At 39.8% G+C, this 72089-nt stretch overlaps 1 protein-coding gene and 1 long non-coding RNA gene across 3 annotated transcripts in view; one reads left to right on the forward strand and one right to left on the reverse strand.

Annotated features, from left to right (window-relative positions):
- Nucleotides 1–8399: 8399 nt before the first annotated feature.
- On the reverse strand, nucleotides 8400–57293 carry LOC138158584 (uncharacterized). Its single transcript, XR_011167678.1, has 3 exons — nucleotides 57196–57293; nucleotides 56766–56867; nucleotides 8400–10831 (listed from the first exon to the last, which is right to left on the reverse strand). It is a non-coding gene; the product is annotated as an uncharacterized lncRNA (long non-coding RNA).
- Nucleotides 57294–68930: 11637 nt separating this feature from the next.
- Nucleotides 68931–72089, forward strand: part of ZNF629 (zinc finger protein 629) — a 9572-nt gene continuing 6413 nt past the window's right edge. Inside the window, exons 1-3 of one of the 2 annotated variants that reach the window (XM_069084654.1) lie at nucleotides 68931–69122; nucleotides 69654–71448; nucleotides 72010–72089. The exon at nucleotides 72010–72089 is cut by the window's right edge and continues 29 nt beyond it. In XM_069084654.1, the coding sequence (XP_068940755.1) occupies nucleotides 72046–72089 (44 nt within the window). In that variant the 5' untranslated portion in view covers nucleotides 68931–69122; nucleotides 69654–71448; nucleotides 72010–72045. The remainder of the gene's footprint in view (nucleotides 69123–69653; nucleotides 71449–72009) is intronic. The other variant, XM_069084653.1, reaches the window with a different exon arrangement.

Genomic DNA, 72089 nt, shown 5'->3' on the forward strand with positions numbered 1-72089 from the left:
AAGTCCTCCTGGCTTCAGGGCTGGTGCTCTATTCACTCTTTCCACCTAGCTGCCCCAACAATACCTTTTTTAAACTTCAAAAGTATTGATTGGTTCATTGTTAAGAAAAGGAGCAGATAAACCGAATTATTATTGTGTCAATTAGTAGTGCAATTACCTCGGACTCCTCAGTTAAGAATTTACACAAGGATAATGCTACCACCAGCTCAAATGCATTCAATAAAGTGGATAATAATCAATAGAACAGACTTTGTCTCTTAAGTCAGTGTAGTTCCCTTTTGAAAGCAATCAAACATTCCATCTGATGATCCAGTCTGTGATACTCCAAAATATTAGAACAGTAGTCTCTATTATCTAAAGGTTCCTGGCAGCCTAGATTGAGTACGTTTCCTGGAAGTAAAATAGTGGATAAACAAAAAAATTCTCACTCTTATTGGCATGGAAAAAAATTGGTGGCCAGAATATAACTTTTCATATAATATTAGTTTTACTGCTATTTCCTTTCCTTAAATGGGAGTTCACAAATGTTTTAAAAACCATCAACTGTCAAAAATCATATGTGTTGAGTTGTTCTTTATAGTCAAGTTTTTTTTTTTGTTTGTTTTTGCTTTTTGGAGGGGGGTAAGCAGGACATTTGGGGTTAAGTGACTTACTCAAGATCACATGGCTAATAAGTGTTAAATGTCTGAGGCCAGATTTGAACTCAGGCCCTCCTGACTCCAGGGCCAGTGCTCTATTCACTTCACCCCCTAGCTGCCCCTCACATGCTTTCTTAATGGGGGGGGAGGGAAAGAATTTGGAACTCAAAATTTAAAAATAAATGTTAATTTTTTATTAATATCTTTTATAATTAAAATTTCTCCCAGTATCTCTCTCCTCCCTTGAGCAGTCCTCTCATTTAACAAAAGCAAATCTAACAACCTTTTTAGTTTTTTCTCAATTTTATTTATTTATTTTTACTTCTCTGAAACATTTTATACACATCCTACTAGATACTTTCTCCTCTCTGACATTTCATGACACTGCTCTCTTTTAGTTTTCCTTCTACTTGACTGATCATTCCTCAGTCTTTTTTGCTGAATCACCCCCATGTCATTTCCACAAACTGTGGGTTGTACCTTGAAGTTTCATCTTTTTTTTTCTTTTTGGAGGGAAGGCAGGGCAATTGGGGTTAAGTGACTTGCCCAAGGTCACATGGCTAGTTTTTTGTGTTAAGTGTCTGAGGCCAGATTTGAACTCAGGTTCTCCTGACTCCAGGGTTGGTGCTCTATTCACTGCATCACCTAGCCATCCCTTGAAGTTCCATCTTGATCTCTCTTTTCTATATTCTTGTACTTGGTGATGGCATCAGCTCCCATGAGTGCAATGATCATATTTATATAGAGATTCCTAATTCTATCTAGTCTCTAGTCTCTCTTCTGAACTGCACCATGAACTACTTAAACAGATATTATTAGATATTTCATAGTATTCCCATAAGCAGTAGGCATATTGCCTAAATGCTCCTCAAACTCAACATGTCCAAAATAGTACTCAGTATCCCCTAAAACCCTCTCCTATTCACTACTACCCTATTACCCTTGAGGTTACCTTTCTAATCACCCAGGTTTTTAAACTTGATGTCACCTCTGATGATTCATTTATCTTCACATCCAGTCAGCTGACAATCCTTGTCTTTTTATCTCTACAGTATCTTTTGGACATGCCCCATTTTCTCCCCTCACACAGCCACCACTCTAGTTTAAGCCTTCATTACCTATTGCCTGGACTATTACAATGGCCTATTTGGTTTCAAATCTCACAACCTGAAATCTAACCTTCACACAGCAGCCAAAGGGATTTTTCTAAGGTGAGGGTCTGACTGTCATCTCTCCCTCCATCTCTTTTCCTCCAAAATTAAATCCGTTAACTTCTTATTAACTCTAGGATCAAATATAAATTCCACTCTTTGGCATTTAAAGAGAATGCTTCACAACCCAGCCCTTCCTACTTTGTCGCTCTATTTGCATATTACAGGTCCCCCCCCACCTCAAAACTTCTATGGTCCAGTCATATTGGTCTACTTGCCAGTTCTTACACACTATGCCTCATCTCCTATGTCTCCACGCTTTTGCACTGGCTGTCCCCCCAGGACTGGAATGTTCTGTCTCTTCACTTTTGCTTCCCAGAATCTGTGGTTTTCTTTAAAACCCAGTTCAAATTCTTCTCTATGGTTGGGCTTTCCTGGTACCCCGGAATTTAGGGCTTTCCCCTCCAAGGTTACTTTGTATTTGATATGTATGTGCTATAAACTCTCTGAGGGAAGGAACTGTTTCGTTTTTTTTTATATCTCCATTGCTTAGCACAGTGACTGATTTAGTAAATGCTTGCTTGATTGATTTACACAGGTAGAGAAACACTGTGTTGCAGTATTTTCACAAGGGAAAATAGTTCAGTTGAATATTTTGTTTCTGTCCAGAGACTTAACAATTTATGTTCAGTTTATTTTTAGCCTATTAAATGACATCCCTGACATTCTTAAAACTTATTGGTCATCAGTGGAGTCTGTTTTGATATTGTGTCTAGGATGACTGTGGAACTTTCAAATGAAACATAAAGAAACAGTATACATTGTACGTAGTAACCGCCACATTGTGCAATGACTCACCTCGTTAGGCTTAGCTCTCCTCAGCAATGCAAGGATCTAAGACAGCTCCAAAAGACTCACTATGGAAAATGCCGTCAACGTCCAGAGAAAGAACTTTGGAGTCTGAATGCAGATGGAAGTATACTATTTGCTCTCCTTTTCTTTTGTTGTTTTGTTTCTTCTTTCTCGTGGTTCCTCCCATTAGTTCTAATTCTTCTCTACATCTTGACTAATGTAAAAATATGCTTAATAGGGGTGGCTAGGTAGTGCAGTGAATAGAGCACTGGCTCTGGAGTCAGGAGGACCTGAGTTCAATTCTGGCCTTGGAAACTTAACACAAACACTAGCCGTGTGACCTTGGGCAAGTCACTTAACCCCAATTGCCCTACCTTCCCCCCTCAAAAAAAAAAGCAAAAAAAATATGTTTAATATGAATGTATAAGTAGAACCTATATCAGATTGTACACTGTCTTGGGGAAGTGGGAGAAAAAGGAGGGAGAGAAAATTTAAAGCTCAAAATCTTATGGAAGTGAATGTTGTAAACTAAAAATAAATTAATTATAAAAAAGAGAAACCTTAAACCTAATAAAGTAAGAGTGTAAAGGGATTTTTTTTATTAATAAAAACTCAATAAAATGTGTTCCAATTAAAAAATAGATACAGAATATTCTGTACTATGCATGTTGTTTGAGGCTAGTCATAGTAGATATATGCATTTAAAATAAACAAAACAGAATTGTCTTTGTATTGTTTTTTTTGCATTTAATCTCTATGATTTTATGCAGGGGAACTATGTGACATTGAGTCATGGAGAAGATTTCACAAGGAATAAGATCCCAGACTTAAGTCACTATTAAACACAAGATTGTCAAACAGAGAAGCAGTGGTTGACTTTTACAAGCTTTACACAAGATCATTAAAATATCTTGCCTTGCTGATAGGAAAGCCAGGGACCTAATCTACTCCCTTTGCTTCCCACTCTTCACTCTGCTGAAGACCTTGTTTCATACTTAACTGGAAAACCTCCCCTCCTCCTAAGCTCATAGCCCTCTGACGTGCTTCCACTACCTCTTCCGCTGTGTTATCTGATAATGACCTAACCCTTCTGCTTGACAAGACCAACCCCTCTTCTGGTATTCTTGATTCTCTCTCTTCCCATGTTCTCTAGCTGACTGCTAACAGTAACATCTTCATTGTTTTCCTGATCATTCTCTATCTACTGGCCCCTTCCCTCCTGCCCACACATACATCCAAGTCTCTCTTATCTTTAAACAAACAAACAAACAAAAACACCTCACTAGATCCTACTATGCCCAACAATTATCATCCCATATATCCTCTCCCCTTCTCAGCTAAATTCCTTTAGGAAAAACAGCTACAATTGGTGATTCCATGTCTTCTCTTACTCTATTCTTTTTTTTTTTTTTTTGCTTTTTTGGAGGGCAATTGGGGTTAAGTGACTTACCAAAAGTCACACGGCTAGAAAGCGTGTTAAGTGTCTGAGGCTGGATTTGAACTCAGGTTCTTCTGACTTCAGGGCCAGTGCTCTATTCACTGTACCACCTAGTCTCTCCTTCTTACTCTCTTCTAAACCCTCTGTGATTTAGCTTCTGATCTCATCATTTAATGGAAACAGTAATCTCCAAAATGGTATCTTAACTGCCAGATTTAAGACTGTTCTTGATCCTCATGCTTCCTGGCTTCTCAGCATTTGATGCTGTTGAACTGCTTCTCCTGAATGTTCTCACTGGGTTTTCACACCTGCTCCTTATTGGTCCTCCCCTATCTGAATGACAGCTCCTATCAAGTCTATTTTGCTGTCTCTTCAACCACGACACACTTTCCCACTGTGAGTGTCTCCCAAGACGTGTTCTTAGGCTTTTTTCTCTCTTCTCTCTAAACTCTCTCACTTGGTGACCTCGTCACCACCCCTGGGGTTCAATTATCATTTGTCTCTATGAAGATGATCCCCAGATCACTACATTTCAAATTAGCTTCTCTGCTGGCTAGTCACATATGTCTGTGGACATTTCAGACTGAACATTCCCTTGGCATCTCAAACTCAGTACCTCCAAAATAGAACTCATCAATTCCTCAATTTTCTCAACTTTCTTATTACTACCAGTCACCCAGATTTGTAGGCTTAAATTCAACCTCAATTTTTACTCACATCTGTAAGGGTTATGGGATTTAAAGATCTTCCATGCCCCATTGGACTTGCTGACGTAGCAGGAAGGGGCGGAGCAAGAGGAAGCGGAAGCAAAACTAGAGTTCCTGCGGTGGCTGGCGGTGGTGGCGACGGCGGCAGCAGCAGCAGAGGCAGCGGCAGCGCGAAGCCCTTTTTGAGTTAGCCAGAATTTCTGCTAAGGACTCCTGCTGAGGACTGCCACGGGCTGGAGCTGCTGGGAGCGCGCTTCCCGGACGCTGGGTGGTTGCTGTGAGTGGGGAGAGGAGGACCTTTGCCTGAGGTAGCCTGTTCTGTTTTAAAGGCTTGAAAATGTGGGTGCTTTCTACTTTATCTACCTGTGCCAATGTCATAACTACTCTGATGGCTTTCACTTACTTGTTTTGGGACTCAGTCTTTTGGTATCTTAATAAATTTTCCAGCTTATTCCCCCATATGGCAAGCATGTTGTATTTTGTGATGGATAATTATATCAGCATATTTGTAATCTCCATAGGCATTGTGAATATGGCATTGCTGATACAACATCCCACATACCTAATCTGTTCTCAAACTTTGTCATTTCTACCTTCACAACATCTCTCACTGCTCTTTTCATTCACACAATCACCATTCAAGTATGGGCCCCCATCACCTTTGACCTAAACTATTGTAATAATAGCCTTCTCCCCATTCCAATCCATCCTTTTCTAAGTTGCCAAAATGATTTTATGAATATATAGATCTGACCATGTCACCCTACTACTGAAACTCCAGTCACTCCCCTTACTTTAAGTTCAAATATTAAGTCCTCTGTCATTTAAACCTGGCCGTTTCCTAACATTCCAGTCTTCTTATACTTTTCTCCACACACTTTACAATTCAGTTTCACCAGACTGCTTGCTGATCTTAGAAAAGGTGCTCCATTTCCTGGCCTTCTGCCTTTTACATTTTCTGTCTACCATCCCTGTATTGCCCTGCCCCCTTGCTTTCCATCTTAGCTTCTTTCAAGACTCAGTTCAAACCTTATCTTGTATAAAAGCCTTTTTTGGTCCTGCCCTTTCCCCTATATACACCCACACACCCTTGTATGTACTAATAATAATTTAATATCAATTAATAAATCTCAATAAGATTCAGGGCCTGAACTAATCAAACAGAAGAAGAGCCTGGACCTAACAGCTTCTTTGTTCTCTGAGTAAACTCAGAGAATACCTCTTCCTATGTCAACAAAGCCAGATGGGGCTTACTTTATGGTCCTTGATGAGACCCTTAACCCGAGGCACTAATTTGAGTAATGGGACTTTTTCTTATCTTAATATTTTTTGGACATATACTATGTTATGGAATGTTAATGGTGAGAAAACACAGATATCCTGAGTCATAATTTCAGTTGACACTTTATCAACTCTCTTATTTTATTGTATTTGCCATCTATTCAATTAAGAAAATTCCTTTCTCATACAATGATTAAACATATGGAGATAATAAATTTGTGTGACACAGTCACCCTGAATTGGGATAGTTCTAAAATATATTTAAGCTTTCTCATTCTTTTGTTCAAGAATCAGAACTTAGCTTCTGACTTGCTAGTTCTGTCTGGCTTTAGGGGAATAAATACAAAAATGTACCTAGCCTGTCTGTCTCCTTTAATCAAACTTTTCAGGTTAACAGTTATGGTGCCATTGACATTTGTTAGAACTGTTGGATGGTATAGACTGAATAGCACCTTACTTCATCAAAGTTAATGATTCAGGCACCTCCGGATTAGTTTTTTCCTGGAGTTTCAACCTTGATGGAATCTGGTAAGTTCCTCATTTTCAGCTTCCAAAGGACTCATTCGAGTTTGGTTGAAGTCTGAAATTCCCTTAAGCTAGTTTTGAGGATGGAGATCATTTTGCATAAATTGCTCTCCATTAATTAGGTCCCCTTTGGAGGTCATTCTTAGGAAAATTATTGCCAGTTAACTAAAAACAACCCAAATTATATTGGCCACAATAGAGCTCTTTTGGACCAAAGTTACTTTATCTTAAAAGCAAATTAAGTTTAAAGACCAACAAACCATCTAGAATAGCAAATTAATGAGACACCAAACCCAGTTCTGATCATTTAGCATTCCCCACTCCCTCCCTGGGGTTAAGAGAGTACTTCAGTATAGGGATGTTTTTTTAGCAGCCACAAGTTTTTGTAACTCCTCTCATCCCAGATCAGATAAGAGAAGAGAATGGAGGAGAATTGTAGGGATAATACTCGAAGACTGGTAGTAGCCCTAACTGCCTGTGCCCCTGGTCACCTTGTAGCCCACCATTCCAAGCAAAGCTTCGGAATGTCATCCAGGTCCTATACATTCTGCCCACCCTGGCCCAGTAGCTGCAACTGCCCTAGGCTCAGTAAATTCTGCAGTTGTGGGAGAAAGGGAGAGGTGGATGGATCAGGCCTGTGGGGAACATTCTCTAAACTTGCTTCTAAGAATTATAACCATTGGGAAGCCAGCCTCTGCTCCAGGTAAACTCTACACTTCTCTGTTCCACTTGCAAAAATGTGTCATCTCTGTTTGAACCATTTGTAAAGGGAAAAAATAATAATGATTCTTATGGGATCAAAATGCTATAATAATTATAAAATGTTTACTATAATGATTGGCATATGTTGGATACAACATTATTATCTAACTTTGAAGTGGTTTTTTATGTTATAAAATTTGATAATTTAAAGCTGTTATATTTGGATTATAAACAGGTAGTAATAATATTGCTGATATTTACCATGATAACAGATTGTCCATTTAAAATCTTGGCTATTATGGAAATATATATATGTAGTGGTTTAAAATTACAATTTCCACATTATTCATGATGAATGATTCTCTGTGAAAGGTGAGTTGGAAAGGCATTCACCTAAAGTTCTTTAAACTCTGTGCAGAAGTTTCTGTGTTTTAGAATTCTTATTGAGCAAATGAGAAACCTTGAAAAAAATATAGGGATGTGGTTTTCAAGCTTGTTTCATCTAAGGATGTGTTTATGTTAATTTGAAGGTTTATGGGTCACCATATTCACTATCTATGTGAGATTCCAGAATGTAATTGATTTCTAGTGATAAGTGGATTGGCTCTGTGGCACCAAGAAAGTTTTAGTTACCTTAGTTTAATTAAAAATGATTGCTTTGTGTTTCTTAACTTTATGTGGAATTTTACTTGGATGTGAAGTTTCTGTGTAAAACAATTTGAAAACATATTCAACTGAATTAAGGTCATAAGGTTGGTAATTAATTGGTTTGATTTCGAAGTTTAAATTTAAATACATGATATTTGCTTATAGTATTGTTATATTTCTAGGCTTTCTTCTACTGTGTAACTGAGTAAACAGTTATATTATCTATGTTACAAGAGAAGCAGTTTCTCTTATAGTCTAAAATTTGTTAAATTGAGAATTATACTGTCAAAGGAACAGGAAAATGAATGGGGCACTCTGACCATGTGTTGTAATATTTTGAAGTACTGTAATTTGAGAAATCATAAGCTTCCAAGTTTTTCTTTGTTTAAAAGGAAGTTTCAGTTAAGATTGTTTGGCTATCATTTATGAAATTTGTGAGATTGTTAACTAAGCTATTCGAATGTATAAGTCAAGTATTTACAAAAGTATGCTTGTGAAAGGTAATTATTGGTAATTATGCAAAGAAAGGACCCTGTGAATACTCTAATAAGTTTTGTCAATTATGTGTAAGAGATTTTATCATCAAAGAATTTAGGAATTGTGTAGTAGATAATATCAGGATAAGCTGTAAACTGTTTTTAAAAAGAAACAGTTTTAGAAGAAACATTTTGAAAAATCTCTTGTGATTTTTCTTGAAGGTCCATTAAATTTTAAGATGAGTTATTGTAAATTAATGTGATACGTTGTAAAGCAGAAGACATCTTGCTGTTTTAATCTGCATTCATAGTTATTACAAGGCCTATACAAAAGTTAAAATTTGTATCTGAACATATATGTAAAAGATTTAAATTCCTGAAGTATCTCATTCTTCTAGACTGAGTATAATTAGGGAAGAATAAATAAGGACATAACTCTTGTCAGTCTGTGGGGTTAGCCATTAACCTCTTTGCTTTGTTTAATATGGGATTCCAGTACAGACAGTTGTGTTAGTAAAAGAATAATAACTTAAGAGCTATCTTGTTTTATGGTTAAAAATGTAAAGGAAAGCTGAAAAATCTAGATAATGGGTTTGAGAGATTTGGAAAGATAAATAAAGGTTTGATTAGAAATATAGAAGTCAGATAAGAAGGTTTGGGGACAAATGGTGATTATCCAAGCCCCTCCTGTCTGTAGATAATTTCAGATGGTTTAAGTATGTTGAGAAAGTGTGAGGAAGTATTTTCTTTTCTTTTCTTTTTTTGAGGGCAGTTAGGGTTAAGTGACTCGCCCAAGGTCACATGGCTATTTTTTTGTATTAAGTGTCTGAGGCCAGATCCCAACCCAGGTCTTCCTGACTCCAGGCTCAGTGCTCTATTCACTGTACCACTTAGCCACCCTGAGGAAGTAGTTTAGGAAAACAGATGTAACTTGATTTTATAATTAATAGCTCAATCAAATTTTAGATGGCCCTATTTGAAGGATACCAGTTTATATTTATTTACTATTTAAGACTTTTGGGGACTGCAATTTGCTATTGTTTTAAGCTTTGATTACAAAGCCAATAATAGAATGTCATGGACTACAGACTGAGAGCTGCTAAAAGTGGATGTCTGTGCCTGGGGAAAGTTTTGAAGACAACCTTGGACATGGCCTAGATAGGATCTCCTTAACTTTGTTTTCCAATTGTGTTTTTTCCTTTCTGAAAAGGAAAATTCTGCCCCTGATTACTCCTAAGCCCTACTTTCAGCACCTAGTGGTTACATGATTGCCTATCAGATATGACTCATGCCTGGAATCAAACGGAGCTAAGAAGGTTCTTTCCTTCTGTTAAGATGACATTGTCCCCCTTTTTTCTTTCATAGCAAATTTATCAAGAAGTTATATTCATGGCTAAATAAATATAATATAGAGATAACCTCCAAAGGAGGAAATGATTAGACCAAGTAATAAGACAAAGATGTAATGTGATAGTGTCTAATTAAATAGGATAGCAAAATTTTGAGAAAAGCAACAAGATCAGACTGATTCCTCTAAGAACTATATACAGATGTGTAAGATTGGCATCCAAAATTTTTCTGTCATGGAAATTCAAGCTTTAAGCATGTTTTGGTAATAAGATCTCAAGTTTGGATTTTTGCATAAAAATTGTATAAGACAGTGATAAAAGTGAAATTATTTTTTCTTTTTTTAAGTTTCTATCTGATAATTTTAAAAGGCAGATGAACTCATTTTATGGTTAGATCCTCACATTTTAAAGGATTCCTATACTAGGTACAGGATTTAGGTAAGGACAAAAACAGCAAATGATATATAAACTGAAAATTCTCTAAAGTTTCAAAAATGGAGAACTAAATTTAAGTGATTGTACTGATTTATATTAAATCAGAATTATCTGGGAACTTCTAGATATGAACCAGAGAAGCAGAACTCCCTTTTTGAACTGTATAACTACATGAGGCATCTGGGATTCAAAAAGTGCTGTTTAGATGCATATTGGGAATAGGTCACAGGGCTATAAGGAATTTGATCTTAAATTAACATTGATAATAATGATTCTGTTGATTTGTATGGTTCATGTGTAAATTTTCTTGGTTATATTGGTGACATGTAATATCCCTTCCCCAAACTAGTATATTGTGAACCATCTCAGTAGTTTGATCTGTACCTGACTTAATGTAATTGTGCAATTTTGTAAACTGTGAGAAAAACTTCACTGTATTATTTGAACCTAGCCCTGCATGGCTGAGAAAACTGAACCATCTCTATATACTTTTAGTATCAAATCATATGTTTCTGGGAGCCCCTGTCAGGTCTGTCTGACTGCTCCAACTTGTGGATGTGGACTCTAGGATCCGTCTGTCACATCTAAAGGTTGCCTCTGCTCCTGAGTGGACATCTGAGCCAGGGGACCTGAAAAAGAAGACATCAGATGCAGACAGCTTTCCCAAGAATCCAGACCAGGCCTGCACAAGAACTGCTCTCTCCCTGGGCCCCCTTACATACCCAAGAATGTTTCTTTATATCTTTTTGCAGCTTTAGCTTATTTTTACTTGATTGTTCTGTATTCCCATTGTGCTCCCTACTTTGATCCCCCTTCCAGCCTGCTGCTTTTCCTTGTTTGCAATTGCTTTGCAGTAGTTGCCCATCTCTGGGCATGTCCAACCACAGGGGAAAAGTAACTTCTTCTCCTATCTACCCACTCGGCCCATGAGACAGACTCATTCTGACAAAGGAAAAACCTGAATTCTGGTAGATAAGGATTTGGAGAACTGCCCCCCCCCCCCCAAGAAGAAAGTTTTTTTCTCCATACCTTCTTTGATCTAAAAAAGAAATCCTTAAAGATTTGTCTTTGACCAAAAGGAGGAAATAGTAATAATTTAATATCAATTTAATAAACCCCAATAAGATTCAGGGCCTGAACTAATCAAACAGAAGAAGAGCCTGGCCCTAACAGCTTCTTTGTTCTCTGAGTAAACTCAGAGAATACCTCTTCCTATGTCAACAAAGCCAGATGAGGCTGACTTTATGGCCATTAAAAATGAGACCCTTAACCCAAGGCACTAACTTGAGTAATGGGACTTTTTCTTATCTTAATATTTTTTGAACATATACTATGTTTTGGAATTTTAATGTTAAAGAAAACACAGATATCCTGAGTCATAATTTCAGTTGACACTTTGTCAACTCTCTTATTTTATTGTATCTACCATCTATTCAGTAACGAAAATTCCTTTCTCATACAAGGATTAAACATATGGAGATCATAAATTTGTGTGACACAGTCACCCTGAATTGGGATGGTTCTAAAATGTATTTAAGCTTTCTCATTCTTTTGTTCAGGAAAGTTCTGACTCCTTATATGTACAGGCTTGCTAGCTCTGTCTGGCTTAAGGGGAGTAAATACAAAATGTGTATCACCTAGCCTGTCTGTCTCCTTTAACCAAACTTTTCAGATTAACAGTACACATGTAGTAGTTATATGTTGTCTCCCTCCATTAGAATGTGAGCTCCTTGAAAGCAGGGACAGTGTTTTTGCCTTTTTTATCCCCAGCAGATAGCACAGTACCTGGTACAATGTAAGAGCTTAGCAAATTCCTGTTAATTGGCTAAAATTCACAATGCTTTCCATGGGGTGGGTGCTTCATAAATCAATATGAATTGAATAGGGAATAGACACTTTAATTGAAAAGAAAAAGTTTTTTTTGGAAGGGTCACTTTATTATTATTATTTTGTCTTTTTGGAGGAGGGAAGGCAGGGAAATTGGGGTTAAGTGACTTGCCCAAGGTCACACAGCTAGTAAGTGGCAAGGGTCTGAGGAAAGATTTGAACTCAGGTCCTCCTGACTCCAGGGACAATGCTCTTTTCACCATGCCACTTAGATGCCCCTGAGGGTTCACTTTAGGAATCAAGGGCAAGCCTGAACCAATTGAGAAATTGGGACCCAAAAGTTTGGAGATATAGTCAGTCAGTCAACAAGCAAGTATTAGATGCTTAGTATGAGGTAGCCAGTGGCTCAGTGGATAGAGCACTGGGCCTAACGTTTGGAAGACCTGAGTTCAAATCCAGCCTCAGATACTTCCTGGTTGTGTGACCCCGGGCAAGTCACTTAACCTCTGATTACCTGACAAAATGGATCCCTGGATTAAAGAAATGGCAAAACCCTCTAGTATCTCTGCCAAAAAAACCCCAAATGGCATGTCAGAGGGTTGGACGTGACTGAAACGCTGAACAACAACAAAGTGCCTACTACTTACCAGGTACTGTGCAAAGTGCTAGGAATACAAAGGAAGGCAAAAGAGTTCTTGCCCTCAAGCAGTTCACATTCTTTTTTTTTTTTTAAGCAATCGGGGTTAAGTAACTTGCTCAAGGTTACACGGCCAGTTATTTCTGGGTGTGGTGCTGAGTATCGAGGCCGGGATTTGATCCAGGTCATCCCGACACTAGCAGTTCACATTCTAATGGGGGACACAACAAGCAAATAAATATATACACACAAACTCTATATACAAGATGAATAGAAAATTATTAACAGAGGGAATTAATTCCTTAATTAATTAATTCCTTAAGAGGAAGTGAGAAATGCTTCCTGTGGAAAGTAGGATTTTAGCTGGGGCTTCTAGGGAAGCCAACAGTCAAAGATGAGGAGAGAGATCACTGGGGACAGCCAGAGAAAATGCCCAGGACCAAGAGATGGAGTGTCTTGTTCATGGAACAGCAAGGTGGCCAGTGTCACCAGATTTAAGAGTATATCATTTCGAATAAGGTAGAAGAAGCCTGGAAAAGTGGGGGTAGAGGAGAAAGGGGACTAGGTTATGGAGGGTTGTGAATGCTAAACAGAGGATCTTGTAGTTGATCTGGGAGGTGCTAGGGAGCCACTGGGATTTTTGGAGGAGCGGAGTGACATGGCTGAACCTGTGTTTTAGGAAAACCATTTTGGCAGCTGAATGGAGGATGGAAGAGATTTGCGGCAGACAAACCAACAGACAGACTCTTAAAATAGTCCAGGTATGAGGTGATGAGGGCCTGCATCTGGGTGGTGGTAGTATCAGAGGAGAAAAGGAGGCATAGTAGAGAGATGATGCAAAGGTGAAATTGACAGATCAAGACACAACATAAATTTTGCTGGGACTAGGGTTTCAAAATGTCAGAACTGGGGTGGCTAGGTAGTGCAATGTATAGAGCACGGCCCTGGAGTCAGAAGGATCTAAGTTCAAATCCGGCCTCAGACACTTAACACTTCCTAGCTATATGACCTTAGGCAAGTCACTTAGCCCCAGTTGCCCTCCCTCTCCCCCCCCCAAAAAAAAACCAGAACAAAAAAACCCAAAATGTCAGAACTGGAAAAGACTTTAGAGATTTCTAGTCCAAAATTCTCACTTTATTCATGAGGAAACGGAGAGTCAAGGTAAGTAAGTAACTAGAAACTACAAATTTCCTGTATTTGGGGTTAACACTTTGATGTCCTTATCTTAAAATTCAAGGTAATTTTGTGGAAGTTACTGACAAAGCTTGGTAGAACTGAGTGCCTTGTAGTTGTAAATATAAGAATACTGGAAATGTTTGGGTTTGAATTTAATTCCTTCAATTGATGGGTTTATAAAAAGAGGTTTTCTTTTAGGAGAGGAAAGGTTAAGCCCAGCAAGTGCCTATACTCTGGGACCCTAGAGAGGCTGAGGAAGGCAACTTCTTGTTCTAATCAGAAGAGGACTTTTGGGTTAACTAGGGTTTTACCTACGGAAATCCCTTTCTTTGGTCTGACTGTTACATGTTTGGGGAATTTCAGGTTGTCTCCTTTCCAAAAGGAGCAGCCAGGCCATATTCAGTGGTACTGTAGATCTACATCATGCCTGAAAACTACTGGAACTGATGGGGTGCTTGGGACCTATAGTTGTAACATCAATTTGTAATACCAATTTGTAACAAAAGTCTGTAAAACCAATTTGTAAAACCAGTTTGTAAAACCCCCCCCATCTTCAGAGCATTAAATCTGGCCCTTCCCCCTACCCCCACACCCCTCAGCTTCAGAGCATTAACTCTGCCCAGCAACAACTCCTGAATTGTTTATCTCAGCTTGGAACAACAACAAGCTACACCTATGAATCCTTCACAAAAGTATCTATAAACATTCCAGTTTAGGCAACTATTATCTCCCCCTTGTATAGTGTCCCGATGCCCCCATGAATCCTTCAATACCCTATCTCTAGGTTAACTCCTTAGTAATTATCCACATACTCAGTCTCCGTTAGCCTTGGTTCCCAGACATCAATCTTGTCATACATGACACTGATGGGTGGCAGACTGGGCACTTCTCCATCAGCCCTTGACTGCTCGCTGACTTAGTGACATTTCAAGCCTAAAACTACACCTCCAGGTAGCCCCCCTTGGGCTATTTCCCAGTGAATTATGGGCAATACGCCTGCGCAGTTGATATTAAAAGTGCATGTTCCTTTAAACACTGGCCCCACCTTAACTCCTCTTTAGGCTTGCAGGTCCCTTAAGGAGCCTTGCTCTCTGTAAAGCTTACAATAAACTCAGATTCCAAGTTGGCTTGGGCTGAATTCTTTCCAGAATGAATCGCAGGCTTTCTGGTCTTAGATAAAGGTCAGAGTTCCTGCTGAACCTATTGTCATCCCTCATCAGAACCTGCTTCCAGTGGGTAAGCACCATTTTTTTCTAGTTCTGTTTGTCTCAAAACCCATGCAGTCTGTTCCCAAACCCCAAGACGTCTCCATTGCACCTGCATACTATGAGAAAAAAAAGTCTGGATTTCTACTTTGGAGCTTACTGCTCCAGTACTGGTCTGTCTTAATTCATCAAAGCTATTTCCTTCAAATTCCATTTCTTAGGACCTGAGGTGAAGTGGTAACATCTGGACAGAACATCTGGAAGGTTTCTCCTTTCCCTGACATACCCATCTGTCATTAACCCTTGGGAAAGAAGAGGAAGAGATACAGACTGAGGATGAATGGACGTGGGGGAGCAGGATAGAATCTGCTAGAGGAACGACAGTTTCCTTCTTCATACCTTCATCCCGGCCCTCAGGCCTGTTTTCCCTAGTCAACATTTTAATTTCTAAGTTTGCTTTTAATGAGACTTCCTGCACATTGGTGCTTCTCTTGTAAAACGCTTTTTCCTCTCAATTTCTAGTGTCTTAACATACAAATGTGAGCCTGTTCCCCCCATCTTGATTCATCCTCTTTCCTTTGATGCAGCTTCTCCTTAACAGTTTTCTTAGATTCTCGCCTCTTCCTTAGGGTTGTGAATGTCCTTTTGCAAACCCTAGATCGGAAATTCTGAACATTTTTTTGTATCATAGACCCCTGTGACAGTCTGGTAAAGCCTCTGGATTCCTTCTCAGAATAATGTTTTTAATACATACCATACAATACATAGGATTACAAAGGAAACCAACTGTATTAAAATACAATGATCAAAATATTTTTTAAAAAAACCAAGTTTACAGACTCCAAGTGAAGAACTCCTCCACATCCTCTGCAAACTTTTCTAGTTGCAGCAACTGAGGTTAGGGCTAGGGTGGGAAACATGGGGTTCTGAGAAATGGAGAAATCTGAATGGAAAAGGAGGCCCTGAGCAATTATCCTGCACAACCAGATATCCCCCATTTGGAAAATCAGGAACATTTCTTCTATCAGACGCCACTAGGTACTTACATGGAAAAAGAGTCACAAGCTACACACAAGTGAAAAGGAACCATGAAGAAGTTGGTCATGCTAATATTTAATGCCAAAGTTTGCCCTAAGTAACACTGCACCATCAACTGTCAAGCTCTTTTAATAAGTAATAGTGATAATTCTAGATGCATTGAAAATGCTATTAAAACAATTTAAAAGTGCTTACACACATACATATGTGTGTGTGTGTGTGTGTGTTGTGTGTAGGCAATTAGGGTTAAGTTACTTAACACAAAAACTAGCCGTGTGACCTTGGGCAGGTCACAACCCCAACTGCCCTCCAAAAAAGCAAAAAAATTAAAAATTAAAAAAAATAATTATCACCACAATCTCATTTCCCAAGTAACCGTACCAGTTATTAATCAGGGAACAAAACATAACTTCTGGACAATAGCGTTGAGGATTTTTACTAGTGCTGGGAGGAAGGATGAGGTACAGAATTGGTAGAGTGAAGGGAGGGACTGAGTGGCCAGCTGCAACTCTTCCCCTCCAAATAAAAGTATAGAAATGCTACCAAGCGAAGCATCCAAGTGCCTAATTGGAAGGATAGTCCTGTCCTGCCAGCTAGTTAGTTATAAGTACCGTTTGGCCTGAGAGAGTAAGTTCCATAATTAAAGGCATTAGGATCTGCTCTCTACATCTCTTTGTCACTTAGGAAGAAGGAATCAGGTCAGAAGTATCCCTGGATCTTGTCTTAGAGGTAGAAGGCTTGCTTATTATCAATACCCACGCTGACTTCAGGTGTGACTTTCACCTAATAAATGATATGGTCAGTATTTTGCACTTAGATGCCAAAGAAGTATTTTGGGAGGCTGAGATTCATCAAATAAAATGCCTCTCTTTTCCTTCCCTTAGGCTAGGCCACACTCTAATCTGCACATTTACACTGGCTTCTCCTTCCAGGCAATGTAGCTATCTTTATTTTTCTTGTATGAGTATAAAAGATCACAATTTGGACTAAAAGGGTCTTTATCAGATCATGGTGATAAAACCTATAGAACTCAGGGTTTCAGTGGTCTATACAAGAAGGGTGTATATCAGCTCTTTTGCTCTTAGGAAAGGTGATATTGGTGCCAAGGTGGCAATGATGTAAGATTAGGTGAAAGACCTTACATTTGGGACATAAAGGGGAAAAACAGAACTTGGGGAGGAAAGGGAAGATCTCACAGCGGGAAGAAAGGGATTGCTTCTACCAGCTCCTGTGAATTTCAGCTCCTAGAGTGGCAGATGTGATTAGGAGTTGAACCAAGGCTCTTAAAGGTTATGCCAATAAAGCTCAAGTCCTGATAGGTGTTACTAATATGAAAAGGCTGATTAGGAGTCTAGTGATAGAAGTGTATTTGGTAACTCTTATAGGGGGTTACAGCCGGATAGGGCTTATAATATTCATCAGTAGATGTATCAAAGGATCACAAATTTAAAGCAGAAAGGGACCTCAGAGGTCATCTAGACCAAAAAAGTGTGAAATCCTGGCTCTGCCATTTACTCTCTGTGTGACTTTGGGTAAGTCATTTAACCTCTTTTAGTCTTTGCTCACCCATAAAATGTATCTTTGTGGTTCCTTCCATTTCTAGATCTATGATCTTATGAAACTGAGGCCCAGAGAGATTGAGTGCCTAAAGTCTCAGTGATAAGTAGTAGCAGCTCTGAAATGGGCAGCCAGGACCTTTGACTCTAAGTCCAGCATTCCAATCACTGCACCATATATGTAGACTAGTGAGATAAGAAATCCTTAAAGTATATCCCCCCTTCTCCTGTGGGAAGTGCTACTGGGAGAGCTCCATTCTCTCTCTCTCTCTCTCTCTCTCTCTCTCTCTCTCTCTCTCTCTCTCTCTCTCTCTCTCTCTCTCTCTCTCCTTTTTTGTAGGGGAAAAGGCAGGGCAAGTGGGGTTAAGTGACTTGCCCAAGGTCACATGGCTAGTAAGTGTTAAGTGTCTGAGTTGGGATTTAAAGCTCCATTCTCAATTAGCACCAGAGAATAACCAGGAGAGAAGTCCTACAAATGTTCCATATGTGGGAAAAGCTTTAATCAAATCTCTAGTCTTGCCACTCATACAGGAGAAAAAGCCTTTAATAAAATCCCTTCCCTGAGTGTGGAAAGAATTTTAGTCATAGTTCTAATCTCATAACACACCAATGTATCCACACTGGAGAAAAACCCTATAAATGTAACAAGTGTGGGAAAAGTTGTGGAGATAGTTCTCATCTCATCTGTCACTGTAAGAACCATTGGAGAGAAAAACCTTATAAATGTCCTGACTGTGGGAGATGCTTCAGGTAGTGTAAATGGGAGGAAGCTCTGTGGGAGGAAGATTAGTGCTCTTCATTCTACTCAGGCACCATATACTCCTGCCTGAACTTTAAACTACATTCATTACCAAGGAACCGGAAATTCACTATGGACAATACCTTTACAATGACTAGTACACAAGTGGGGGCAGTAACTACCTATATTCATCCTTTAGTAATCTGTATATGGTTTATCCACAACAAATGTTTATTCCCAAGTAGACTTCTTATTGCCAGTTTCTTACTTTCTTTTCAATGTTACTGGTACATGCTCTGTGAAATAATACCCCATATCAAACAGAATTAGTAAGGTAAATCCATTGCAAAAATAATTACACAATGCGTTCAGAAGCTAGGGACCTTTATATTATCCTCACTAATATTTCCCTCATGTTCCATGATAATCAGAAGATATGGTAATATAAGACCAGGCAGTGTGGTTTTATGGCATAGATTATTTGTGTTTGTGAAATGCAACCAGATAGGAGCAAAGCAGGTGAGGAGGTGCAGTAAAGCAAAACGGACAGTAGGTATGAGGCCATTTCAGCTCTAAATATCAACTGACAGTAACTAAGTTAGTTGAATCTAGAGTCATATAGCTGGGTTGCACATGAGAGAAAATTTATAAAATTATTTTTTAAAGTATTCAGGAAATTCATTTTAATGAGAGAGAGAAAGATCTCAAGAAAAGATAGCATGAAATTTTCTTCCAGGAAAGGCATTTAGTCTGGGTGACCAACAGCCTCTATTCCAGAGAACTCTTTTCTAAACTCATAGGGAGAAAGGACAATGAGTTAGGGAAATAACAGGGGGAGAATAAAAGAATTGACAAAATGTAATAAGGTAGGATTGACCTCTAGGTCACTTGGATGCCGATATATTTTTTTTTTGCCCTGTCTATACAAACAATGGTAATTACTATATTAGCAAATGTGAGGGTGACCAAATTGCAGATTGAACCAATTCAGATTTATTAATGGAGGAAAGGACTTTAGTCAACAGCTATTTTCTCCCAGTTCAAAGAATATTGTCTTTTTTGCATCTATCTTCAACATTTAACATAGTATTTTGAATATGGTAGATCCTTAATAAATATTTCTTTTTTTTTCTTTTTTTAAAGCAATCGGGGTTAAGTAACTTGCTCAAGGTTACACGGCCAGGTGTTTCTGGGTGGGTGCTAAGTGTCTGAGCCCGGGATTCGATCTCCAGGTCAATCCTGACGCTGGAGCCGGTGCTCTTACTCGATGTGCTACCTGGCCACCCCTTAATAAATATTTCTTGATATTGGAGAAAAACTTTCTGTATAATAAAGCTGTTTCTGTGTTCTAGTGGAAGGGCCATAGGAATACGAATTTGTTGATCTGTTTAAAGTAGTCCCATACTTTAGGATAATCCTAAACAATAAATGTTTTTTTTAATTTCCATTCTTACAAATGTTAGGCAGGTAGGTGGTGCAGTGGATAGAAAGATGGACTTGTCAGGAAGACCTGAGTTTGACATTTAATGTGATCCTAGATAAGTCACTTACCCTTTTAGTCTATTTCCTCTTCTGCAAAATGGGGATAATAATGGCACCTATTTCACGGGTTTATTGTAAGGACCAAATGAGATAATATATGTAAAGTGCTTTGTAAGATATGGGAGTGCTATTTAATGTTATAGCTCTTATTATTCATTACTATTATTACTGTGTGCTATGTGCTTTAGGCAAGCATATGAGAGCTACAGTTGAAATACTTATAATTTTTGTTTTTCATAAAGTAGCAGTCCAAAACTTTAAATATTTCATAGCCTCACAGAACTCTGGATTACCTACTCTAAGTCCCTCACTCTGTAGAAAGAAACCAAAAAAAGTTAATTAATTTTTCACAGTTACAGAACTAAGTAACTAGTTAGTAGCATACTAGGACTAGAACAAGGGTTTCTCAATTCCCCAGGGCATTCCCCAAACTTAACTCTTCTCCTGAATTTTAATGTTAGCTGTTCATGCAAATGAACTAAGTAAGCAGAAAAGGGTTTAGAAAACAGTCAACATTTATTCTGTTTAAATTTTATTTTACTTTCATGAAGATCAACCTTCTCTTCCTCTCCCAGCAAACCTTCCTCCACCCTCACTCCCACTGAGAAAACAAGAAAAACAAAATCCCTGTTACAAACATTTATAGTCAAGAAAAAGAAATTCCCACACTGACAATATCCAACCCATACACACACACACACACACATTTCAGTCTGCAGAAACCATCATCTGTCTATCAAGAAGTGGGTAGCACATTTCATTATGAGTCCTCTAGAACTGTAGTTTGTAACTGTAAAAGTCAAAATTAAAAAAAAAAACTCTCAAGCCAAAAAAATCAAATTAGAAAAGTTGGACCAATTCACAAAGATTTCTGGAATAAATTAACATGACTGGGGCAACCCATAGCCACCTTGAAAATGGTAACTTCTTTAGTTTGTTCCCAGTGAACTATGCTTCATCAGAAAACACTACACATAAACATTCACAATCCAACCTCATTGCAAATCTTAGTGATGCATCCTAAGAAGCCAAGTCAGAATGGCTGTTTGGGATCTCTAGTGTCTAGGAAGATCCCTTTCAGGATCTCACAATCACTAAATTCACTTCCTAATCCCATTACTTGGCAGCAAGGGGTTTGTTACTTGGAAACCCTAATATATAAGGCTCCAAGCTAAGCAAATCTCTCCATAACCTAAACTCAAAGCACTCACCAAATGATGTCCCAGGAAATACAGGATCTAACCAGAGGTTCCCAAAGTGGGTTATACTGCCCCCTGAGGGGTTCTGGAACAATCCAGGGGGGCCAGAGTAGTTTCCAGTGTAATTGGGGGTTGTTGAATAAAAATAAGGGGGCAATGGAAGCATAAGGAAAGAAGAGAAGAAAGTTTTGAAAAATCATTTGTGCACATTTCATCTGTTGTGAGAGTTAAAGTTGTAGTGACTACATTATTTTCCAAATAAACATAAAATGCAAGCAATAAGAATCAGTGATCAAGTCTGCTGACAGGTTTTAACAAGCAAGTGTTGACAGGTGAACCTGTCACCTATTGTCAGGAGGTCCAGTGATAACTTGTTTACAATACAATACTATAAGGTTACATGATATAATATTGAATCATCAAAATTTTAATGCAGGAAAACCTCACAAATTTACAATAAATTATTAAATTTAAGATGTTTAAAAATATATGTTATTTTTGGAAATGATGCAAATTTCAAAAAACCATTAAAGGGTTAAAGAAAGTAGATTTCCAGGGGGGTATTGAGTAATTTTTTTTTTAAAGAGGGCAGTAGGCCAAATAAGTTTGGGAATCTCTGCTGTAGTCCAGCTCCCAAATTTTACACATGAGGAAACTAAGGACCAAGGATATGTGTGGAAGATATATGTATCTAGCCAGTCTCCTGAATGAATTCAAAGCATTTCTTTTTATTTGCAAATTCAATGAGGAAGGAGGAAGATTATGTTCTGTTCAATCTTCTATGAATGTATTTAACAAAACTTGATTATCTTAAAATAATATCGTATCAGTTTAACCTTATCTCTATACATCCTCAATATGTTTGTCAAATGACTAGTTAATGAAGTTTCATCTCATCTCATCTCTTCTGTTCCTTCCGAAAAAGGATTGCCTCTGACCCATACAAATAGATGGGGAACTCTGGCCATAAAAAACCAAAGACCAAAGAAAAACCTTCAAAAAGGGAAACGTCACAGTTTTCCCTCTTCACTCATTCCTTTTTCTCAAGCCTTTCAAGGTTAAGAATCTTTTCCTCATGTCTAGTTGAACATCTTTTGTGAGGCACAATATGGTTAAGAATCTTTTCCTCATGTCTAGTTGAACATCTTTTGTGAGGCACAATATGCTTCATTCTCCATGTTCTTAGCAGAAAAGGACAGCAGCTTATCCTGCTTTCAAGAATATGAAGTAGATCATAGTATGCATTTGAAAGAACTACAGAGATGATCTACTCCTTTAGTCATGAGAGTTCTTGCACAAGAGGTAAATTGCAGCCAAAGGATGGAGGCTGACTTTCCAGTGCTTCTCTTGGCCGTGTGACCTCGGGAGTGGATCCGTAGTTTGCTCATGTGTAAAATTAGGGATTTCTTTATACCGGGGCTGTCAGGAGGGGCCCATTGCCGAGTGTGGCCCCAGCCGGATTAAAGTGTAATTGGTAAATATTTAACAAAATAATCAGAAATACACTAGAACGCTGATAATGTTAACGGGTGGTTCTCCAAGGTGGGCAGGCATAGGCTAGGTGGCCCCCATTTCTATTTGAATTTGACAGCACAGAGGTTCCTTTCAGTTCGAACGGTCTGAGCCCGCAAGCCTAAGGGGCCGAGCTGGAACCAGAGCGTCTCTTTCCACTGTACCACACCGCCCTCTTTGGGGTTTCCCAGTGAATTCGGGAGTAGCGGCTGCACAGTCGGCCTGGTTGTCCGGCTCAGGGAGTCCGGCTCCTCAGCCTAACTCTCCTGAAGTCAAGAACGAGGGCTGCTCTGAGATGCAGAGGGAACCTTTTCACTCGCAACTGTCAGCAATGAAAGCACAGACCAATCCTACGAGTCTGCAGAGCCTCAAGGGTCTTGGTCCCCAAAGAAATGAGAAGTCACTGAGCAGTCGGACTCAAAGGGGGAAGTAAAGCAGAGTGGGTGAATTGGGGGTGGGGGAGAAGAGTTTCCCTGTTGAGGGGGTGGGAGTACGCCTCCCCAGCTCCTCCTCCTGGGGCTGACCCACCTCCTTCTCCGCTGCGGGGGCGCGGGCTGGGCACCAAAACCCCACTTTCTCGTGATGCTACCCCAGGTGTTAGCGCTGCCCAGAGGAGGGAAAAGTCATCTATTTTCCTTGCTCTCCCTTTCCCCCAACGTTATTTCTGGGTCGCCACTGTTGAGGATACGGCAGAAATGAAGCACGGAGCAAACAAGTGTGGGGATGGGGTTGGGGACCAAAGGAGAACCTCCGGATTTGTAGAGGAACGCTGTTCTCCGCCCACTGCCTGCTTCTTCCGGCCAATCAGAGCCCGGACACGGAGACCAGGTCCTGGGGACCAGTACTACGCGCTGTACGAATGAGAGTGGCCTGAGCGCGTGGTTTATCCATAACCGTCCAAAGACACCTAGACTCCCCCTTGGTTTCACACAGCCCTTTCCTTGGATCCTCAGCGGTTTTTTTTTTTTTTTTCAGACTGTTGGAGTCAAGCAGTCGACTCAGGGAAGAAGTGTAGGTTTAAGGCCCAACCTCCAGACATCAAAGAGAGCAACAGAACGGGAAAGAGGAGTGCAGCATGCAGAACTAGGAAATCAACATATACGACCACAACAAAGCAGATGAAAAGATAGACACAATCAACTGAATTCTGCAAAAGACCCTAAAGAAGAGATATAAGAAAGCACCTCCCTTCCTTCTTTGCAGATTTGGGGAGTCATGGGTGTGGAACTGCATGAACTATTGGACTAGGTTGAAGTGGTGGTTAATTTTGTGGAATTCCTGCCCCCCACCCCAATTTTCTAATTTATATGAGAGAACCCTCTCTGGGAGTGGAAGGAGGTTAAACTACGAAACGAAGTAAAAATAAAAATGTCAGTAAAAATTAAAAGCACAAAGAATAGAATGTTGCTTCTTCAGCTGGCTAATTCCACTCACAGAACAAAATGTCAGCATTGAAAGACAATAAAACCAGGAGACAAAATTAGATCTGAAAGGTGGCTTGGAGCTAATCTAGTCTTCACTTTACAGGTGAGACAAATGAAGCCCTGAACAGTGATGTGACTTGCCCAAGGTCACACAACTAGGACATCAGAACTGTGACTAGAGTTCAAAGCTTTTGACTCCCCAGATTAGTGCAATTTCCACTATCCTTCAGCTCCAGCTCTGTTTAATGTTGATTATTAGATTCAGTTTCATAGGATGGCACTTTCTAACACTGACCCCATGTTCTGGGTGTACTCAGATTGAAGTCTTCTTAAAATATTGGGAATAAAAGGTTCCTAATCAGGGATGTAATAAACCTAATAAGAATATATTTGCCTGAAGTCTTATAAATCTAATCATAAGGGCTTTAAACTGAAAATGAAGGGAGAAGTAGAAAACTACCTACTGATTGATATCCACTAGGATATATATATACCATAGAATGCAGCTAGAATATAAGACAAAGAATAACAGTAGAAACCCCCCAAAATTCACAGGAGATAAAATCCAAGAAAAGATCCAGAAATAAAACCCATGACTAAGACAAAAATGTGCAAAGTAAGGTGAACTAGAAATTCTAATGTAAGGGGGCAAATTTGGTATCAACACTGAGAACTGGTGGTCTAAGACTCATGACTGTCTGGAAGTCATGACAGTTCTGGAAAGTTACACCTTGTTACAAGGTAAGAAAAAGGCAGAAGGAAAGGTAGATTGTAACAGCAGTGAATATGAAGAATACATATTTATGTGAGGAAATTCAAGAATGGGGGGTGGTGCTTGGGGAGGAAGCATTGTAGAGAGCATTTAGGTTAAGAACAATGGAAGTAGATGAATGAAACAGGATATTGGTGGAATTTACTACACACGATCTCTTACAAAAAAAGAAAACATAAGTTTGGGAAATATCACAGACCTTGCATAGAAATGGGTAACTGCAATTATACGGATGCCTGAAGGAGCTATCTCTCAAAAGTGGATTGGTTAATATTAACACTTTGATACTTTGCCTTAATGATAATTTTTATCCTTCAAAAGGCAAGGTAAACAAGGAAACTTTTAGACCTAGTTTTCACCAACAAGGAGGAACTGGTTGATTGTGAGTGGAAATGATCACAACCTTGAGGATAAAGTAATGACTTAAATTCTGAAATTTAAGATAAGAAAACTGGGAGTAGTTGGATATATATACATATACATACATATATATATATAAGATTTTGAGAAAGCAGATTCCAAAGGTTTCAGAGAAAGGGCAAATAGGATCCTACAGACTAAAATTCTACAGATATAAATCAGCTTAGGTGAGATGGAAAGCTCCAAAATAAAAATAAGATACAATGATTGTACTATAAGCTATGGATGAACAGGATGGTTTCAGAAAAATCTGGGAAGACATATGAATTCATGCAAGGTGAAGTGTGCAGAACCAGTACAGCATTGTACACAGTAATAGCAATACTATGAGGATGATAAAATGTGAACGACTTATCTACTCAGATCAAGACAATTCCCAAGGACCTATGATGAAAGATGCTATCCATCTCCAGAGGGAGAGAACTGATGAACTCTAAAAGCAGAGTGAAGCATGCTTTTTTAAGCTTTAAAAACATTTTTTAATTTAAATTTTTAAATTAAAAAATTGTGTTTTATAACATGGCTAATATGGAAATATGCTTAGCATGACTTAAAAAATAGAAAATACAATGAGAAAAAAAATCTGAAAAAGAGAAAAGGGGTGAATCATCTAAAGAGACTGATGTGCATGCAGAGAGAGGCCATCAACAAACTTAGACTTTTAAAAAGACATCTAGAAGATACAAGCAAAGGGTAGTTAATAGAAGATGAATATGAGACAATGACAATCTTACAGGAACAACATCAAGAATACTAAAGCTCAAAATGAAGTAAGACTGACAAGGAAAACAAAAAAAAACTAATATATATATACTATGGTTAAATGGATTAAAAGTAATCACCAATTATTCTCTATCAACTTATAGGGAACACTTTGGTTGAATATCTCAGGAATTTGTGTTAGTCACCTTGTACTGTTTAATATTTCTTTTAATCAATGACTTGGATAATCAATGACTTAGATTGACCAAAGCTGAGCAATAGATAAGTCAGGATCCCAAAAGATCTAAGCAGACAGGATGAAATTTAAGGGATTAATGGCATGTCATACTTGGGTTTAAAAAATCAATTTCACATATTTAACATGAAGTATGACTTGCTGCAAACTCATTATGAGTCAGTGGTATGATATCATATACCCTTAAAAAGCAAAATACTGGGCTGCACTGAGAAGCTATGCCCCAAGACTAGCCTGGTCAGATCACATGTGAAGTACTGCATTCAGTTCTGGGTACTACTTTTAGGAAGGTAGAAAGGAAAGGCAAAGGAAAGGGATGATAAGCACCGATAGATGTTGCTTATTATGTGGCAGGCATTATGCTAAGTGCTTTTGCAAGTATTATCTCCTGTCATCCTCAAACCAGCCCAGGGACATAGGTGATATTATTCCCATTTTATAAATGAGGAAACTGAAGCAAAGATTTGAGCTGGATTTGAATCAGAGTCTTCTTGACTCCAGGCCCATTGCTCCATCCCCTGGGCTGCCAGCTGCCTTTTAGGAAGTCGTGATATACTAGATATTGTCCAAAGGAGAGTGATCAGGATGGTGAAGGGCCTCAGTATCATGCCAGGATTGACTGAAGATGTGGTCAGCCCTGTGTGGGACAAGAAGACCTTGCCCAAGATAAAATAAGCAGGGATATCTCCAAGTAGAGACGGGAAGGATTTATTTAATTATTTCTTCTTGCAAGAAGGGCGGTCTCACTACTAGAGGCAGTTTATATTATTTTTATTATTTTATTTTAAAATTTATTTTATTTTATTTTTAATTTTAATTAATTTATTTTATTTTTTGCCTTTTCGAGGGCAATTGGGGTTAAGTAACTTGCCCAAGGTTACATGGCTGGTTTTTTTTTATGTGGGTGTTAAGTGTCTGAGGCTGGGACCGAACTCAGGTCCTCCTGACTCCAGGGCTGGTGCTTTACTCACTGTGCCACCTAGCCGCCCCCTACTAGAGGCAGTCTAGTAGGAGAGGCAAAATGCAAAGCTTGGTTATATACCCAAAAGAACACCCCTTCTCCCCCCACTTTGTCCTGTCCTGTTCCCATTAATCAGGAACTGAGGCGCACAATCTAACCACAAAAGAATCTGCTGGCATTTGCAAATTAAAATGTCAGTAATATCAAAAAGCGGAAGGTACATATCTAGCGGACATGAAAACAGATAAAATATGTCATCAATATTATTAACTACCTTAATATAATCAAAACATGGATATGAAAGCAGAAAATATCCCATAAATAATGGGGGTGTTAGGAACTTTTGGGTCATGGTGACGCTTCTACTGGTGACAGGAAGGTAGGAGATATCCTATGCATCATGGGCATTTTGGAACACGACAACCGTCTGTAGGTCACAGTAATCTTTCTAAATCTGTATTTGTGCTAATCAAGGGGAAACTAAGTCCATGGCCAATTTTAAGGAACATGTACTTTCCCTTCCTGCATATTAGCTAAACTCAGCAAAACCTTCAGCTCATGACCAGGGAAATAGAGCAAGGATCTCAGGCTGGATCTAAGCAAGGATCTAAGTCTTTGGTACTTTATTACAATTCTATTCAGATTTCTGAGATGTTACCTGAGAAGTTTTCACTTTTATTCCATTCAGCCTGAAGGACAAAAGATTTATGGGGTAATATGATAGCTTTTTTCAAACATCTAAAGGGCTGTCATGGAGCAGTTGGTTTAGACTTGTTCTGTTTGACCCCAAAGGGTAGAACTAGGAGCCAAAGTGAGAAGTTGAAGAGAAAAACCAAGACTTGATGGAAAGAAACACTTCTTAATGCTTCAAGCATCAAAGTGAAATGGGCCACCTCATAGGGGCTGGGCAAGTGATCCTTTCTGGGCCCCAGTTTCTTCTTCTATAAAATGAGGGGTTGAACCTATAAGGCAGCTAGTGGAGAAAATATCAGGCCTGAAGTCAAGACCTAAATTCAAATCTGACCTCAGACATTTACTAGCTCTGTGACCCTCAGCAAGTTTCTTAACCCCTCTGTGCCTCAGTTTTGGATCTGTAAAAGGGGGATAATAGCACCTATCTCCCATGCTTGTTGTGAATATAGAGTGAATTACTGTTAGCACTTAGCATGGTGCCTGACACATAGCAAAATCTATGTAAAATGTTAACTATTATTATTATTAGTCACTAAAGTTAATTAGTGTTCTAAATCCAAGATGTTATGGAGTAAAACCAAGCACAAGTAGCTTTCAAGAGGACTGCTGCTGTGAACAGCTTTTCAAGGTTCTGATTATATAGTATAGTGAACATTCTATTTATTCAATAACAAATCAGAGCAAAACATTCACAGTAAATCAAGGTACAGCATTCACAATGTTACTACTTATCACAGAAAATCAAAATATAGCATTCACAATAACATGAAATGACCACATAGTTTTCACCACAGTGGTTACAAAGTTTTGAACAAAGAACAATCATTTAGTAACTCAATCATTCAATCATCTCAAACATTCAGTCATCCTTAAGGGACACAAAGTACAATAGTCAAAGTTCTCCACTCATGGGAGACACTAAGTTAACTCAATCAGTCACTTATTCAGTCATCATTCAATATTCCATTATCAGAAAATATATAAGCCCTCCACCCCTAGGTCACTAGTAAATTATAATTTCTCAGTCAGTACACAGTTTCTGAGTAAACTCTTCTTTCAGCTTGACTTGGGGTGGTCTCTCAGATTCCCTGGATCCCCTTCCATGTTCCTGGATCCTACCTGGATTCACCAAACTGTCACCTGGGTTCAAAAGCAGGCAGCTCCCAGGTCCTTGTCCAGCTCTCCACCCACTTCCTGTTCCATGCTGAAGCTCACAGCTTCCAGTCCACCTTAAATCCTTCCCAGTTTCCATTCCCAGGAAGTCAAGGCTCAATAAAGTCACAAACAGGTTCATACAAAGTACCAGCATTAGTCATGCTTCCTCAGTCTTCCGCAGCTCTGGCTGGCCCTCAGATGAAGCAGAAGTTTCAGCTGGTTCCCAGAATCAAAATCACTTCATCCAGGTTCTCCAAATAAAAATAATTTTCTCCATCCTGGGTGGCCTTTCCTCTTCAGCCTCTTGGGTGGCAGCAGCTTCTGCCTCCACAAAGCTTGCTCCAAGAAGATCTGACTTTCCCAGCCAGGGTCTTTGCTCATATACAGTATTGCTCCTCCCTATTCAGCCCCTTCCTGTTACATCAGCAACATGGGATCATGCTGGGCTCTTCCCAGTTCCGGCCTTGTCTTACCTTATACCCGGTCTGGTCTTCGGACGTCTCCGGCTTCTTGTCTCCAAGAAGAACACCCCCACAGAACACCCAAGGACACGGAGGTTGCCAAGCGAGGCTGCTCTTTATTCAGTTACATCTTAACAGTGTGGCCATCAAAACACAACTGAGTGGAACCGTGGGACAGAGAGAGTGGGACAGAGAGAAAAGAGAGAGAGGGGGAGCCTCCCCTTGCTTTTTCCCTAACATCCTTATCATTCTTCTTACTGTCACATGCCATGTGGGAGCCAATCGTGCACTCTCCCCGAGTGCAGGGCAAAGGAGTATGTGTCAAGAGGAGTCCGTGTTGATAAGGCACGTTCAATGCCACGTCGGCCTTTCCCAACCTGGCAAAGTCGGCTCCCAAGGCCCTGCACTCAATGCCATGTCAGCCCTTTCGGCCAGGCAGAGTCGGCCTCCACATCTCCATGCTTCTGCCCCTCAGCGGCCACGTGCACCCCCTCCGGCATCTTGTGACTGCCACAGTGTCTCTCACACTTGTGGCTCCATCAGGATCACACCTTCTGTTTCTTTAACAGAGGCTTGATTAATTACTAAGTGCTAAGTACCTGTTACCTTTGCCAATACAAAGGAATCAAATTACTGTTTGATTGAATTGCTGTTACATATGGAAGTTCTTGAATTTGGAAGGGGGGTAGGATTAGGGAACAGGAATGAAACTGCATAACTGGACCCTCTTGAACATTGTCAAATACCTAGTAGACTCAAATGTTTGCTGCTTCAAGAATATATTGCTTTGGGGGCGGCTATGGGTGCAGTAGATAGAACACCTGCTCTGGAGTCAGGAGGACACCTCAGCTCTAATTTGACCTCAGACTTGTGTTGACCCTGTGACCCTGGGCAAATCACTTAACCCTGACTGCTTCCCCTCCCACCCTCGCCCCAAAAAAGGAAAGAAAGAATAAATTGCTTTGGATAAGTGGGACAGCTCTAAAAGTAATATATAGAAGAATACCTTCCTCTTTAAAAAAGCAAGCTCTATGGAGTCACAGTTTCATGTTCTATTCTCTTTTTGTGTTCTGATGTGTATATAGAAATGTGCTTGTTTTGGGATTTTAAGTTCTGAATAAAAAACACTTTTAAAAAAAAAATAACCTGTGTGCTTAGAAAGGGACAACTGTCTTTATTATCTCTCCCCTAGACCATGTTAACAGCCTCTTAAACTGACCTCTTTGGCTCAAGTACTCCCCCTCTCTAACCCATTTTCCACGTTGTTGCACCCTTGATATTCTGAAAATACTGCTCTAACTTCTCTGGTTAAAAACATTCAGATAATCTGAGGTAGCAGAAAGTTGAGAAAAAATTGTGTGCCTAATGACTGGAATGGCTGAAGGAATTATGGTATATAAGTACAATACATTATTATTAAACTGTAAGAAATTAGAAAAATCAGAGAAACATGGGAAAACTTGCACAAACTGATAAAACTGAGCTAAGCAGAAGCTTGAAAACAATATACACAACCACAACAATGTAAAGAGAACAAACCCCTAAAATTCTGTTGAACTCAAATGAATAGCAATGACCAATTCTGGTTACAAAGAAGAAAGAAAAAAACACACCCTCTTTCTTCTGCTAGGTGGCACAGGTGAAAGAGGGCTGGGTCTGAAGTCAGGAAGACCGGAGTTTAAATCTGACCTTAGACACTTATTAGCTTTATGATTCTGGACAAATTACTTAATCTGGATCCCTTCTCCCAATGTTGTTGATAATATTTGAAAGGCACTTAACACAGTACCTGGCATACAGTAATTGTTCAATAAGTGTTTATTTCCTTCCTTCCTCTTGGGAGAGATGCAGAGGACAACACATACTTTAAGTAAAAATAAAAATTGGGAATTGAAGGAAAAAGGGAAAGAGTGAACTAACCATAATGGCAGAATATTACATGGCCTATCAATCTCAATTGCTATGTTAGGTGATTTTTGCTATCTGTTGTTTTCCAAAGAGACAGTACTAGTTGTGGGAAAGGGCATTACTTATTAAGAAGGGACACTGGACTTTTTTTTTCTATTGACACATTTTGTTTTGAAGGAATCATAACTCCTCAATGCATATAATTTCATAGAAAATAAGCTTTTGTGGCAGCTAGGTGGAGCAGTGAATAGAACACCTGCCCTGGAGTCAGGAGGACCTGAGTTCAAATCTGGCCTTGCACACTTAACACAAAAACTAGCCTTGTGACCTTGGGCAAGTCACTTAACCTCAACTGCCCTCCTCCCCCCCCAAAAGGAAATGGTGCATTAAAAAAAAAAGAAAATAAGCTTTTTATCTTGACATTTAATTTGTTCTCTTCAGTCTAAGGCCAATGAACCTTTGTAGCATCATCTTACACTATTCCTCTTTACATAAGTGACATTTATTCAAATCAACATTACAATAACATCTAGTATGTGCTAGGCATGTGAGATAGATAAATATGACACAGGGTCTGCCCTTGAAGAGTTAAAATTTTAGTAATACAGGAAGAATATGATAAGAAAGATCAAAGAGGTATCAAAGATAGCACCTGTGCAGAGTTCAAAGAAGGAATGGCCTCTTAACAAGCAGTGATGTAGAGCAAATCTGTGCTAGCATGGGGAGAGTACTGTTAAGGTTTGATTAAAGGAGACAGACAGGCTAGGTGATATACAGTTATTTCATTTATTCCCTATCAAATTAGCTGTTACATGATCATGGAGCCAGAAGCTAAGTTCTGACTGCCTGAACAAAAGAATGAGAAAGCTTAAAAACATTTTAGAACCATCCCAATTCAGGGTGGCTATGTCACACAAATTTATGATCTCCAGGAATGTTTAATCATTGTATGAGAAAGGAATTTTCTTAACTGAATAGATGGTAGATACAATAAAATAAGAGAGGTGACAAAGTGTCAACTGAAATTATGACTCACTTTTCTTTACCACTAACATAATATATGTTCAAAAACTATTAAGATATGGGGTGGCGAGGCGGTGCCGTGAATAGAACACCAGCCCTGGAATCAGGAGGAACTGAGTTCAAATCCGACCTCAGACACTCAACACAAAAACTAGCCTTGTGACTTTGGGCAAGTCACTTAACCCCAACTGCCCTCCAAAAAAAAAAAGTAAAAAAAAATATTAAGATAAGAAAAAGTCCCATTACTCAAGTTAGTGCCTTGGGTTAAGGGTCTCATCCTTAACGGCCATAAAGTCAGCCCCATCTGACTTTGTTGACATAGGAAGAGGTATTCTCTGAGTTTACTCAGAGAACAAAGAAGCTTTTAGGGCCAGGCTCTTCTTCTGTTTGATTAGTTCAGGCCCTGAATCTTATCGGGGTTTATTAAACTGATATTAAATTATTATCATTTCCTCCTTTTGGTCAAAGACAAATCTTTAAGGATTTATTTTTTAGATCAAAGAAGGTATGGAAAAAAAGCCTCTCTTCTTGGGGGGGGGTTCCCCAAATCCTTATCTACCAGAATTCAGATTTTTCCCAATCACTTCCTGAAATAGGGGATACTAAAGGTAATGGTTGAATCCTTTGTCAGATTGAGTCTGTCTTATGGACCGAGTGGGTTGATAGGAGAAGAAATTACTTTTCCCCTGTGGTTGGACATGCCCAGAGATGGGCAACTACTGCAAAGCAATTGCAAACAAGGAAAAGGAACAGGCTGGAAGGGGGATCAAAGTAGGGAGCACAATGGGAATACAGAACAATCAAGTAAAAATAAGCTAAAGCTGCAAAAAGATATAAAGAAACATTCTTGGGTCATGTAAGGGGGCCCAGGGAGAGAGCAGTTCTTGTGCAGGCCTGGTCTGGATTCTTGGGAAAGCTGTCTGCATCTGATGTCTTCTTTTTCAGGTCCCCTGGCTCAGATGTCCACTCAGGAGCAGGGGCAACCTTTAGATGTGACAGATGGATCCTAGAGTCCACACCCACAAGTTGGAGCAGTCAGACAGACCTGACAGGGGCTCCCAGAAATATATGATTTGATACTAAAAGTATATAGAGGTGGTTCAGTTTTCTCAGCCATGCAGGGCTAGGTTCAAATAATACAGTGAAGTTTTTCTCACAGTTTACAAAATTGCACAATTACATTAAGTCAGGTACAGATCAAACTACTTATATGGCTCACAATGTATTAGTTTTGGGAAGGGAGATTTACATGTCACCAAGAAAACCAAGAAAATTTACACATGAACCATACAAATCAACAGAACCATTATTATCAATGTTAATTAAGATCAAATTCCTTGTTTCCCTGTGACCTATTCTCAATAGCCATTTAAACAGCACTTTTTGAATCCCAGATGCCTCATGCAGCTATACAATTCAAAAAGGGAGTTCTGCTTCTCTGATTCAGATCTAGAAGTTCCCAGATAATTCTGACTCAATATAAATTAGTACTATCACTTAAAATTGGTTCCACATTTTTGAAACTTCAGAGAATTTATATATATAAAATTTGCTGTGTCTTTATCTAAATCCTGTACCTGATATCAGAATCCTTTAAAATGTGAGGATCTAACAATAAAATGAGCTCATCTGCCTTTAAAAATTATTGGACAGATACTTTAATAAAGAAGAAACAATTTCACTTTTACCCCTGTCATACAAATTTTGTGCAAAAATCCAAATTTTGAGATCTTATTACCAAAACAAGCTTAAAGCTTAAATTTCCGTGATAGAAAAATTTTGGAAGCCAATCTAATACTCTGTATATAATTCTTAGAAGGAATCATTATGATACTGTTCCTTTTTTTTTCCCAAAATATTTGCTATCCTTTTTAATTAGCTTATTACTTGGTCTAATCATTTCCTCCTTTGGAGGTTATCTCTATATTTATTTATTTGGCCATGAATAAAGGAAATAATTGTAAGCTTTTCCTTTTTGCATCCTATTATAGTAATTCAGACAGAACTTCTTGACCATATAAATTTGCTATAAAAGAAAAAGAGGGACAATGTCATATATCTTAACAGAAGGAAAGAACTTCCTTAGCTTTGTTTGATTTCAGGCATGAGTCATATCTAATAGGCAATCATGTAGCCACTAGGTGCTGAAAGCTGGTCTTAGGAGTAATCAGGTACAGAATTTTCCTTTTCAGAAAGGAAAAAACACAATTGTTTTTTGTTTTTTTAAACAGAGTTAAGGAGATCCTACTAGGCCCTGTCCAAGATTGTCTTCAAAATTTTTCCCAGGCACAGACATTAGCAGCTCTCTGTCTGCAGCCCATGCCATTCTATTATTGGCTTTTATGACAACTATCCCTGTAATCAAAGCTTAAAACAATAGCAAATTGCAGTCCCCAAAAGTCTTAAATAGCAAACAAATATAAATTGGCATCCTTCAGATAGGGCCATCTAAAATTTGATTGAGCTATTAATTATAAAATCAAGTTACAAAATATTTTTGCCTTTCTAAAATACTTCCTCACACTCTCTCAACATACTTAAGCCATCTGAACAGCTATCTAGAGACAGGAGGGGCTTACACAACCCCCATTTGTACCCAAACCTTCTTATCTGCCTTCCATATTTCCAATCAAACTTTTATTTATCTTTCCAAATCTCTCAAACCCATTACCCAGATTGTTCAGCTTTCCTTTACATTTTTATTTTTTAATTTTTAAATTTATTTATTTTTTGCTTTTTTTTTGAGGGGGGATGGTTTTTTGTGTTAAGTGTCTGAGGCTAGATTTGAACTCATGTCCTCCCGACTCCAGGGCCAGTGCTCTATGCACTGTGATACCTATCTGTCTCTTTCTTTACATTTTAATTTTATTTTGCATTTTGGAGGGGGAAGGTTGGGCAATGGAGGCTAAGTGACTGGTCCAAGGTCACACAGATAGTTTTTTGTGTTAAGTGCCTGAGGCCGAATTTGAACTCAGGTCCTCCTGACTCCAAGGCCAGTGCTCTATTCACTGCACCTCCTAGCCTCCCCTCCTTTATATTTTTAACCACAAAACAAGGTTGCTCATAAGTTCTTTTTCTTTTACTAACATAACTGTCTATACTGGAATCCCAGCTTAAACAAAGCAAAGAGGTTAATGGCTAACTCCACAGACTGACAAGAGTTATGTCCTTGTTTATTCTTCCCTAATTATACTCAGTCTGGAAGAATGAAATACTTCATGAATTTAAATCTTTAACATATACTTTTAAATACAAATTTTAGCTTTTGCTTAGGCCATGGAATAACTACTAATTCATATTAAAACAGCAAGATCTATTCTGTGTTACACCTTACTGCATTAATTTAACAATAACTTATGTTGAAAATTTAGTAAGTCTTCAAACAAATTACAAGAGATTTTCCAAAACATTTCTTCTAAAATATTTCCCTTTCTTTAAAAAACAGTTTAAATTTATCCTGATGTTAAGAGGAATAATCATTAAACTTTTATGAAAAATATTAGTTGGAAAGTTTTAAATGATATCTTTCTTCCTCCTTTAAGCAAAAATAAACCTTTAAAATTGGAATTCATTAAACTAAGCTGTTGTAAAATGTCCTTAAGTAACATAAATTCCCAAATTATTATAACTAACTAAATTCCTAGTTATCACAAAGTTTCTTAGTCAAAAAAGGTATTGTAGTGGAATATCACATTGGTAACTGTTAAGAGACTAATCACAGTCAGTGCTCTTAAAAGCTACTGCTTTTAGAATCCCTTTAAACAATGGGAATATCTTAAGGCTACTCTTCAGCAGTTTGCATAAATTTCTGTACCTGTTCTAATTCTCGATGAAAAATAATATTAAATTTCCCAGTAAGCTAACACAAAAGAGCTCATATATTTTACTGACTGCTCTGATCATAAAAATTTGCAATAGAAGGGAAAAAAAGGCAGGGACATGTGACATACCAAATATGACAGGATAGAACATCGTTGGCTCTGTTTAAATTCAGATAGTTAGAGCTCTCCAAACATGCAGTATCTGTTCCACATCATAGCTAGACTCAGGAATAGTCAGGTGTAAAACATTCCTTTTCAAAGGAATACCATGGGAAAACCTAGATTGAGGCTAAGATTGTCTCCTCAGCTTTTTTTTCCCCCCCAAAGGCAGTCCTCCACCTACTAATAGTACAGGATCACATTCCCTTTGAGTAGCTTGTGGCATTTCTCTCAGTTACTGATTTAATGCAGACAATTATACTCTGATTCAATCTCAAAACAAAATTAGTTATGGTCTCAAATGCATTTTATCCTAAACAGCAAATTCCACCAATCACAGCTTAGAGCCAGTTACAGTTATTTTTATTCTTTTGGAGCTACAATAAGCAATAAAGATTTACCAGGACAAACATACTTAAGGGATTCCATTTAACATCTTTCCTTCTCAAATTTAAACTTGTCCTGGCATAAAAGCCAATTGTTAGAATCTTTTCTACCTATTGTACACAGACTTGCAACTTCTCAGCAAGCCACATTCATTGTTTAGGAACTACATATCTCAAACAAGTTCTTTTCCTGGGATTGATGACCTTACTTATACAGATAGTTTTCAGGAGCCTTGGCAATTTTACAAAATAAGGAGAATTGACATGGACCCCAGGGAAGGGCTGATGCTGGTGCCCCTGCCTGACAACTCCCATACCTACAGTAGGACTGTTCTCAATGGGCAGAACCAAGCTGAATAAAATTTTCACCCAGTCTCCTCCTTTCCACATACAGCAATCAATTAACAATTTTAGGTTTTAGCATTAAAACAATAATGCCAAATAACTTAGCAATCTTACAAGTTTCATAAATTATAGTCAAATTGTTTTAGTGGTAACCTCTTCTTTAACTACAGGTAAGGATGTAAATACCTGGTTTTCTAAATGGCAGATATAAACATTATAAGACAGAGTTAGCAGAAGTGATAAAGTAACATAACTGGTTTTACACAATTTTTCCTCCATCTTTTAGTTTCAACAAAATTCAGATTAAAAATTGCTTTATCTAACACCATTTCTGGCTCACAATGCTCACTCAATTTTTACAATATAAGAGAATTTTACTACAATTTAGAAATACAATAATAACACAATGACATTAACTGCATTTCCAAATCATCACATATAAAAATTGATAGAAAGTTGGGCTTTCCAAGTGCAGAGTCTTTTCTCCTCTCCCCACAGTTGCAGAGCCTGGCTGTGGACTCAGGGGTTTGAAAGGAGAGGTTCATCTACTTGCCTAGAGGTGTGGGCTTCAGGGTGCCCAGGGCCCCAGGGCTGTTGTTAGTGGGGCCCTTGATATAGTTGCTATGCCTCCCCACTTTTGTCAGGTGGGGGAGGGTAATTTAAATTCCTTACTATTCTTCAGCACTCTCTTTTCTTAATCTGATCTGGGATAATATGCGTTAACAGAATCTGCTAAAATGTTTTTAAGCTGTTCTAACTTTTCATGATTGTTCCAGGTTGACCAGACCAGAAACTAGAAGGAAAAGAGTCTTATAGATTTGTTTGTTTGTTTCTCTATTTGCAGCCTTTAGAAATCTCTGGCTGCATGTATTTTAGATTTTACAAGATAGATTTGTTTGTTTGTTTCTCTATTTGAAGCCTTTAGAAATCTCTGGCTGCCTGTATTTTAGATCATACAAGATAAAAGACTCATTCGCAGCACACATGATACAGACACAGAGACACAAATCAAAGTCCATATTTAATGACAAAAAGAGGGAGAATTACAGGCTTGTTATAAATTGGCTATTATTATTCAAGGATTCAAGGCCTGACAGGGTAGGAGTAGATGGGGTCAGATACTGTGACCTTTGCTTGGAGCACCTCTACAGTCGTTTGTTGGGGCAGGGGAACCTTGGTACCCCTGATGTTTTCTAATTGACCACCTTAAGATAGGCCTCAATGGGATCAGGTTCAGACCTCTAGATTGTAAGTGGAGTGAAGCTGTCCTCTTCAAGACCAGAGCCTTTAAGGGAAGGTGTAGAGGAGAGAGGAGTCTATAGCAGTGGAACAGAGTTATCCTCCTCAGGACTAGAGTAGGTAGGGAAAATCTAGGAGGGAGTGGGTAACAGCAAAGTGCAGTTATCCTCCCTTGGATCAAAGCCTTTAAAGGAAGGGAGGGAGGAAGGAAGGAATAGGGTAGAGTAGCAGCAGAGTTTGGAGGAAAAAGACAGGCTAGGCTGTTGGGGAAGAGGGGAGAGAAGAAATTAGCCAGTTAAGGGGTGGTGCTGAATCTGAGGTTTTGCAAGCCTTAAAGGAAGAGGCTGCTGCCTTTTGTTCTCACTCTGCCTTCAACAATGAAAGCATTCCCTCTCCTGATTAGATGTTTTGTTGGCCTTTAAACTTAATTTTATTTTAAGATAAAGTAACTTTGACTGGTCAAAAGAGCCCTATTGTGGCCAACATAATTCTGGGCTATCTTTAGTTGACTAACACTAGCACTGGCAAATACTTAACTACCACTAACTCTGGCACTACTTGTGCTAATTTTCCTGAGATTGATAATTACTCCTAGGAGATCCATATAGAATTTCTTACTGCAGAATTGTCCCCTGCTCCCTGAACTAGCTTTAAAGGGAATTTTGGACTTCAACCAAACTAGTGAGAGTCCTTCAGAAGCTGGGAATGGGGAATTTACCCATCTCTATCAAGGTTAAGACTCCAGGGAAAAATGAATCCTGAAGAGCCTTGAATCATTAGCCCTGACAGAGTGAGGCGATGTCCTCTCTATCCCATTCAACAGTTCCATCCGATGTCAACAGCACTATAACTGTTAACCTGAAAAGTTTGGTTAAAGGAAACACAGGCTAGATGATATACAGTTATTTCATTTATTCCCTATTAAGTTAGCTGTTACATGATCATGGAGCAGGGAGGCTAGGTGGCAAAGTGAATAGAGCATGGACCCTGGAATCAGGAGGACCTGAGTTCAAGTCTACCCTCAGACACTTAACACAAAAACTAGCCATGTGATCTTGGGCAAGTCACTTAACCCTAACTGCCCTCCAAAAAAAAAAATACATGATCATGGAGCCAGAAGCTAAGTTCTGATTGCCTGAACAAAAGAATGAGAAAGCTTAAATATGTTTTAGAACCATCCCAATTCAGGGTGATTGTGTTACACAAATTTATGATCTCCAGGAATGTTTAATCAATGTATGAGAAAGGAATTTTTGAGGGAGTAGAGCTGGGCAATTGGGGTTAAATGACTTGCCCAAGGTCACAAGGCTAGTAAGTGCTAAGTGTCTGAGTCCGGATTTGAACTCAGGTCCTCCTGACTCTAGGGCCAGAGCTCTATTCACTGCACCACCTAGCCGCCCTGAAAGAAATTTTCTTTTTCTTTTTTTTTTTTTTTTAAGCAATTGGGGTTAAGTAACTTGCTCAAGGTTACACAGTCAGTTATTTCTGGGTGTGGTGCTAAGTATCTGAGCCCCGATTTGATTCCCAGGTCATCCCGACAATTAGATCGGGTGCTCTTACTTGCTGAGCCACCTGGCCGTCTGTCCCAAAGGAATTTTCTTAATTGAATAGATGGTAAATACAATAAAATAAGAAAGTTGACAAAGTGTCAACTGAAATTATGACTCAGGATACCTGTGTTTTCTTTACCATTAACTTTCCATAACATAGTATATGTCCAAAAAATATTAAGATATGAAAAAGTCCCATTACTCAAGTTAGTGCCTTGGGTTAAGGGTCTCATTCTTAATGGCCATAAAGTAAGCCCCATCTGGCTTTGTTGACATAGGAAGAGGAAGCTTACTCAGAGAACAAAGAAACTGTTAGGTCCAGGCTCTTCTTCTGTTTGATTTGTTCAGGCCCTGGCCCTTATCGAGATTTATTAAATTGATGCTAAATTATTATCGGTATGCACAAAAGAAGGGAGGTAAGAAAAGTGGAAGATCAAACCCAATCCCGATCTAGGAATCCAGTTTGACTAGAGCATAAAGTCTACAAAGGAAAGTCATATAAAATGACCCAGGAAAACTTGGCTAGGACAAGAACAAGAAGGCCTTGAATGCTAAGTTAAATGTTTGAATCAGGGCCTGGATTTGATCTTACCCTTTCTTACCTCCATTTTTTTGGTGTACACTGGAGTGGTTTGACATTAACTTCTCCAGCTCATTTTACAGATGAGGAACTGAGGCAAACAGAGTTAAGTGATCTGCTCACGGTCACACAGCTGATAAAGTCTTCGAGGCCAGATTTGAACTTCAGGAAGATGAGTTTTCCTGACTTCAGGCTCAGCACTCTATTCAATGTCTCCCTCCAGAAACTTTTCAGAGCACTTTGGTCTTTCTTTGGTACCATTGTTTCCCTATCACCTAGCCCAGTGCCTTGGCACACAGAATGCCTTAATAATGTGTGCTGAATTTTATCTTATGAAACTTTTTTTGGATAGTATTTTAAGATATTATTTTTTAAAAATCTACGAGATGGTCGAGATGGTTGGGGGCTCCACAGATCAGTGTAAGTTGTGAAGGAGCCCCTCCAAAGACCCTTCTAGATGCCTGAAGATGTACCAGGGGTGGGGAACCTTTGTCCTCGAAGCCATCCGTGGTCCTCTAGGTTCTCAAGTTCGACCCACATGTGGATGCCTGAGAACCCCTTGGATCCCATCTCCATAGGGCTGGGGCATAGCCTTCTTAGACACACCACTTTCCCCTTAAGATCCTCACCCAGGGTATAGAAGGGCTCAGACCACCACGACCCTGTCACTGGAAAAGCGGATACAGGAGGTTGGTTTGCGACTTGGGAGAAGGAAAACCGGAAAATTCAGAACTTGGAGTGTGACTTCCTTGGGGAAAAGTCCAAGCGGCTTTAAGGTTTTGCAAGCGGTCATCAGATCTATGATAACTCACTCTTAGACCTTTAACCCCCACCCCAAGGTGAAACTGGAGCACAGACACAGTGGTTTATTGAAACGAATCCCGGACCTGTCTCTCTAGCGGTGTGACTCTGCAGAAGTCGTTTCCCTTTGGCAAGCCTTAGTTTCCCCATCTGCAAGCCAAGGGACTCCTAAAGTTTCAGAGTTTCCACGTACATCTTCTCAGCAGCTGCAGGAGGAGCCCGAGGGCTCAGAGCTGAGTTTTCTGCGGAGCAGCTCGGACGGACGCCCGCTCCCGGGGGTGGGGCTCCAGAGAGGGCAGGAGATCCGCTCGAGCCCCGCCCCGCAGGTCTGCTCCCTGGCGCTCGGCGCCGCGAATGAGACCACGGAGCGTGGAAGGACAAGCCCAGCCAGGAACGGAACTTTTCCATTTCTCAGCCTCACGGTCCACGTGGCCTATGCTTCCCTTCACCCACACATTACCCCTCAGACGCGAGGCAACCCTCAACCAACAAGCCGACCAACCAAATCAGAGTGCGTCTCCGCCCCGCCTTTTAAGGGTTCCGTCTTTCTGATTGGCTACCCGTGGAGGGGCGGGGAGCACGGGAAAGAGCTGGGTCTACTGGAAGGCACAGAAGAGGTTCTCAAGGAGGTCCCTTTCTCTGGAGAGAGCCGAGCGCCCCGAGCCGTCCCCACAAAAGCTCCGCCTCCAGGCCCTTAGCCAATCCGCGATTGACTCTCCAGGCTTTCTCTCCCTCCCCCTCCCTGCACGACCCCGCCCCCCAGCACGAGCCGGTCGGTTGGCTTGGGAAGCGCAAGGTCAGGGGCCGCAGCCGTCGCCGTCCCCTCCTCCTCCCCTTCTCCCCCGGAGGCTGAGGTCGAGGACTGAGCGGGGCTGCCAGCCCAGGGCGAGTGCCCCCCGGGCTCGCCTTCGGCCCGGACACGCCCGAGCCCCTGCCTGCCGTGTTGTAAGCTCCTAGCTGGGGAGGGGGCCGGGGAGAAGAGCCTGGGCCCCGGGGGATGAGTCAGGTGCTTGGTGGAAGCGACTGGTTTCCTCCCAGGGCTGGGGGAGGGGCTCTGTCGTGAGATCCCGGCGAAGTCCGGCCTCTCTTTGCCCCTCTGTAAAATGGGAGTAAGTGCTGGCAGAGTGAAAGGGGCCGTTACTGTGCATCCACGAGCAGGTGGAGGACCAGAAGAATCACCGATGTAGGTACAGCACTCATTGTACGCGGGTTTCAGAGTCCCCACGTCCATCTGGGCCGCTGCAGGAGGAGCCCGGGGCTCAGAGCTGAAATGACTTGTTATAGGTCGCTAGATCTCCCCCTGGCCACCAGACTCGGGGACCCAGGCTTGCTTTCAAGTAGATAAACCACTTTCCTTTTTTCCTGGTCACTTAACCCAGAATTTACCAATACCTGGAAAGGCGCAGCACATTTTTAAAAACTCTTTCTCCCTGATCCCATCCCAAATAACCTTTCAGTTGTCAAAGGTGCTTCCCAATTTTGCTTTCAGATTCTCCCTCAGAATTCCCTCCTGTGATGCCATCCTAATAATGATGCTAACTCATGTACCGCTTTAAAGTTTCACAACGTGCTTTCCTCACATTACCTTTTAAGTTAGCAGTCCTGTCTTCCCTGTTTTGTGGACCAGGAAACGGGCAAAGAGGTCCACCGATGCTCGGATCAGGTAACTAAGAGCGAGTGACAGAGCTGGAATTTAAATTCAGGTTTTAGGACTCTTAAGACTTTGCGTCTAGACTGTCAAAACCTCAGCATTTAGTCCAGGATTAAGAGGCAACAGCCCATATAGTGGACATAGCTGCCCTCTGACTCCGGAAGTCCTGTTCAAGCCCTGTCCCTGGTTGTGTGACCTTGGGCAAATCATTTAACCTCTTAATGCCCCTAGAAGTTCCCTATGCCAGTGAAATCATGGATCTGGCCAAACAACAAGAAAATAACCCAGCAAAACAAAAACCAAGGCTACTAAGACCAAAAAAAAAAAAAAAGATATTTTTGCATTTTTGTGGGTTCTATGTGTCTGAATACTAGTACAGGCTCTAGTGTGGTTTTCTAGACTAACTTTCTGTAGCAGCAAGCACCCTTGCAAGGGTCCTCAGGGTGGCTGCTCACACAGGTTCTTGGATCTGCTTTGATAAAGGAAAGCAACTCAAAATGGGTTAACAAGCTTACTTTAATCAGTCAGATATGTATCGTTTACCTCGTTCAGGGGAAAAAGGTCAGCACCCCAAACTTCAGAATATACAGACAGTATTATCAAGACAGAAACAGATCAAGTACACAGCTTTCCAAACTGTGCAACCATTACATCCATACCAAACAACATCTGGGTTTCAAAGCCGGGGGACTCTCAACAACCGCTTCCCAGAATTCAGATCAAATCACAGAACACTTCTCAAAGTGAGTCCCAAAACAAAGCTACACATCAGGGCTTATATAACCTTCTCCTGGCTCAGAGAATGTAACAACCTTATTGACTCACTGGCCAATCAAGAAGTATCTACTGAAAAACAAGCCTCCCTCCCCAGACTTCAAGTGCATTTTAGCCTAGGGGCAGGGAAGATCTTCCAAATTTGCATTTCCATTACACTTTCCCACCAACCCTTCTCTGAATTTGAAAACTCAATGCCTCTTAGGATCCCCTGCTTTGGCCTCTACTGTATACTCTGCCCAGTTACACTGTGAAATCAGGTAGAGTTCTACAGTCTTTCAGCCTGACTGCCCCCATTGCTAAGTCATTCCTAGGTCACTTGGGATGGACTTGGGGTGGTGCAGAGAAGGAAAGCCCACAGTGGAGTGGAGGTAAGTCCTGAAGTTACATAGACACAAAGAAAAGTAAATGGTTGTGAGAAAATTAAGCTATATCTGTAGCTAGGTATGTGTGGTGAGTAAGTGGCAGGAATAACATAAAAAGAGGAGAGGAGGAAAAATCTTCCTCTTCCGCTGTGTGCATTTTCCTCCTGGACTCAGGAAAACAAACGGTCTCTAACTTTTTTGTATGACTGTTGTGTTTGCACAGAAACGCCCCTATTTTAGTAATAGGAAAAGGGAAGATTGCACAGACCATTGGAAGGCTCGTGATTCTGAGACCTAGGGAACTGATCCTCAACCTTTAGATTTCTGGAATACCAAGGGAAATTCCAAAAGCTATCCAATCGAGGCACCAGGCCTAAGAACTGTTGGTCAGAGTTGCTTCTTGTGTCCCTCTGGCATTGCATGCAGAGGCAAGAATACCAATGGATTCTCTCTGAGGAGCTACCTTTCTTTTTGCCACCTCCTTTCCCTGAACTTAGGGCAGTGGAGATGGGAAACGAAATCACTTTAGATCTGCGATAGCAAGAAGAGCTGTAGACCTTAGGATTCAGGTTGAACATTGAAATGGGAAATTACTTTTTTTGCCGGTGTAACCTGGAAGAACCTTGCTGGTACTGGAACCTGAATACTAGATTACTCCATTCTCCAATCAGGGTCCCTTTTGTTCTGGACCTAAGTATGACCCAGGTATGTGATTGGAAAAAGTTCAAACCTAGGGAGAGTCTGGCCTCTAATGAGAAGGGGTGGATTCCTTTTATTCACTCTCTCCTACTTGTCAAATCTTTCTCACCTCACCTTGAGGGGAAGTTTACTTGCAGCTTAGGTTTCTCCCTAAAGGGAGAGGTGGAATAGAAAGGTGATCACTGTACAATTTGAAGCAGATATGAGATAGATATTTCATTCCTATACACAAAAGAAATGCTAAAAATAGAAGATGGTTGGCTACTGTTATTCCCATTTTACAGTTGAGGAAACTGAGGCAGACAGAAGTTAAGTAATTTGCCCAAGGTGACATAGCTAAGAAGTGTGTCTGAGGTGGGATTTGAACGCAGATCTTTCTGCCTCCAGGCCCACTTCTCTCCACTGCACCATGCAGCTGCCATGTAACTGCTATTATAATGTGCTAGGAAGCTGAGACCTTATTAGAACATGCTGACTAAGTACATTTACATTTCATTTTGGCTCTATACTGTTCAAACAACTCCTGGTACAAAGCTGCTTTAAAGTGACCAAGGCTGTCCTTTCTGAGAGTGCTGGAGTAGTTATTAGGGACTCCTCACTTGCTGCCATTCAGCACTAACTCACTGGGATCCAGTACCTCTGGACCTATGGCACTCACAAGCTTGCCTCCAAGTCGGGACACATAGATATGCATTTGCTTGGGAAGAAGAAAAAGTGAAAGCAGATGAAACTCAGGCTCAGACTTGCCTAGCTAGATGCCATGTACTCATGGATAAATGGAGGCTGAGGAGGGGATAGATGGGACAAGGCCATTCTTCCTCTACTCTGGAAGCAGGCTCAAAATGGTGCTGATGTGATTAGAAACCAAAAAGGAAGAGAGGTGTCTCTTCCTTTTAAACAGCCATTGAATCATCAGTTCTTCTGCCTCAGTAAGCAATAGGGGAACTCTTCTTTCTCTCAAAGGCACATAGGCTCCCAAAGCTTCTCACCAAAACCAGGAATGGTGACTCTAAACATGTCCACGCCTCATGGATGGTGCCTATATTCCAATTTAGCCTCTTCTACGCTGGTATGGTCTTTTGCATGATGGCACTTGGTCCTAAGGACTCCAGAGTTTTTAACATGAAAAGATCTCGAAGGACAAGTGGGTAGAAGTGTCAGATAAAATCCAATGATCTTTTTAAAATTTTCAACATACTGACATTTGTGACTGTATACTTTCTTAGCTTCCATGACAGCTCTCTGCTGGTTCTCGTACCTGTTTCGTCACTTTTCAGTTTCCTTTGCTGGAATGTTATTCATCTCTGATCATGGGTGTCTGCAAAGATTCTGTCCCAGGCTCTCTTCTCTTTCTTTATTCATTGATATCATCATCAACTTCTATGGCTTTAATGATCAATTCTGCCAATGATTCCTGAATTTGTTGCTAGCTGCACGTTGGAAATGGTTACCAAGTTGGTATGCAAACTCAACATGTCCAGAATTGAATTTATCTTTTTTTCTTAAACCCCTCGGACCAACTTCCCTGTTTCTAAAGAGGGTACTCTATCATCCTTCCAATTACCCAGCTTTGCAATTTTGGAGCGAATCTTTATTCCTTTTTTTTCCCCCTCATATGCATTTGCTTTCTAAATCTTATTGATTTTACCTCCATGGCATTTCATATGCCTATTGGATTATTATAGGATCATAAATTTAAAACTAGGAAGCATCTTAGAGATTCTCTAGTCTCCTACTTTACAGTTGAGAAAACTCAGAGCCACTGTCCTAGTTCAGACCCTCATGACATCTTGCCTGGATAGTAACGCGTTTCTAATTGGTCTTCCTTTTTCTAACCTCTCCTCTTTCCAGTTCACCCTCTTCACAACTGCTAAATTCATGCTATTAAAATACTACTTTCCTGCTAAAATCTTCAGTAACTTCCCTTTTTTAATAGGATAAAATACAAATTCTTCCCCTGGCAGTTAACTCTGACTCCTATCTCTCTTTCCAAATTCGTTTTGTATTACAGTTCTTCGTTTACATATGATCCAGTCAAACTAGGCTCTATTAACTGTTTCTTGAACTCAGCATTCCAGCTATATATAGTGTTTGCATAAGCTACTGCCCCATACTGTCCATATCCTAGGGAAAGTGCTGGGATTTTCTGCCATGTGGAGTGAATGTGATCATTCTCTTTTGTGGCCAAGACCCTATGTTGTATGTATGAACCTTTATCTCAGACTGATGTTCACATTAAACATTTAGCTCTCCTGTGCCAGATAGTCCCAGAGAGACCCTTCTTTTTCTTTTTCTTTTTTGGAGGGAGGAAAGCAGGGCAATTGGGGTTAAGTGACTTTCCCAAGGTCACATGGCTAGTAAGTGTTAAGTGTCTGAGGCTGGATTTGAATTCAGATCCTCCTGGACAGGTGCTCTATTCACTGTGCTACCTAGCCTCCCAAAAGTTTAGTATGAATAAGAGATGGAAAGATAGAGATTCTTGACATCAATTTCCAATCATAAATCTTTTTTTTTTTTTTTTTGCTTTTTGGAGAGAGGAAGGTACGGCAATTGGGATTAAGTGTCTGATTCCTGGACCAGTGCTCCATTCACTATGCCACCTAGCCGCCCTGAGACCCTTCTTATCTGCCAAAATTAAGTCAGAGATCTTAGTCAGAGATCTTATTGGATCTCTGACCCATAGACTAAAGGTTCCCAAACTTTTGGACCCTGTACTCTTTGGCTGTCAAAGAACCTTCCCATATCTCCATTCAATATGAAGGGAAATAAAGTCTAGAGTTTACCATGCATATATATGCATATAAGAAACAAAATAAAGAGGGTTTTAAAAAACTCAATAATGCTTTATTTGGTATATAACTTTTTTAGTATCACAAAATTGTTAAATATTCATCAGAACACAGTAAAATAAATTAGGGTGAACCCCAGATTCTCTTTTTTTGTCAACAAAAACATTCTCAGTATAGTTTTTGAAAGATACCCACATATCATATCCATCTTCCTGTTTGTCTCTTGCTTTGGATTTCATTGAGTATATAGGACTAGGAATACTTATTCATAGAGATAAATTGTTATAAATGAAATTAAAGCCTTATGAGCCACATTTATTAGGAATGGCATATGTTTCTTCAAGTTTACACCAAAAATTTTGTTACTTCATGGATTAGAATCAGTTCTGAGTTTTTAGTTATTTTTTTTAGTTATTAGTTATTATGAAGACCAATTAGCCCATCTTTCACTGGGTTATTGTTGCTTTTATCTAAGTCTCATTAACTTGGTTTTGTTAAGTAGGAATTATTCTTTCAGCTGTTTTTTTGGTTTTGTTTTTTGAGACTAGGTCTTCCTATCTCACTCAGGGTGGAAGTGCAGTGGTCATTCAAAGGCCTAATGCCATTTAGCATGGAAGCTCTGACTTGTTTCTGACCTGGGCTGATTTTAGGCAGCCTGTTGCCCATCCTCAACACCATATTGGTGCCAGACTTAGCAACATACACACACCTGTTAGTTTTATCCCTACTGCAGCTCAGAATTGCATTCATAAGTGTTAAGTAGTCCACCAGCTTCAGCCTTTCCAGGAGCACTAAGCTCAACTTTGAGCTGTCTCTGAATTTTTTTCAGAACCACCGTAATCCTCACCACTTCCTTTCTCTCCCTATTCCCACCCATCCTTCTCTCTCCTAATTCACCATTTTTTCATTATTACTATTGGCATATTTTGATATAGGATTATATAGTTATTTGCTAAGTTCCCTATACTCCTTTGACAAACTCCTCATACCCTTGAGGTTATGAATACCCCAGGTAGGGAACTTCTGTACTAATAACAGCTTGTGACAGTAGAAAAGTGGAAGTGTCACATCTAGGTACAGACCAAAGCTCATGAATATCCTGATAATTTCAGTTGTTTTCTTTCAGTTGTGTCTGGTTCTTCATGACCCTATTTGGGATTTTCTTGGCAAAGATACTAGAGTGGTTTGTCATTTCCTTTTCTAACTCATTTTACAGATGAAGAAACTGAGGCAAATAGGGTTAAGTGACTTGCCCAGGGTCACATGACAAGTAAGTATCTGAGGCCAGATTTGAACTCAGAGTTGTTTTTTTTTTGGGGGGGGAGAGCACAAGGTAGGGCAATTGGGGTTAAGTGACTTGCCCAAGTGTTAAGTGTCTGAGGCTGGATTTGAACTCAGGTCCTCTGAGTTCCACCAGGGCAGGTGCTCTATTCACTATGCCACCTAGCTGCCCAAAAGTTTAGTATGAATAAGAGGTGGAAAAATAGATATTCTTGACACCAATTTCCAATTATAATTTTTTTTTTTTTTTTGCTTTTTGGAGAAAGGAAGTTAGGGCAATTGGGATTAAGTGACTTGCCCAAGGTCACACGACTAGTTTTTGTGTTAAGTGTCTGAGGCCAGATTTGAATGTAGGTCCTTCTGACTGCAGGGCAGATACTCTATTCACTGTGCCACCTAGCCACCCCATGAACTCAAGAGTCTTCCTGACTCCAGGCCTGGCACTCCATTTTCTGTGCCACCTAGTTGTCCTATCCTGATAATAGGAACACAGATTTAGAGGTGGAAAGAACGTAAGAGACACAATGAGTCCAACACCCTCATTAAAAAGAAGAGGAAACTGAGACATAGGGGTTAAGTGACTTGCCAAGGATAACATAACCAGTATTTGAAAAAGGATTTGGCCCTTTCTGGACTTCCAAGTTTAGTATACAAATCATTATGCCATACTACTTCATAGGTAAACATTGGTCCCAATAGGTAGCACAACCTTTTAAAATTTCAACCTTGTTCAAAATCTTTTAAGTGTATTAGTATGATTTTAATATCAAATATATGGAATATGGATTCTGTCTGATGACTCTGATTTTATAGACACTTGGGTAACCATTATTCATTGTAATTCGGACAGTACCATGGCTGGCATATAGGAGAGAGCTGGGCCTGATGCCATAACCTATCATGGAATTTTTTTTTTTAAAGGAAATCCATATCTGCTTCTTTTCTTGTCATCTGCCAATTTTGCTGAATATTCCACTCCAGTCCATACTTTTTGCCATTTTCTTCTCCCTTATTCCCACCTTCTCTTTCTCCATTCACCCAGGATCCCTCTACTTTCTGTTTTTCATCTACCTGGCTTTTATTATTGATCTCTTCATTTTAATAATCAACTATACAATTTCCATGATCATTGTTTAGTTTTGGGTAGCTTTCACAACATCAACTAATTTGTCTCATTTATGCTGTCACAATATATAAGTAAACTTGTTCCCTTTTTCTTAATTTTATTTTTATTTTCAGTTCCAATTTCCCCCCCAATTTCCAATTCTTTGTCACCACAAAAAGAGTTGCTCTATTTTTGTACATATGAGTCCTTTACCTTTTTTAAAAAGAAGTTCTTGAAGTATAGAGTAGTATTAGTAGCAGTATTACTGGATCAAAAGGTAAGAGTTCGAAACTGTTTTCCAGAGTAGTTGGACCAGTTCACAGATCTGCTGTCAGTTCATTAATGTACCTATTTTACTACATCCCTTCCAGCATTTGTCATTTTCTTTTTCTGTCATATTGGCCAATCGGGTGGGTGTGAGGTTGTACCTCTGAGTTGTTTTAATTTGCATTTCTCCAGTTATTAATGATGAAGAAATTTTTTTTAATGACTTGGTAACCTTGATTCCTTCTTATGAAAACTGTTCATATCCTTTGACTGACTACTTATCAATTGGGAATGACTCTTATTTTTATAAATTTGGTTCAGTTCCTTATATATTTGAGAAATGAGACCTTTATCAGAGAAATTTGCTGTAAAAACTGTTTCCCAGTTTGACCACACTGGTTTTATTTGTGCAAAACCTTTTTATTTTATTTAACCAAAATTATCGTCTCATAAACCTTTCTATCTTTTGTATCGTTGGGAAGATTTCCCCTATCCATAGCTCTCATGGGTAATTTCTTCCATGCTCTCCTAATTTGCTTCTGGTTTCACCCTTTATGTCTAAATCATGTACCCATTTTGACCTTATCTTCATATATGGGGCAAGGTGTTGGTCTATACCTAGTTTATGCAAGATTACTTTCTAGTTTTCCCAACAGTTTTTGTGAAATAGTGTATTCTTATCCCAATAACTGGGGTCTTTGAGTTTGTAAAACATGGGTTACTGTGCTCATTTGCTTCTATATATTGTGTCTGATCTGTTCCATTTACTACTCTATTTCTTATCCAGTATTAAATCGTCTTGTTGATTACCACTTCATATTATAGTTCGAGATCTGGTAGTGATAGGTCCCCATCCTTCTCATTTTTTTCCCCATTGATTCCCCCAGATATTCTTGACCTTTTGTTCCTCCAGATGAGTTTTTGTTATTTTTTCTAGCTCTATAAAGCAATTCTTTGGTAGTTTGGTTGGCGTGGCATTAAGTAAGTAAATTAACTTAAGCAATATTGTAATTTTTATTATATTGCCTTAACTTACCTATGAGCAATTGATATTTCTCCAGTTATTTAGCTCTGTATTTGTGTGGAGTGTTTTGTACTTGTGTTCATATAGTTCCTCTGTGTGTCTTGGCAGATAGACTCTCAACTACTTTAATCTGACTAGTTATTTTAAATGGAATTTCTCTGGAATTTAAATCATTTTGTTGGTAACATATAGAATCAGTGATAGTTTGTGTGGGTTTATTTTATATCCTGCAATTTTGCTAAAGTTGTTAATTATTTCAGCTAGTTTTTTAGTGGACTTTCTAGGGTTCTCTAAGTATATCACCATGTCATCAGCAAAAAGTGATGGTTTTGTATTCTTGTTGCCTGTGCTTATTCCTTCAGTTTATTTTTCTTTTTATTGCTTTATTGGTATAGCTAGCCTTTCTAGTACAGTGCTGAATAATAGTGATAATGGATGTCATTGCTTCATGCCTGCCTGATATTATTGTGTAAAGGTTTCTGTTTTATTCCCATTATAGGTAATGCTTGCTTTTGGTTTTAGATAAATACCTACCATTTTAAGAAAAGCCCCATTTATTCTTATACTTTTTAGTGTTTTTTAAAATAGGAATGGGTGTTAGATTTTGTCAAAAGCTTCTCCTGCATCTGTTAATATAATCATATGATTTTGATGTTTTTGTTATGTTTCCTAATATTGAACCAACCCGACTGATTCCTGGCATAAATCCCATCTGGTCACAGAGTATGATCTGTGATACATTAGTCTAGTCTCCTTGCTAGTGTTTTAGTTAAATTTTTTTACATCAATATTCATTAGGGAAGTTGGTCTATAGTTTTCTTTTCTCTGCTTTTGCTGTCCCTGGTTTATATATCAAAAACTATATTTGTGTCATAGGAATTTGCTAGGCCTTCTTTAACTATTTGCCCAAACAGTTTAAATAGCATTAAATTGTTCTTCAGATATTTGGTAGGATTTACTTGTAAATCTATCTGGTCTTGGGTTTTTTTTTTCCTTAGGGAACTCAGGGTTTGTTCAGTTCCTTTTTTTTTTTTTTGAGGGCAGTTGGGGTTAAGTAACTTGCCCAAGGTTCCATGGATAGTTTTTTTGTGTGGGTTTAAGTGTTTGAGGCCAGAACCAAACTCTGGTCCTCCTGACTCCAGGGCCAGCGCTTTACTCACTGCACTACCTAGCCACCCCTTCACCCACTCATTCTTTAGGATTAGTTATTTAGTTTCCAATTAATTTATAATCTATGCTTCAAATGCCCTTTATTGAATGTAATGTTTATTGCATTGTGGTCCCCCAAAAGTACATTTAATACTTCTGTTTTTCTGCATTTGTGAAGTTTTTATCCCTAAATATATGGTTAATTTTTGTGAAGGTGCCATACACTGCTGAAAAATAGGTAAACAGGCATATCTTGTTTTATTGTATTTTGCTTTATTGCCCTTGGCAGAGATCTTGTTTTTTATAAATTGAAGGTCTTTTGGCACCATTTTTCCAACATTTTGTGCCTACTTAGTGTCTATGTGTCACATTTTAATAATTTAAAATATTTTCATTATTATTATATTTGTTATGGTGATCTGTAATCAGTGATCTTTACTGTTACTGTTGTAATTGTTTTATGGTGCAACAAACTGCACAGACTGTAAGATGAACTTCATAAATGTTGTGTGTGTTCTGACTGCTCCACTGACCAGTTGTTCTCCCCTCTCTCTACCTCTCCTTTGTCTTCCCTATTCCCTGAAACAGAACAGTATTGAAATTAGGTCTATTAATAACTCAACAATAGCCTCTAAGTGTTCAAATGAAAGGAAGAGTCAATCCATGCTACAAACTTCATTTTTGTCACAGCCACTCCAACCTTCAGCAACCACCACCCTGATCAGTCTGCAGCCATCAACACTGAGGTAGACCCTCCACCAGCAAAAAGATTATGACTCACTGCAGGATCAGATGATGGTTAGCATTTTTTTATAGCAATAAAGTATTTTTAAATTAAGGCATGTTCATTGTTTTTTAGACATAACTCTATTGCACACTTAATAGACTATAGTATGGTGTAAAGATAGTTTTTATATGTACCGGGGGACCAAAAAATGTGTCTGACTCACTTTATTGCAGTATGTACTTTATTAAGGTGGTCTGGAACCAAACCTGCAAGATCTCTAAAGTATGCTTATATTCCTCTTTATTTCCATTCAATATTCTCCAGAGGTCTATCATATATAACTTTTCTAAAATTCTATTTATTTCCTCAACTTTTAGTTTATATTACAGTTATATTTATCTGAGTCTAAAAGGAGTAAAACGAGATCTTCTACTAGTATAATTTTACTGTCTATTTCCTTTTGTAACTCATTTAACTTTTTCTTCGAAAATTTGGATGCTATGCCATTTGGTGGATGGCACAGTGGATAGAGCACCAGGCCTGAAGTCAGGAAGACTCAAATCTGACCTCAGATACTTACTAGCTGTGTGACCCTGGGCAAGTCACTTGCCTCAATTTCCTCATCTGTAAAATGAGCTGAAGAAGGAAATAGCAAACCACTTCAGTATCTTTGCCAAAAAAACTTCAAATAGGGTAATGAAGAGTTGGACACAACTAAAACAATTGAACAGCAACAGAATGTCTTTTGGTGCACATATGTTCATTATTTATATTAATTCATTGTCTATCATACCTTTTAGTAAAATACTGTTTCCCTGATTCTGTCTTTTTTTTTTTGTTTTTGCTTTTTCTGAGATCATGGTTGATAACATTGCCTTTTTTACTTCAGCTGAAGCATAATAGGTTTTGCTTCAGCCCCTTATTTTTTCTTTTAAAAAATTATGAACTTTAAAAAATATGACTGGTACCAACAAACATGGCTACTTTCATATACAAAGAACAGAAAATAAGAATTACATATGAGACTGACTCAATTACATGCAGCTTGTTGGGTCTTTAAAATATGTAATAAATTTAACAGGGCAATTCTAATACTGTTCTCTTTATGTCTCTGAACTGCCTTCTATATTTTAAAAATTTTCATTAACACTCTTCTTTTTTGGATATCACTACTATTCTCACTTTCTCTTCCCCCCAAATAAACAAAAACGAAAACATTAAATATTCTACCCTATTTAGAAAAAGAATATTCAAGCAAAACACATCCACCCGTCAGAAAATGCACGTCTGGTACCTCTAACCCGTCACTTCTTTCTAAACGGGAGGTATGATTTATCAGTGATCTTCTAGAATCATGGTTAGCCATTGCATCGATTAGAGTTCTTAAATCTTTTGAAGCTGTTTTCCTTTATGATGCAAATATTTTATTTACTCAGGGTTCTAATTAGTGTCTTTTTTTGTTTCTTAAAAATGTTTAAATGTGCACTACTGCTAGTATTTAGTTACATGGCAACTTTTGGTGCAAAGTAATTATGAACACTTATAATAGTGATGAATATAATAATAATGAATATAATGCTGATAGTGAATCCTGGGCAGGAATAAAATATATCCAAAATCATACTTACCATATCCCCCCTTCAATATATTATGTTCATGGCATTACCCATTCTCCTATTACCCAGGCTCAGAACCCTAGAATCATCTTTGACTCCTCCCTCTTCTGTCACATCCAAGCAGTCACAAAGTATTATTTATTCTTTTTCCACAGTCTCTCTTTAAATTAGTCCCTTCCTTTTCATTCCCGATCTACTACCCTAATTCAGACCCTCATTAATTTTCTAATTTGGATTATTGCCCAGTAATGTCCTAACTGGCCTGCTTAGTTCTAGTCTTTTCTCCGTATCCTACACACAGTACAGATTAATCTTCCTAATGCTTAGGGTTTTTTTTTACATGTCATTTTACTGCTTAAGAGTCTTTGGTGGTGGGGTGGCTAGGTGGCACAGTGAATAGAGCACTGGCCCTGGAGTCAAGAGGACCTGAGTTCAAATCCTGCCTCAGACACTTGACACACTTACTAGCTGTGTGACTTTGGGCAAGTCACTTAATCCTAACTGCCCTCCAAAAAAAGCAAAAAAAAAAAAAAAAAGAGTCTTTGGTGACTCCTGACTTCCTACTAATTAAAATCTAAAAGTTTTAGCCTGGATTTTAAGGCCTTTCACAATTTGGTTTCAACCTATTTTTCTAACTCATCTCATACTACTAAGTACCCTTTCTTTGCTCAACATTTCCACCAAACTGGACTACTTTCACTTCAGACAAAATCTGGGCTTTCATGCCCCTATGCCTTTGCTCATATCATTCTAATTATATTCCTTCCCCATTAATTAATGAAATTCTACCCATCTATCAAGCTCAAATTCTCTTTGATTAATTCTTTTTCAAGTAACACCAGCCAATAGTAATTTCTCCCTACCCTGAGCTCTCATAGTTCTTTGTGTCTTCCTTAAAGCACTTGACACATTCTATTTATATATCATAATTATTTCTGGACATATCTTATCTCCTCTACTAGATTGTAAACTTCTTTAAGACAGTTAATTCTATCTTGTTTAATTTTGCTTTTCCCTCAGTAACTAGCTGAAGACCTTCTGCATGGGAAGTCCTCAGTAAATGTATACTGAATTTGTTGAATTTAATGGTCTATTTGTGTATAGTGTCACCTTGTGGCAAACCTTGTGCTACATTCATTCAACAAATCTTACTGAACACCTGCTATGTACTGGGTACAGTGGAATATGATACAAAGAATATGGTCCTAGCTTTGAAGGAGTTTACAAAGTAGTTAAAGAGACAAGAAATTAACACAGGAGACTATCACTACCAGTATAAGGCAGTATATCGTAAATGTCAAATGAATGGTAGACCAAAGTACAGAAATTATTCTAGGTTGAGTTTGGTCAGGGGAGGTTTCACAGAAGAGGATCTTGAAAATGGGTAAAATTTAGATAAGAATTGAGAAAATCAGGGAGATTTTGTGAGGGAAGGGTATAACCAAAAGTGGGTAACGGGACTCACAAGGGGTCAATTCAGAGACAGTGACTTAGACTGTTGCTTGGACAGGACAGTTTGCATATAGGAAGAGTGGTCTCTTTTCACTACAATGTACTTCAAAACTGCTGCCAAATTGATATATACATGAATTTCAGATATATTCATGTCACTCTTCTAGGATAAAATACAAACTCTTCTGTTTGGCAGATAACGTGCTAGGGACAACAGACCCTTCAAAGAGAGAATCGACAGGACTCGGCTGTGGGGCAGGGAGGTGCTCTATTCCTAAGTAACTGGATAAGGAAAAAGGAAAGCTGGGAGGAAGATGCAGTTTTGGGGGAAGACAATGAAATTAGTTTTAGGCCTTTTGGTTTTTAAAAGGATGATTTATTGACATGATACTGATCATATGGAGAGGAGAAGCTATGAGATGAAGAAATGGGTGAAGAAGGACAGCAAGGCCAAAGGACCCTTGAATCCCAGAATAAACTTATCTTTAATGAGGACAGTAAAGAAAGGTCAGAGAAAGGGACTGAAGAGGAGGCAGCAGGGATGAATGAATCTTCACCCAGTGTAGTGCCCCCTTACCTGTGGAGCCAGTAGAGGGCGATCTCTGCAGGGCTGTGATGACCCTCCTCTTCCCAGGAAAAATACACGGGATACACAACAATTATCTTGGTCTTAACTGGGCTGTCAAGGAATGGGGAAAGATACAGACCTGAAATGAAACTGCATATTTGTTTGTTCAAACTAGGCCGAGGAGAAGTGTAGGAGAGGAAAGTGGAGCAGCAAACAAATGAATAAACAGGGGAGTCAAAGAGCTCTTGGAGAATACTATTCTTTCTTCACTCTTTCCCAGGAGATGGGAAAATTGGAGTTGACCATCTGTACTGATCTGGGTCTAGTTCCGGTCCCTTTTAAGGCTGGTCTTAATATTCCCAACCATGCCCAGGTTTTTCTCTTTCTATGAAAGAGCGGTCTTACCCTCCAAACCCCAACCTTTCCCTTTCCAACTCACAACTTGGAATGAGAGGAGACAGGAAACTGGAAACAGTTCATTCTGGCTACAACGGGAAATCTCAAGGGGGCGGGAGAGGAAGGGAACTCAGAAACCCTGGAGCTTGGGACAGAGACAGGAAGTGCCTCTCTAGGAGCCAAGGTTTCTGCCATCTCAGTGGGAATAACCCTTTACTTTCCACCTGCCAAAGGGATAATTATGAATAGGAGGTAAAAGTGGTTTGCATTTCTCACACGAGCAAAAAAAAAAAATCTGCTTATATTTTGACGTCTTTAAAGAGAGGAGTCGGGAGGTAGTGTGACCTGATTTATCAAACTGAAAAAGGGTATCCTACAATATATATACATTTTTAAAAGCCCCTTAAGAAAAACTTTCTAGCATTGCCAGACTTGTGTAAAAAATTACAGAAAAGAATGACTAGAGTTGACTCAACCCTGAGAGGGCTTTTACACTGTACATAATTTTAGCAATAGAATAAATGTCTTACAAAGAACAGTATCCCTGGTAAATAGATCCTGTCTTGTCTTAAAAGGTAACTCTGTGGTCCAAGATATAGCATCATATGCTTGAAAAAAAAATTTTTTTTCAGTGTAAAACCTTCCAGTTTTAACGTTTTCCCCTTGCATTCTTGTTTTCCAGGTAGGAGAAGCTGTTCTTTTCATTTCCTTTAAGGTTCTGGGCTCTCTTGATTTTGATGTGCTAATTAGGTTTTGGGACCTAAGGAAACAATGGTTAGTCTTGACATACTCTCCTGTATTCTGGAATTTTTTCAAGTGTAAATTGTGTATTGTATTTGATAGATACTGCAGATGCATAGTGAGCTGCGTGCAGAATTAAATAGGAAGAAGGTGAACTGGATTGCACCAGGAAAATTGCATAGAGTTTACAATAATCCCCAGATTTATCCAGTATGATCTAAAAAGCATTTCTTAATGTGCAAGACTCTGCTAGGCAGTGGAAATACTAATACAAAATGAACAGTGTTTCCTGCCTTCTGGGAGCTTACATTCTACAATATAAGTGTAAACTGATAAATACATGTATGAGCATTTGATGAGAAAAAGAGTACTAATGGGGGAATCAAGAAAGTTTCCTCATAGGAAGTGGGGGAGGAGTTGAGCCTTGGAGGAAGCTAGAGAAGAGAGGCTAGAATACTTTCTAGGTATTTGCGAAAGTCTTTGAAAAGGTCAGAGATGGAATGTCCTCTGAACAATTGGAAGTAGATAAGTTGGTTAGAATTCAGTTGGTAAAAAAGATATAATGTGCAATAAACCTGGACAAGTAGAACAGATTGTGAAGAACTTGAAATGCCAATCAAAGAGTTTGTATTTAATCCTGAAGGCTCTTGAGCCGGGAGCGCTTCAGGAAGGTCATTTTAGTGGTTCTGTGGAGGTTGGTCATAGAGGGGAGAGGCCGGAACCTATCACAGGAGTTCAAGTAACAGGTGAGAGTACCATTCATCAGAAATATTTGAGAACTCTTAGGATATAGGATCGACAAGCCCTGGGAACTGATTGGGTGGGGGTGGAGAGAGTGAAGGAGAGAGAGTAGTCAATGACAACTCAGAAGTAGCAAACCTGGGTCCCTGGAAATGTGAAGGTACCTTTAATAGAGATAAGGAAATTTAGAAATTGGGTTGACTTAGGATAAAAAAAGATGAGATCCATTTTGGATGTGTTGGGTTTGAGATGCTGATGTAACATCCAGTTAGAGATGTCCAACAGGCAGTTGATACAAGATTGGAGGTATTCAAGGAGGGTATTGGGTGTTCAAGGAGGAGCAGCACCCTGGTGTGAGGGCTACTCATCTACCTTTGGTGTCTACCTAGCACTCAACCTATGGTTCCATGAAGCTATAGCATGCGCAGCAGCCACACCCTGAGAAATAGCCTTGGCAGACAGGCCAAATCAGGTTGAGGGTAACCTCAAACCCTTCAGTGAGTTAGCATGTGAAGACTTCCCCTGGAAGAATGGGCAGATGAGAACCATTTGTTCCAATGGCCCTCAGGTACTATTGGAACACTTAAAGCTTGGTCAGACATTGCATCCTGGGCCGTTGCCGGGCCTCTTGACTTTTGTCTTGCCTCTGGACTTGATGACTCTGGAAGAAAGAGTGAGGTTGGTAACTGTAACTCTGCCTCCCTCAGATCTATTTCACATTGTCATTGTTCCTCTTCAGAAATGAAGGACAAACACTAACAAGACTGGATATTAGGAAAGAGATTAGGATCTAAAAGATAATAACCAAATCAAGTTGGAAATATTTTTATTTCCTTTAAATAAACTTTTTTATTTTTAACATAATTTTATATTTTGAGGTCCACATTCTCTTCCTCTCTCCCACTCTCCCCTACCACTGAGAAGGCAAGCAAAACAATATCAGTTCTACATGTGAAGCTATGCAAAACATGTTTCTATGTTAGATATATTGCAAAAGAAAAGGCCAAAAAAGTCAAGAAAGCAAGAAGATTGTACTTCAAATTGTACTCAAAGTTCACCAGTTCTCTTTCTGGCAGTGGATAGCATTTTTTTCATCATGAGTCCTTGGAATTGTCTTAGATCATTGTCTTGAGTAGAGTAGCCAGGTCTTTTGCAGTTCATTATCATTACAACACTGTGTTCTTCTCACTTTACTTTGACAGGCCACACAGGTCTTGTCATGATTTTTCTGAAACCACTCACCTTGTCATTTCCTATAGCACAATAATACTCCATCACAGTCGTGTGCCACAACTAGCTCGACCCTTCTCCAGTTAGTAGATACCCCCTCAATTTCCAGTTCTTAGCTACCCATAAAAAGAGCTGCTGTAAATAGTCCTGTACCTATATAGGTTCTTTCCCCTTTTCTTTGATTTCTTTGGGATACAGACTTAGTAAGTGATATTGATGGATCAGAGGAGTCACTGGATCACTGTTTTATAGCCCTTTGGGCATAATTCCAAATTATTCTACAGAGTGGTTGGACCAGTTCACAACTCCACCAGCAATTTATTAGTGTACCTTTCTTCCCATCATTCCCTCCAGCATTTGTCATTTCTGATAGGTCTGAGGTGATACCTCAGAGTGGCTTAAATTTTCACTTCTCTTATCAACAGTGATTTAGGGCATTTTGTCATGTGACTATAGATAGCTTTGATTTATTCTTCTGAAAACTGCCTGTTCGTATCCTGTGACTTTTTATCAGTTGGGGAATGGGTTGGAATTCTTTTTAAAAAAAGGTAATCCCATGTGGTGAAACACAGACTCAAAATCATTTCAGTCTTGGAAAAGGGGTTGTTGTTTTTCAGTTGTGTCTGACTCTGTGACCCCGTTTGGGGTTTTCTTGGCAAAGATACTGGAGTGGTTTGCCATATCCTTCTCCAGCCCATTTTACAGAGGAAAATGAGGTTAAGTGACATGTCGCAACTAGTCTGAGGTTGGATTTGAACTCATAAAGATGAGTCTTCCTGATTCCAAGCCCAGTGCTATATCCACTGTGCCACCTAGCTACCTCAAGGGGAAAGGAGTACTGGATCTCTTTAATTCTTTAAATAAACTCAATATAAGTGTAACATAAGGTCCCTGATAAGAAATAAGATCGAAGACCCCGCTATTTCCCCCAAATCTAGTGGGGTGAAACATTTAATTAGGAATAGGAATGGAGACTGAACCTCCACCAACGTATCTTCTCTGCAACTTACAATCTTTGAAAGCTGCCTACTGCACTGAGGCATTAAGTGACTTGGCCAGGTTTGCACAGCTACTGTGTGTCAGAGATGAGGCTTGAACCCAGGTCTTTTCAACTCCAAGGTCAGAATTCTGTCCCCTGAATTATGCTGTCTGGTATTAAGACATAAATAAAAAGGAAAACCTAATTGAACAGTAAACACATTCTTGCCCTCATCCACAAATGAGTGCAACCATCTCCAGACTCTAGGGGGCTTATAATTAAATAATTCCTTAATCTTCATTATTCTCTCTATAGCATGTTGGAGGAAGGACACAATTACTTTGAATTATGGCCCAGTAGTAAAAATATTAGGATGTAGTACTGTCTACTTTATTGGGATTTACATATAACACGTCTCTGGATTCACCCTCTCACAGCAAGGGCAGAGCTACATCTTAAGTGCGGGTTTCTAGGATACCGAGATAGTTTCAGGGTGTCTACTGGCTAAAGTTTGTAGGGAAGTATGTTCCTTCAACCTGGTGACCAAGTTCTATTTAACCAATTAATATCGATTAGCTTTTATAAAGGAACATTTTTTGCAAAGATATAGCAAACAGTATAAATATTTCTGCACTAGGGAGCAGGAGTGGAGACAGCATGCTTCTTATATGACCATTGTCTTTAGGGAGAATGGGCTTAAGCTTAATGCAGTTTCTGTATGGCATTCATTCCCACCAAATATGGCATAGCTGATGGATAGATGAATTTCTCTCTCTGTCACTGTGGGACTGGGCAGAGCACTCAATTCTTTGCTCCGAACTATCTGGCTTCTGGAAAATCCTGGCTTGGATTCTAGCACATAGACTTCTTTGTGGCTTACTTTCCAGAATTTATGAAAGTCATAAGGTTGTAACCATTTCCATTCTCCTTCACATAAAAGCAGGAAAGGACAGACTACTCAATCAGATCAACAGCAAGGCCATCCGCTCTTGGCATCATGTTGGATCTGGGTGAGAGAGGGCTTGCCGCCCCTTCCCCCCTGCCCCCAAAAACCCACAGCATTTTAGCCTCCTAAAATGCCAGCCTTACTGAAGAAAAGAAGAAATGCTTTATCCAGTTAGTGCCTTTTCAATGTTCTCCTGGTTCTGGCTCCAGAATTGATTTTAAAAAGCCTGGTAGGGATTTTCTGCATATGCTCCAAAGGCCATGTCTCAGCCAAGTATCCTGTGCATTCACATGAGAATATATTGGACTGTCCTCCAATCCTTACATGTAGATGCCTCTTGGAGCAAGATGTTATTCTGTTGAGGATCCTATGACAGGCTGAAGCCTCTGCCTGAGCTCTGGGATCTTCAGGATTCTGCCGGGATCCCTGGGGTCATGAGTGCCATGGGGTGGGGGGCTGCTCTGCAGGTTTCTGCTCTCCCAGCCTTTACTAAATCCATTCCATGTGTATGAATGACTGCCTTTAGCAGTCCTGCTTTTTTAAACTCCCCTCGCCATCAGTGCCCTCACCTGGTACTTCTGGGTCCAGGTAGTTTCTCCTGTTGATGAGTCTTTCCTGGATCCCAGGGGAATTCAAGGGAATGAATTCTCAGCACTTATTCCTCAGCTGTGTCAGGATTTTTGATGTCATAGATTTGATAAAGTAAGGAATTAAGGTGTAAAATATTAACAATTTGTTGATGTATGGCGGTAAGAGCATTGGAAGAGGTGTTAGGGACTAGGATTCCAAGTCTCTGTTCTGCCACTGTTTTTTCTGTGACCTTTAGCAAGTCACTTAACCTTTTTGAGCCTGGCCTCTTGAGATAAGGTAAACTCTCAGGTCCTTTTTAGTTAGAACTTCTGTGATTATGGAATATGGCTGTACCTTCTGAAGCATGAAATATGGTAACTTAGCTCTCCAGCACACTAAATGCCAAGAGACAATGAAGGCTTAAGAAAGAATTGAATGTTTTGTGCAGACGCAATACATAGTGAGTGGAGGGTCCACATGCAGGATAAGAAGTGGCTTCTTTTTTCAGAGAGTTTATAACTTTGAGAAAAAAATTTTATATGAAACAAGTAATCTGGAATAAGTGCTTCAAGAAGGAAGAGATCACTGTGCTCCTGCATAATCTGAGAAGGCTTCATGAAGGACATGAAGTAGACTTTAAAGCAGAGTTGTCAGATCTGCAGCCATAAGTGTGCCCTGAACCAGATTAAACATTATTGGGCAATATTTTCAAAAATAAATACAATACAATAAAACATAGATGATATTATGTTTTAAAACTGTCGATATGTAGCCCTGCTCCAGATCCTTATATCTGAATTCATGAGCCCTGTTTCTGTTTGAACTTGACATCTTTGCTTTAAAGGATGGGTAGAACTTGAGTAGCGTCCAGGGGAGAAGGATATTGTTCTAGAAGGGTAAATATTGTAAACAAATAGTGCAGGCTAATGAGGAGCTCTGTGTTAGGAAGGGGAGGAAGGGGAAATAAGGATGTAAAGGTAACAAGGGCTTGAATACGAGGGACCTTGAACCTAAAGGGGCATGCAGTAGGAAACCATTGTAGGCTCTTGAACAGATGAATAATATGAAGAAAATTGTGTTTTAGGAAAGCAGTTTAGCAGCTACATTAATTGGAAGGGAGAGACTGGAAATAGAAAGACCACTCAGAAAGATGTTGTAGTAATCCAGGTGTGAATTGATTAACCCTGGATTAGGATGGCAGGACTGAGAATAGAGAATAAGTGAATCCAAGAGATATTTCAAAGGAAGAAATTACTTAATGATTGTAAATGGTAGAAAGTAGAGCCAATAGATGAAAATACATTGCACCCTCAATCATCTCTTTGCCCCTTTTAATCTTTGATTTCTGCCTATCGGTTTCTTCCCTGTTTCCTTCAAACATCTAAAATGTCTTTACTCTGGTCTGACTCTCTAAAGTCTAGGCCTGGCACAGCAATAAGCCTCTCAGCCCTAGGGCACCCTGAGGAAGTTGTGGGGTTTCTCTTCTCCCCTACATTGGCAGGAACTTCCATTGGTGCTGTTTCCCTCCATTATGATGGGGTGGGGGTGTCATTTTCCCATGACTAGCATGTTAGTTAATTTTAACCAATTAACACAAGTAGCTTGTGGAATATTTACTTTACAAGTATACTAAGAACGAATACACAAACATATACTCCCAGCTCTTGGGGGCATGTTCTCCCCTATGGTACTTTGGTCATTGATAGGGGATTAAGTTTATAACTTCGTTCATTTCTTATGAACTAAGTATCAGTCCCATGAAGTTCAAGTCCAAAAGTAGCAGCAGCCCTGCTGGGTGAGTCCTTCCACTGGATTAGGGTCTCAAAGGTCCCTCTCCAGTGCTAGGGGGCAGTATCCAGCCTGGACTCTGATTCCCACACTCATGTGGCTCCCTCTGATGACAAAGTTGGGGGCTCCTCTCCTTGTACCTAGAACAGAAAAAAGGAACTAAAAGACCCAAGAGGTCCTATTTCTTAGGGGCTCTTCTGGTTTCCGATGATGGGAGGATCCACAGCCCTTCTCCTTACAATGCAGTGTCTCCCTGGCTGTCAGTCACCACCAGGACCTAGTTGAAGACAGTGTTGCACAGAGGCAGTAGCTACAACTGACAGATCTTGTTGAATGCCTCCAAAGCTGATCAGAGACCCTCCTCTTCACTATGTGATGAGCCAGCTAGAACCAGCCACCCAGCATTCTAGTCCAGTGGTGTCACACTTGAATAGAAACAGGGACTACTAAACTATACCTATGGATTCCTTCAGGCCACATACTGACTTAGGAAACCACATATTAACTATGTTCTATTGTATTTTTATTTATTTTGTGACATGTTTCCCAATTATATCTTAATCTGCTCTGGTCTGCTCAAGGCGTTTCCCTTACACGTCATCATCATTCTCCTAGAAGCATCTCCCTATCTTTGTTCTTGCGGAGATGCCATCATAGTCAGTCCGAACCAGAGCCTTCATTATACATACACACAAGTCTTCCCCTTCCCTAAAAGACCTGCACTCGACTTTGCTCTCCACTCATGCTGTCCTTTATCTCTCCTACTTTTCTAAGCCAAGTTTCTAGAAAAAGCTGTCTATGCTCATTACCTCCATGTCTCCCCTCCTCAGCCTTTTTACAGTCTAGTTTTTTGATTCTTCACTTAATTGAAGTTGCTTTCTCTAAAGTCATCTCCCTTGATTGTTACAACTGATGGTCTTTCCCTGGTCCTCATCTTTTTTTTTTCCTTTTGGAGGGCAATTAGGGTTAAGTAACTTGCCCAAAGTTACATGGCTAGTTTTTTGTGTGTGGGTGTTAAGTGTCTGAGGCCGGAACCTGACTCTGGTCCTCCGACTCCGGGGCCGGAGCTCTTAATCACTGCGCCACCTGGCCGCTCCTCTGGTCCTCATCTTCATTGCCTTGTCTCTTGGATTTGATACTGCTGATCATGCTGTCCTCCTGGATACTCTATTTTCTATGGGATTTTGTGACAGTTCTCTCCTCCAGTTCTTTTTCTACCCGTCTGACCCGTCTTTCTTAGTATCTTTTGCTGGCTTATCGATATCCTACTCACTTAATTGGATATGTTCCTTAAAGTTTTGAAATGGACTCTTCTTTTCTCTCTATGCTTTCTCTTTTGATGATTTCACCAACTCCCTTTGTTTTGATTATTACAGATTGTTTTGATGAGTCACAGAATGATATATCTAGCCCCAGTCTCTCCCCTAAATTTCAGGCCTGGACCACCAGTCACTTATTGGAAATTTCAAACTGGATTCTCTGTGGACAAAGTATGTGCAAAACACTTTCTTTGCTCCCAAAACTACCCCTCTTCCAAACTTCCTATTTCTTTAGAAGATATGACTAATCTTCCAGTTACCTGTGTTCTTAAAACCATGGTGTTATTCTTGATGCTTCATGTTCCTTCATCGCCATATTCAATCAGTTGCCAAATTTTGATCTTTCTGCTGCCACAGCATCTCCATATCTGGTCCCTTCTCTTATTCGCACAGCCACAACTTTAATTTAAAGGCCATTATCACCTCTCACCTAGGTGATTGCAATAACCACTCATTCTCCCTGCCTCAGCTCTCTTTCCTTCACACTGCCACCAAAATGATTTTCTTTTAAGTACAGATCTGATCATTTTACTTTCCTATTCAGTAAACTCTAGTGACTCTCAATTGTCTGTGGGAGCAAGTTTAAGCTCTTTTTGGTTTTTAAAGCCTTTCTTTCACAGCTTGGTCCCAGCATATCTTTTCAGTCTTATTGGACATTTTTCCTCCTCCCAATCAAACTGGCCTTCTAATTATTCCTCACTCACAGCACTCCATCTTCTGTCTCCATGACTTTGCATTGGCTGTCCCCAGTACCTGTAACATTGCTGTCTCCTCACCTCCATCTTTTTTTTTTTTAATTTTTTATTAAGCAATCAGGGTTAAGTAACTTGCTCAAGGTTACACGGCCAGTTATTTCTGGGTGTGGTGCTGAGTGTCTGAGCCCGGGATTCGATCTCCAGGTCGTCCCAACACTGGAGCCGGTGCTCTTACTCGCTGTGCTACCTGGCCGCCCCTTCCTCACCTCCATCTTATAGAATGCCTCTCTTCTTTTAAGAGACAGTTTAAGCACCATTTTCTTCATAATCAAACCTTTCCTGATCGTTCCCCCACAAAATGCTAGTGACTTCTCTCCCAAACTACTCTGCATTTAACTAATTAATATTTATTCTGTATACACTTCTATATGTACTTGTGTCCTTCTCTATAATGTAAGTCTGTTGCATAAGGATTGTTTCATTCTTCGTATTTTTTCCCTAGAGCACAGTGACTGGTAGATAGTAGATGCTTAGCTAATGTTCGTTGATTTGTTGATGGTGAAGTCTGTTTGGGGTAAATCAAGGTACAGGTGACAAGAAGATATTTATAGGAGAAGACATCCAGTGTCATGTTGATGGTTGGAAATATAGGTACATGGGGCATGCACAGATTTCTATGACTTGAAACAGTTGAAAAAAAAAAACCTTTTTGTTGGCGATAGGGGGCCATTGAAGGTTTCTGAATGCAAGAGTGACCTGATGAAAACATTGTTTTAGGTAATTTAATGTGACTCTTGGTAGAGGATGATTGGAGCAGGAGAATTGGTAGGAGGAAGAGACAGACATCAATTAGGAGGCTGATGTGTAATATTTTGGGTGAGAGATGATGAGGATATTAACTAGAATTGCAGAATCTAAGAGTTGGGTGAGACCTTACAAGTCATTGAGGCCAAATCTCCCACCCGATGCAGCAGTCCCCTTTATAGCATCCATGATAAGTGGGCCTTAGAAAGTCATGATTAAGGAAATGGGCTTAGAAAGAAAAGGTGGGTTCAAGAAACTTTATGAAAGAAGAATCCATGGCACTAATAAGAAGGGTGGGGAGGGGTGGCCAGGTAGCACAGCGAGTAAGAGCACCGGCTCCAGTGTCGGGATGACCTGGGGATGGAATCTGAGCTCAGACACTTATCACCGCACCCAGAAACACCTGGCCGTGTAACCTTGAGCAAGTTACTTAGCCCCAATTGCTTTAAAAAAAATACATAGCCCATAGGGAAGGAGGATTATGATAGTTACTCCACTAAATCAGACTATTGGGCCACACATCCAAGAATTTACCAAGAGTCTTTATGTAAGCAGAGTGAAGAGGAAGAGAGAGACCCTTGGGAGAGATGGAGAAGGCCATATAAAAGATAGTTGATAATTATTTAGTGCTTTGTGGTTACTAAAATTTTATATCTTTTATCTCATTTAATCTTTATAATATCTCTTTGAGGTAGGTGGTATATTATTTTATTATATTATGGTATTTTATATTTTGCTGAGGAAACTAAAGCTTAAGAGGGTAAATGAAGTGTCCAAGGTCTTATAGGTCCTAAGTGTCAAAGGCACATGAACTCAGGTTTCTGAATGAAGTCATTGCTGTTTCCTACACTAGGCTTTGGTGAATAGGGATTGTAGGAAAATAGAAGGGAAGGGGAATTATCATTGGGGTAGGCAGAGATATACAAAAACAAAGACCATTTTTGTTCATTTAACTCTAATTAAAAGGTAATTGGAATTCTTGAGTATATTGCTGTCCATTAAAAAGGAAATCCTTATGGTCCTATGGGTAGGAGAATGGGGAGAAATATATTTGGAAATGAAGGTGATCTGTAAAGAAAAGGTGTCAGCAAAACATCCTTAAAAAAACAGAAACATTTTATTGTGTGTTGCTGCCTCTGCCATCTAAATAACCAAAAGATATACAGCAAAGAGTATTATTGAGGGCCTGTTTTTTCAGGAATATGACTTATAAGGTGTGAGAGTCTGGGGTATAGACAAAACACGGTGCATAAAAATGTTTTGAGACAGAATTAGAAAGGCAGAAGGACTTTAATTTTACAATTAATGTCAAGAGAAGGAAAATAACTTCCCTCATACCTCAGAACTCCTTATTGGTGGAGCTGGGACCCAAATCCTAATCATAGAACTCATCAAGTGCTCATTTATTTATTTCTGTTATCAGATCTCCTTTTCATATTTCTTATGCATTTAGTCTGAACAACAATTTAATATTTAGGCCCTCCTCCTACACTGTCCTGTGCCTTTCTGTTTCCTGGTTCCTGGATCAACTCTCAAGCCCCATTCTCCCTTCTGATAATATAAGAATTTCTACCCTCTACTCTTAGCTCCTATGCCCAGTCAGTGCATGTCCTTTTTCACATTTGGACCCAGACAGAACAAGGATAGGGTACTGCTGAAACATCTCTGGGGAAAATCAGCACAGATGGATCCGAGATCCAGTTTTCTGGAAAATGTTACCATGCTCTACTTAGAAAAGAGAAGAATTGAATCTGGAAATATTTTTGAGTGTTTGAGTTTCTCCTTCAGCTCTGTCTCCTGCCTCTCAAAGTCCTTAAGCTCTAGACCTTACTCTTTTCTTACAGAGTAAAACTGAGTATCGATTCCCAGCCCCCTGACTTCCACTGTTCCCCTTTTTATGGTGCTGTGGGCAGTGAAGGGTTAAATCCCATAGAGCTGGCGCTCTGACTCCAGGCTAGAGGGGCCCGGGAAGCTGGGGTCACTTCCTGCTCCGTCCCAGTCACCCTGAACTGGTCCCGGGTCCTCAGACTGGGATCGCCCCCTGAGAAGGACCCCAGAGTCCTCAGCATCTAGCCAAAACCCTAAGGCAGGATACTTAAGGGGTTAAGTCCCCTGGGGCTGTATCCTGCCTTTCAGCTTTTCCCTGCCCCCAGAGCCGTGAGTCGGGGACACCTGGGTTCATGGGAAGTGGGGGCGGTCGAGAGGGGCCTGAGTGGCCTAAGGGGGAAAGACAAAGAACCTAGGAGGACTGGGAAGCTGGACACCTGGGTTCTGGAAGCTGTTTCCTCTCCTCATCCTGTTCCCCTGGGTGGGGGGCGGGGGCTGTTAGGGTGGAGGGAGAGAGGGAGAGTGCTAGAGGATTCTGGGTAGAGAGAGGGGGTCTAGGCTGATGGGGAGGACTAGAGGCTTGAGCATTCTGGGAAAATGGAATTAAACCTAAAGAGGGACTAGGGTTACAGGGCAGGAACCCTTTAGTCTTCAATTCTGAAAGGAGACCTGGGTTCTGAGAAGGAAGCAAGGATTCTTGGTGGCGTCAGGAGCTGTAGTGGTAGAATGGAAGATTTACTAGGAGAGAATTGGGTTGGGGGCAGAACTCCTGAGTTCTGCTAAAAGAATCATGTGTATTGGGATGAGTCAGGGCCTGGAGGTTAGGGTGTCTGAATTTTCCTCTCTCTGTCCCTTTTTCAGGGTGACCCTGAGGATGATTCCTTCTCCTTTTTGTGTTTGTTTCCCCACCTCCTTCATTTTGGGGCTTCCTTACAAATATAGAGGAAAGCAACTAGGTCCTTTGGGATCTTTTAAGGGAAAAATCAGAACAACTTTGGGGGCTCTGGTCATCCTCCTGCTCTTTTTTTCTGTTTTTTAAATCATTTTCTTCCTCAGGTGGACCTGGTGATTGCCCTGAGTCACCCTGACTTATTATTTAGGCCCAGTGCTGCTTTCCACTAACCCTTTCTTTTCCACTCTGGATCAATGATTCTGATGCTTCCAGTTCATATATATGTGTATACATACATACAGACACACACACACACACACACACATATACTCTTGCCAGTCCATCCTTTGTATACAGATTGAACCTTTCCCACTTCTCCCCAGAAGTGCTAACATGCAGCAAGGCAATTAGAAAATCTTCTCTCCCCAGATTTGTAGAGGGCAAGAGCTGGGGAGAGGATGGTGGGAGCTTTCCTGTCTCTTGTCCTGTGTGTTCAGAGACGATTGCCTTTTCCCAAGAATCCATCAGCTGGAAGCTTTTCTTAATCTAAAAATTGCTTCTTAAAGCCTACATATTTTCCTTGGGGTCTGCCCTTCGTAGAGAAGAGGAAAAAAAAAGACATAATGTAGTCAACATAGCCCTCTTCCTTCCTCTTTAATCTCACAGCTTTTTTTTCATTACCATTCCTTTTCTTTGAACTCTTTCCAAGATTTCCCCTTTCCATGCAAGTGCAAGAATATTTATATGTATCCCGTATCCAGGGGTATGCTGGTAAATGTTTAACAATTGGCTCTCTGAAAACAACCACCACCAAAAAAAACCTTATGTGTATTGTGCTTTTAAATTTAATCTGCATTATTAACATTTTCTCCATCACTTTTTTAAGTCTAGACAACAAAACCCTAAATCAAGCTTATTTGAAGTATAGGCTAATTTCTGAGATCCAAATGCTCCCACTGAACATGCAATAATAGGCATAGCTAATAGGAGCTGGCTCTGGCATGCCGCTGCCTATGCCCATCCTGCTCCTCCTCCTCCTCCCCCAAACCTCCCCTCACCATGTTTATAGCCTGTTTTCCCATTCTTATATGCAGGCATCGTCATTTGTCTTTGAGTTACAGTTGACTGTGTCTATCTTTGGGGCCACATTGACCCCCTTGATCTCTTTCTACTATTCTCACATAAAATCTCTTATTCAAAAGCACCGAATCAGACATATTTTGGAAAGTCTTAAAGGAAGAGCTGGGAGTGTCTGGCTCCCTAAGTGTCATTTGAAGAGCTAGCATCATACTTTCTTGACCTCAGAAAAAAACTTAAGAAGGGACATGAGGTGTGAAAAGATTTAAGTGGAAATTACTTCCTTTTGATCATAGTTCTGGCTCTGCATATAATTTGATCCTATATTGGAGCGGAAAATAAAAATTTTACCTAGATGTGAAATACTTCTTTAGGTCATGCTATCCTTTCTCTTACTGCCAGGAAGATACGTTCTTTTCCCAGCTCAGGGAAAGTGGTGCAGGAGCTACCATGGGAGTTCTCTCTTTTTTTTTCTTTTTTCTTTTTTTTTTTGCCTTCCTTTGGCTGTGCTTAAAGCTCATACATCTCCTTCTAAGTGGTATAATTGTACCTTCCAACTGCAACTTTTCCTGCTCTGCTTGAGACCAGCAAGCCAAACCCAAGTCTCTTCCTGAGGTTGTCCCAATACTTGAATAACGGGGAAGGGGAAAGTACTCCTATACCGTTGGAAAACTTGTTCTCCCCAAGGCAAGTGATCTTTTTTTTAACCCTTTAAATGTCAAAGACAATTCCAGCTCTTTCCAGGCCTCATAAAGGAAGCATTTATTGGCCTTAATTAGCAGCTCTATTAAGGAAGAAAAATTAGAGCCTTAATGAGCTTCCCTGATTGGTGAAATAACAGGTTTACCTTGCCTGGTTTCCCAACCCCTAGGCATCTATGGTGTGGGGTGAGAACCTCATATTCTCCCCTCCCCCACTCCCCTGTGGGAGGTCTAATGCCTTTTAAGCCCAAAACAGAGTTCAAAGTATTTATGCCTAATGAGCTTTTAATTGGGCTTCTTAATTTACTGGTTTCCTGAAAAACCAAAACCTAGATCAAGAAGCTGGCCCAGAGAAAAGAGGGGAGAATGAGAACCAAAGAAATGGGGAGGAAGGGTATTGAGACCCGAGGAAGGAAAAACTAAACCTCAGAGAGAATGAATATGACCAGAGAATCTAACTTTCACACCCAGTTAAATCCTTCAGTTATCTTCAGTGTGCAAAATCAGTTCCCAGCCCTGTCACATTCTCATCTCTTTCCTTCCCTAGGGTCCCTTGAACCCCACACCGGCCCTGATCTCTAGGATGGAGCAAGGGGCAGAGTTATGGGGCCCAGATCTCCAGGGCCC

This window comes from Petaurus breviceps, unplaced genomic scaffold, assembly GCF_028583685.1.
Source record: "Petaurus breviceps papuanus isolate PSGF00001 unplaced genomic scaffold, PetGlider_PUasm1.0 175, whole genome shotgun sequence".
Taxonomy (NCBI): domain Eukaryota; kingdom Metazoa; phylum Chordata; class Mammalia; order Diprotodontia; family Petauridae; genus Petaurus; species Petaurus breviceps.